Here is a 60948-nt window from a genome sequence, read left to right as displayed (position 1 = left end):
AGATACAAGGGCCTCATCACGGTTGGCTTAGTCTTGCTGGTGACAAGCCCTATCCAGGAGCCAACTGAGACAGAAGAGCAAAAGATGCTGTGGTCACCAGAAGGTCCAAGGGATTCAGGCGCTCTATGACAGGAACTGAGGGTAGACACCACATATGTATTTCTTACTATGTCACAGACAGCTAAAAAGCAAGAAATTAAGCAGAGTCATGTATCTATCCAGCTATGACAGTACACAGGGAGAAGGCGGGGTGCGGGGTGGTGGGGGGGCTGCGGACCTTAGGAGAAGGCCTGGCAGAGAAGGTGGTAGCTGAGCAAGACTTGAAGGGGAAGGGGGTGGTGTGAGCTGCCCTGATAGTTCAGGGCAGTCTAGGCAAGGACAGCCTGGGCGGAGCCCTGAGACTGGCATACTAGGAATGCCAGGTATGTGGGGGAGTAAGGAGGCGGGGGTAGCTGGAGCTGCAGGAAGTGAGCACCCCACATGATCAGGGAAGTGGGTCAGAAGGGGCCAGATGGTGCCGACGTGGGCACGGCAAGGTCTGTGGATTTTCCTCTGAGAGTCATGGCAGTGTTGGAGCCAAGGGAGGTCAGGATTCCATGTGCAAGGGGCAGGGTTGGCACAGGTGTTGTTAGGGTCACTGTTAGGCACCGCAGTGATCTAGGCAAAAGTGAAATTCAGGGACAAGGGAGGATGAGGAGCAGTAGCTTCATGTGTGTCCCGGAGACAGACAAGGGGATTCACTGAGGGATCAGGATGTTGGGTGTGAGAGAGAGAAGCGTCAAGGTCACCCTGTGGCACTGTCCAGCAGGACCGTCTGCATTAATGCAAATGTTCTAGAGCTGCACTCTCCCTATGGCGGCACCAGCCACCCATGGCCACAGGGTACTTGAAAGGTGCCCAGTGCAGCCAAGGAGCTGCATTTATAACCTTGGGTGGCTTTATTTACTGTCAACAGTCCCCACCCCAGGACAGCAGACGTCATAGAGACTTGTCCAGGCATTCCTAACTATGGATCACAAGCTCCCAGCCCACTTGGCTGGGAGCTCGTCAGATGCAGGAGGACTCACTCGTTTCAGTTCTTGCAACCCTGGCAAAGCATGTGGCACTCAGTAGGCACTTGGTAAATGTGTCTGTGACTCCATCAATGAATGACTGAAAAGAGTGTTTTATATAGTTCCGTGTAGTGGTGGCTTTTGTTGTGGACAGGACAACAGTACATTTTTGGCCTGGGCAGCTGGAGTGATGCAGTTGTTTCCCAAGACGGGGACACTGTTGGAGGACCAGGTTTTGTGGGCTTTGGGGGAGGAAGGGGAGGAGAGATGGTGCTGGGTGTGAGATGCCTCTTGGGTCTCAAGGGGAATGTGTGTGAGCGGTCAGATATACAAGGGAGGAATTTAGGGGCAAGATCTCATCTGAAAATGAAAATATGGGAGTCCCATTTCCAGGCACAGAGCTTAAAGGAGACACTCAGAACCATAACACTAGACACACCCAGGAAGCAAGTGTGGTGGGTAAGAGGGGAGACCAGGCTTCAGACAAGGAACCTGGAAAGAGAACGGGGTGGGGGAGGACAGCAGGACACCTGTGGCATCCTGAAAGCCACGTGAAGAAAGCACTCAGGAGGGAGTGTGAGTGACTGTGCCACCTGCCACCAAATCATTAACAGGAGGCCTGCGAATCACCGCTGGCTTTTGCAATGTGGACATCGCTGGTGAGCTGGACGAGAGCAGGCAGTGGAGTGGGGGAGGAGTCAGTGCAGCTGCTGGCTTGGGATTGAGTCAGTGGCACTCAGCACTGTCCGTCATTAGGGAAATGCAAATCAAAACCACAGTGAACTAGCACTTCACACCTGCTAGGATGGCCTGCAATCCGAAGGTCAGGTTATAACCAACGAGGCGATGATGCAGAGCAATTGGAACCCTGGTGACAGTGCTGGTGGGGATGTAAAATGACAGGTACCCTGTGCAGGAGTTGACAGTTCATCAAAAATTAACAGAATTTCCACAGGACCCAGCAATTCCATCCTAAGTATATACCCAAGAAAGTGAAACAATGTACGTCCACCCAAAAACATGATGAATGTTCATAATGGCATCATTCCTGGTAGCCCCCAGGAGAAACCTCCCAAATGTCTACCCACTGATGAATGGATAGACGAGGCACGAGATAGACATGCTATAGAAGACTGGCAATAAATAGGAATGAACCAGAGACACCTGCAACCAGGTGGATAAATCTTGGAAACATGCTGAATGGAAGAGAGCCACAAAGAGCGCATGCTCCAGGTTCCAGTTATATGAAATGTCCACAATATACCTGTACACAGGAGGCAGACCAGTGCCTGCCCGGGTCTTGCAGGGAGAGTAGTTGAGGAACAAGAAGGCATGCAGTGGGCATGGGGCTCCTTTTGGGGGGTGATAAATTGCTCTAAAATTAGATTGTGGTTGCTATAGGTTGGATCTTAAGTGGCCCCCAAAGGGCCATGTGTTAGAGGCTTGGTTGTCTGTCCTGCTGCTGGGAAACAGTGCAGCCTTTAGAAGGTGGCCTAGTGGAAGAAGGTAGGTCACTGGGGGTATGCTCTTGAAGGGGATACTGGGACCCAGCATCTCCTGTCTTTTTTGTATGTATGCTGGGAATTGAACCCAGGGTGCTTTACCACTGAGCTACATCCTACGCCCTTTTTGTTTTTATTTTGTGACCTGTCTCCCTAAATTTCTGAGACTGGCTTCAAACTTGCACCACTCCTGCCTCAGCCTCTGGAGTCCCTGGGTTACCGTGTGGCCTCTGTGCCTGGCCCCCCTGCCTTTCTTTGCTTCTTGACCTCATGGAGGCCAACAGACATCCTCCCACCATGATTCCTAGGCCACCTCGGCCCAAAGCAACAGAGCCGAGCCACCAACCAGGGACTGAAACCATAAGCAAAACTAAACCTTTCCTCATTTTAAGTTGATCGTCTCCAATATTTGACACAGCCACAGCATGTGATGGCTGCCCCAATCTATGAACTTAGTAAACACGTTGGCTGTACACTTGGAAAGGGTGAACTCTGTGGGAGGGAAATTGGAAACACATTCAGACAACAGAGCAGAAATGGAGCAGCCGCTCCAGGGGAAGCGGAAGTCCAGAGAGAATCTTTGAAATGGGAAAGTGAAAGCGTGTTTTGAGGCTGATGGGGTAGACCTCGGAGGGAGGGAAGAGCCGATGACTGTGGATCAGGAGCGAGATGTCAGAGGAGAGGAGGGGGCTGGCCTTGGCTGGACCACTGACAGCTCACCTCAGCAGTAGGATGGAGGTGGCCGTGGTGGGCAAAGATCCACGTGAGAGGTCAGGTGTGGAGTGGGCATGCTGATAGGTCTCCTCTTGGAGTCCATTCCTGCTGGGTGAGGCGGGGGAGGCAACACTGGCGGTTGAGGACAGCAGGGTGGCTTAGCCCACTTAGGGATCAGGAATGGGGGGAGCAGAAGGGCAGCAGCCGTCGCTGCCGCCTGGTGGAGGTGCTCTGCAAGCATCTGCGAATGAGCAACTTGAACCTCACAACCACCCTACCCCAGGATCAACGTCCCTTTCCACACAGGGATCCCAGGTTCCAGGAGGGAGAGGTGCCCGTTTGACAGTCGGCACCCTGCGCTCAGCCCAATGATCCCCCCTTCTCATGTAGAACCGCAAGTTCCTAAATAAAGTGGGAGTGGACACTCAAAGGAAAATAAATAGAATTCTTTATTACATCCTAATCACAGTACAAACAGAGATTAAATAAGAGCAGGGAGAAAGTGGGGCCCTTTCCCCCATCTAAAAACCCACACCTGATCAATAAATACCCCTTCCCAAGACCCAATATGGTCTCAGCCCCAATACAGTCCTGACTGAAGGGCCTTGTGTCCACCCCCTCACTTCACAGAGGAGGTAAACCGAGGCCCAGAGACTCCTCCAGAGAGCCGCAGGCCCTGGCGAGGCGGCAGCGAGGCGCACTCACACCTGGACGCGGTAGCCCCCGCTGCGCCGCCGGCAGAGCCTCCGCACGCCCACCCAGTACAGGGTCAGCATCACCACCCAGTAGCCCAGGTAGGCGCCGGCGCCGGCCGCCAGGTGGTAGGCCTCGGCCACCCGGGAGGGGCTGCACCAGTCAGCCCTGGCCTCCTGGGCCACGCTGCGCACCAGGCCCCCGAGCAGCAGCAAGGCCCAGAGGGCCAGCGGCAGCACAGGGACGTAGTTGGCGGCCAGCTTCCGGCGGCCCGAGGTGCCCCAGCCGCTCTGGTTCATGGTGACCAGCGCCAGGAACTTGGCGGGCAGCAGGCCGCACATGTAGAGCGGCGCGTAGAGCGAGAGCAGCACCATGCGCAGGCAGCCGCGCAGCCAGGCCGCGAAGGCCGCCTTGGCCAGCGCCACGCCCTGCACGCACAGCAGCACCCAGAGCAGCGCCCACGGGCGCCCGGCGTAGAAGAGCCGCAGCACGGTGGCCGCCACGAAGAACGGGAAGAGGCCGGACACCACCGCCTCGTAGGTCATCCACGCGTGGTGCCGGTGCCACCACAGCGCGTTGTAGAGCCACTCGCGGAAGTAGGACTTGGACCAGCGCGTCTGCTGGCTCAGCCAGCGCAGGAAGGAAGAGGGCGTCTCCGAGTAGCAGCGGGACCGCGAGGTGTACCTGGGCGGTGACAAAGGAGGGCCTCAGCGAGGCTCCCTGGGCCCGGGCAGGACTCCCGAGCCTGCAGGACCTCCGCTGGGACAAGTTTCTTAGCCTCTCTGGGCCTCAGTTTTCTCATGTGTAAAATAAGGCCAATAAAGGTTCCGTTCTAATAAGGACATTGTGCAGACAGCCTGAGGCGTAAATGCCAAGCGCTTAGGACCCGTCTATACTACTTGCTCAATAAACGCTAGCTGCTTCTGTTTTTACTGTGACTAATACATCACTATTGGCATTACTCACATCATGACAGTTACACCGTGACTAATACCATCACTAACACATTACTAATGCAATTGTGCGCACTGTTACTGGCAGTCCCTGTAGTGAGAAACAAGACGGGTGTGGTGGCTACCTAAGGTGGGCCATGTGTTAGACATTCTCAGGGGAACCATCAGGTCTCCTTCCTGTGGCTGCCACAGACATCATTAATAGTCCCTGCGCAGTTCCCCGCCAAGCCCACATAGGCCAGAGAGAATCAGCAGTCAGCTCATCAGGCAGGTCAAATTGTTCTGTCCCCAAGGGCCTTAACTGACAGTGTCCAGTCCCCCTCCCCTGTGTCACCTGGCATCCTCAATGGCTGTCTGCTTCTGCCCTTGCAGTTTGCCCTCCGATGCTCTGAGGACACGCAGGTCGTCTGCTCACACCCAGGGCTCCCTCATCTTAGTCCACGCTCTATAGGCCTTCCACACGGGAACCCTCTGCCCCTCTCCTGATGCCCTGCCCCCATGCAGTCTCTCCTCACTGGCTCACCGGTCCACCACACCACTCGGCCTCAATCCCCATCCTCAGACACCCCATTTTCTTCTTCCTTTTTTTGGTACTGGGGATTGAGCCCAGGGATGCTTCACACACGGAGCTACTTTCCCAGTCCTTTCCATTTCTCATTTTGAGACAGGCTCTTGCTAAGTTGCTGAGGCTATCCTCGAATTAGCTATCCTCTCACCTCAGCCTCTGGAGTGGTTGGGATCTCTGGTGTGGGCCTCTGCTCCTGGCTCAGACTCTGCATTGGACACCTGATTCGGTCCCCTAGGATGTCCCCTTTCCAGGCTTCATCTCCACAGTATGCGCTGTTAACATACTATAGTCTACGGTTTCCTCACTTATTTTCTGTCTCCTCCATCTCTGTAAGCATGAATTTGTATCCCTGTGTCTACTGCTGTGTCCCAGAACTTAAAACGCTGCAGGTTCTTGATGAACCTTGCCCAGTGCCTGCCTTCAGTTACGTGCCTGTGGTTCCCTTGGTATGTCCCACCTTCTCTCAAGGCTTTCCCTGTGTCTGACCTGAGGCTACCACCCCCTGAACACCACTGGGTCTGGTTCCCAAGCCCACTGCACGACTTCCGAAGGCTTCACTTCTGAATGACGCTCTCAGCCAGTCCAGGCCCTGCCCCTCTCTACTGGACTCCTCCCACTCCCCGACTAGAGCCGCCCCCTCTGCTCACCCCTCACCCTGCCTGCCTCACCTCACTCCTCGCTGGATGGGTGCTGTCCTGGTCTCCATGTTAGATCCACCTCACCCCCTCCCACCTTGCTTCCTCCAGGTGGGATCCCCACCCACCCCTGCTTCACTTGGTAGAGTCTATTAGGTCATGGATCAATGCAAATGTCACCTAGTGTCCCTTAGGGTACCTTGTCCCCCAACTAATATCTCACTAGGTGGAGCAGGCTCACTGCAATGTCCCTCTGCCCTGTGAGGAATCCTCCTGTCCCCTCCATGGTCTCCCCTGGTAGACAGTGTCTCACCCATTGTCCTGCAAGCTACTTTGAGTTTGGAGAGTTCCCACCACACCTCTCTCTCTCTCTCTCTCTCTCTCTCTCTCTCTCTCTCACACACACACACACACACACACACACACAGTGAGCCTTCACACACCCCACACCCTCAGCTTACTTGGTAGCGTAGCCCATGCTGAGCATGCGGTTGGTGAGGTGCCGGTCATCCCCAAAAGTGCAGTGGGTGCCCAGGAACTTCTGGTTGTACCAGGCCTCCAGGAACTGCTGTAGGAGGTTGTTTCTGTATAGGCCTAGGTAGGATCAGGGGATTTGGGCATCAGTCTTGGCCACTGCCAATGACATCCCCAACCCCATCTCCCATCCCATCCGTCACCATCTCCATCCCAATCTCAGCCCCGTCTGTCTCCCAGCACAGCTCCAGTCCCCGTCTGTCCACCACACCATCGCTATTCCAGCTGGCCTGTCACTGGACCACACCCACTTTATGTCAACCCACCCAATCTCATCTCAAATGCCACAGCCACTGTCAGCCCCATCTCCATCCTCAAGACCATCTCCAGCCCAACCCTGTCCCTAACACCAGCCCCATGGCATCCTCTCCCCAAATCCTTCCCCAGTCCCAGCCTCAATTTCCACCTACATCCTCTCCCCAAGCCCCCCCACCAGATCCAGCCCACTGGATCTGGTCTTACCCCATCCCCAGTTCTCACCTCAACCCTATCTTTCTCCCCAACTTCAATCACTCCTCAACCCTCTCTGCTCCCCTTCTCCCCTCCCCCAGCCATGGCCCTCCCAAGCCCTGGGGAGCTTGCTCACCGAGGGGACCACTGATGCAGGACACGCAGTGGAAGTAGCTCTGACAAGCACGCTCCACGTTGAAGGCTACCCAGTACCGCAGGCTGCTCAGGAAGCTGACCCACGAGTCCAGAGGGTTGAGGATTCGCACGTCCCCCCCAACAGCCCCTACCCGGGGGTCCTCATCCAGCACCCGCACCAGCTCCAGCAGTGCCATGGGGTCCAGCCTGGTGTCTGAGTCACAGACCTGAGAGGTGGAAAGGCCAGGATCAGACCAGACCTCCGACAGGGCTGGTGCCCGGAGGGAGTGTGCCCAGGGCAGGGGAGGGCAGCTGGGGCACTCTGCAGACAATCTAAACATGACGTTGAATGTTCAAGGTCTAGCCACATTTTAAGATGTACTCCAAGATGCCCTTGTATGATACCCTCCACTGGTGTATGAAAGAAACCTGTAACTTGCTTCTAATCAACAGAATATGGCGAAAGGGATGGGATACAATTTATTATGATTTTATTATCCTATATGGAAAGGGTTGACTGGGTTTTGCAATGTAATTAAGAACCCAAATCCACTGACAATAAGTTAATCAAAAGGAAGCCATTCCTGGTGGGTTTGATCCAATCAGATGAGGCCTTTACAAAGGGGTCTAGAAGTCAGAGACTCTCTCTTGTTGGCCTTAAAGAAGCAAGCTACTATGAGTTCCACTGTAGTTAAAAAAAAAAAATCTGCCAACAAACACATGAGCTTGGAATGGACTAAGACCCAAAGCCTTGGATAAGACCTCATTCTAGTTGACACCTCAATGGCAGCCTGCTGGTGATACCCTGAACCGAGAATCCAACTAGTCTGTACTCAGATTTCTGACTCATAGAAACTATGAGGTAATAAGTTATAATAACAAATTAGAGATAACTGTTTTGTTTTGAGTTGCCAAATTTATAATTTGTTATGCAGCGTTAGAAATATAATGTAATGTATTTGTGAAAAAAATCTCTACACTGAATGGGTGAATGAATGAGTAAATAAACAAACTCATCTCTAAATTGAGTAGATAGATGCATGAACCCCAAAATTTCCACACATAGATGAAGGAAGAAAGATGGAGGAAGTAAGGGAACAAATCTCTACATTTAATGGATAAATGAGTGAATAGTTGAGCAAATGACCTCCATACTGGGTGGATGGATGGATGCATAAATAAATGAGTGAAAGAATTTCTATACTGAATGAATGAGGAAAGGAACTGATATTATATTAAGTAAATGGATAGATGACTAGATGAGTGAATGAATGGATGACATAAAGAACCTCTGCCTGCAGTGGGTGCCTGGAGAAAGAACTCTGTCCATTGAATGGAGAAAGGAGTGAATGATTCCATATTGAATGAGTAGAAAGATGAATACTGGAAGAGTGAAGGAAAGAATTTCTGCATTGCCAAGATGAAGATATTGTGTTGAACAGATGGATAGATGAATGAATGTCCATATTAAAGGAAAGACTAGATGCATGGATGCATGAATAAAGCAGAGTTTCTGCCTTAATAGGTAGGTGGATGGAGAAATGAAGGAATGTCTTTATCTGTATACAGAATGGGCAAATGAACGCACGATCTCCATACTGGATGGATGAGTGGATGGATGAATGAATTTCAATATTAATAAATGGAGGGATGAATGGGTGAGTGAATGAAGGAATTAAGAGCTTCTATTTGGAATGGGCACATGAATGAAGAAAGAAAAAAAGAATGTCTGTCTATATGGAACCAATGAATGAAAGACCAATCTCCGTTCTGGATGGATGGATGAATAGACGCATGTATCAATGAGTGAAGGAAAATCTCTCCATTGAATGGATGAATGAATAAAGAAAGAAGAGGTTCATTACAATCTCCACCTGAATGAAAGACCCCAGGGAAGTGGGGGCGTCAGGATCACGGGTGGGCACCGTCCACTCACCTGCACATAGTTCACAGAGTCGCCCAGCGCCTTGAAGGCCGTGTACATGACCTCTCGCTTGCCGCCCCAGCGCTGCGCCACGCACACGCACCTGCGCGTCCTCACCAGCGCCTCCACCGCCAGCCGTCCGGGATCTTCGGCCTCCACCTCCCGGTAGGCGCCGGCGCCGGCATTCACCGCTCCCGCAGCCGCAAGTTCCCAGGGCTGGTGGTAGTTGCCGTCCCACACATAGGTGGCGGGGTCCTCGTCGGCGAAGACCTCGCGGAACATGTCGACCATGTAGAGGTCCTCGGCGCGGTTGCCGTCCACCACCATGAGCACGCGCAGCCGCGCGCGCGGGTACAGCAGGGCGCGAGCGGACGTCAGACACTGGCGCAGGTACGCCGGGTCCTCCTGGTACGCGGAGATGGTTAGCGCCACGCTGCGGGCGGTAGCCGCGTCCAGGGGCCCCCGGGCCGCCGCGCGCCGCGCCGCAGCCGCCACCCGCCGGTGCTCTAGGTACGCGAAGAGACTCTGCGCCACCAGGTGCGCCGAGAGGAAGGCTCCGTAGAGTCCGAAGGCCAGGAGGCCGTAGCTATCCGAGGCCAGTGGCACGCCGGCGGCATAGGCCCAGGTCATGAGGCCCAGGATGAGCAGGGCGAAGGCGATGGTCAGCACCCGCCTGGCCAGGCCTGAGCAGCGGCGCGCTGCTGCGCTGGGCTTGGGCACGTCCTGCTGGGAGCCGAGAGAGAAAGGAGCCAACTGAGTCCTGAAGGCCTCCTTTGAGAAGCCCAAGGTTATTCCCCGCTCCCAGCTGAATGATAACATCCCCTTTTTGTAAAGATCCTTGTAAACACTGCAAAGTTGTTTTCATTAATGAACACAACTGTGAAAACAGTCGTCTATGCTTAATGCCTGATTTTCTCCCTTCCGAGTTATTTTTCACAGGCTGACACCTAAAACATTAAAGATAATATGCAGTGGAGCGTGGCAGGGTTCCCTCCCTCTTTATTTTTAGTTTTTTTTTTTTTTGTACTCTGTTTTGCTTTTTTGGTTGAGGCGGGGTCTAACCATGTTGCGCAGGCTGGTCTCCAACTCATGAACTCAAGTGATCCGACCGCCTCAGCCTTCCAAGTAGCTGGGACTACAGGTATGCCACCACACCTGTGCCCCCTCTTCCTTGAGCACATAAAATTGAGATTTGCCTCACAACCACAGGATTCTTAGTATTGAGACAGCAACAGTAATAACGGTACTAAATAGTAATACGCAATGGCGGTTACCGCGCACTGCCCGCCTAAGCCTCTTATACGAGCTTACTTATTTTAATCCTCACACCAGTCCTGTGGGTTTAGACTATTATCAGCCCCATTTTATGGATGAGCAACTGAGTCACACAGAGGTGCAGCAACCTGCCCAGGTCACACCTGCAAAAGGTAGGATCTGGGATTAGAACCCTGGGGATCCAGGCCCCAAACAACCTTATCTCCTGGATTTATCCCTCAGGAGAGCCGCAGAGGACAGCAGTAGCAGCCACCATATAGAGGGCAAAACTGAGGATGATTAGGCAGGAGGAGGGGCTTGTGCAGGTGAGCAGCCCACAGACAGGAAATCTGACCTCTCAGAGGCCTGGAGGGTTCTCCCTTTCCACTCCAGCTCCCTGGCAGGACCAGGAGCCTGTAAGTGTGGCTGGGAGATGGGAAGAGTGCCTCCACTTTCTCATCCTTAAAGTGAGTATTTAGTCCCTTCCGCAAGCCAGGCATTGTGACTCTCATTATGATGATGGAGCAAAGGCCCAGAGAGACAGATGCTGCACCCCATAGTTATTGAGGTAGGAAGTAGAGAGTTGTGCTCAAACTCAGGCAGTGGGCTCTAGGCCCCCTCTATGCCCAGCTACCTCTTAAGCTACCACGTCCTGCCTCCTTGGTGATTGTGAGTTAAATGAGTCATTACCATGCAGATCTTTGAGGTCTGAAACAGAGGTCACTTGTCACCTGTAGCTACCAGTACTTGAAACGCAGCCAGTCCGACTGAGGTACTGAATTTTTAATTTTAATTAATTTACAATTTAAGACCTATACTCCATTCAGTTATTAGAACGCCTTTAAATGGGGAAAGTAGGGCCTTTGAAACTTCTTTTTCAATGGCAAATTTTTACAAAAATCTAAATCCAGATCAAGTATTTAACATAAAAAGGTAGCATCTGAGTAGAATGTGCTATGAATGCTCACTGGTTTTGAAGCCTGAGTCTGAGCAAAAGAAAGTAAAATATCTCATTAATATTTTTGTGTTGATTACCCCTGAAATGATCATATTTTTTATGAATAGTGGAGGTCGGCATGCTAAGGCCTGCTATAGTCTACAAAGTAATAAACAGCTTTTTTTTTTTTTTTTTTTTTTTTTTTTTAAAGAGAGAGTGAGAGAGATAGAGGTAGAGAGAGAGAGAATTTTTTAATATTTATTTTTTTAGTATTTGGCGGACACAACATCTTTGTATGTGGTGCTGAGGATCGAACCCGGGCCGCACGCATGCCGGGCGAGCGCGCTACCGCTTGAGCCACATCCCAGCCCCAATAAACAGCTTTTTACATTTTTCAAATGGTCGAAAAAAGCCAAGAGGAAAATAATATTTTGTGGTACATGAAAATTATATGAAATTCAGATTTCAGTGTCCTTAAACCAAATTCTTTTGGCATATAGCTTCACTCCTCTATGAATCGTCTGTGGCTAATTTCTCACTACAAAATCAATGTTGAATAGTTTCAACAGAGAACATCTGGCCCCCAGATCCTCAAATACTTACTCTGTGATGTTTCATAAAAATATGCAGACCTCTGACACATTGGGTTAAATAAAATATATTACTAAAATTAATTTCACATTTAAAAACATTTTTTAATACTTTCATTTTATTTATTCACTTTTATGTGGTGCTGAGGATGGAACCCAGGGCCTCACACATGCTAGGTGAGCACTCTACGGCTGAGCCACAACCCCAACCCCATTTTCACATTTTTAAAACTTTTCTGAGAAGACTGTGCACACACACACACACACACACACACATGGCCACTCATTTGATGCTTCTGTAAGGTAACAGGAGGTAGAGTTTTCATGTAATTTTTCTTTTCTTTTTTCTTTTTCTTTTCTTTCTTTTTTCCTTTTTCTTTTTTTGAGACAGGGCTGGCTCTGTCCCATGTTGGCCTGGAACTCCTGGCTCAAGTGATCCTCCCACCTCAGCCTCCTGAGTGGCTGGGACTACAGGCACATGCCATCCGGCTTGAGATACAGGTTTTAATTGCTCTGTAGCAGTTATTTTTTCTTCTACAGCCCTCCTTCTCTGACCTTTTGCCTCAAACCTGCCATCTCCTGAATTCCTGGGGGTGGCCTGCTTTGTGCCACGTAGTGCCAAGGAAGATGGGGTCCACAACTTGTGTGTCTGGCAACTCAAACATAAATGAGCTCACACACCCCTACGCGCACTCGCCCACAACCAGTGACGCACAGACTGAAAACACCTGTTTGCTCTCACAGGAACCCAGAACCAGAGATCCTCCACCCCCAACAACCACCGAGCAGGTGAGCCCCCTGATGCAGGGACCCAGGAGGACCCACGCCCTTCAACACTAAGGAGCAACATGAAGAGTCGCCCACCTGTGGGTCTGGGGGGAAGGGATGGGCCAGGATGGCTTCAGAAGAAAGCATAGTTAACAACGGTTGAGAAGGAATCCTGGGAAATCGACATCTTTACAGGTCAAGAGCCGAGTATCAGTGATTTCATTTGGTTCCGCCCAACATTTATTGAACACATGAAACCCAAATCCAAACTCAGGTTACAGGAAAACAAAGCTCGCACTTTTCTCTCAGTCCCTTTTCTTGCTCACCCTCTTGCTCTGACCTCCTCTCCCCTGCTAGGGAGCACGCACACGCACGGACTTATAGCAAGAAAAACAGGTAGAGAGACATGGGCGTGTTGCATCTCACATGCGTGGATGCAGAATGCAGCCCACCCTCGGCAGTGAACAGAGGAGACGGGAACCACATGCTCAGCCACAGGTGCTCACCATCCCGCACAGGGGGACTCGCAGGAAATTCTCTCTCTCTCTCTCTCTTACACACACACACACACACACACACACACACACACACACGCACCACACGTGCAGTCAGCCCCAGCACCCATGGGCACACCCAGGGCAGTATTCCCCGCCTGGCCGCGGTCACCCCACGCACCTGTGTCATGGTGGTGGGTCCAGCTAGACTCCTCTTGGGCTGGTTCTCAGAGTCTCTCTGAGGCTGCAGAGCTGGAGGGGGTCATTTGAAGACTACCAGGGGCGGGGGCGGAGTAGGAGCTGACATCAGGCCCAGGCCGGCCAGGGGCTCTGAGGTCACAGCCATCACAGCTCCACCCGCTTCCCAGCAGCCGGCCTCCCTTCCCAGCCGCATCCCAGCCCCAGGTCCTCTCACCCCACCCCTGCTCTCCCGGCCCCTCCTTCTTCATCTCCCTCCCCCTCCTCTCCCTTGCATCGGGGCCTTCCCTGACCTCTGTCTTGTCCCCAGCCCACGTTTCTCCCCATCCCTCTATTTCTCCGCCTCTCTCTCCCCGTCGGTCGGGCTCCCTGTTCTGTATTTCTTCTTAGCTCTTTCTTTCTGCCCCATCTCTCTCCCCACATCTTTCCCCTCCTCTCCTCTCCTCTCCCTCAGTCGCCCCCCACACTGCCCCTTCCCCCAGCCCCATCCCAGGTTGGTTCCCCAGGGACGTGTCTCAGGACCTGGCAGATGGAGCAGAAGGCACACTGGTGCGTGTGTGGGTGTGGCCGTGTGCTGGCTTGGGAGGCACAGCTGTCTGGAGCAGAGCCCTGAGGGAGCCTCGGCCGACCCATGTGGGTCTCTGTGTGCGTGTGGGTGTGTGAGTGTGCGTCTGCACATGTGTGTGCCAGGGTCTGGGCAGGGCTGGCTGCTGGAACTCATCCCTCCAGGGACTCAAATAACTCAGAGCCGCTGATCAGCTTCTGCTGTCAGGACCCTGGACCATCAGGGAAAGTGAGTCAGAGGAAAGGCAGAAAAGAGACGGAGATCTGGGGTGTCTGAGCCCCAGCCCCGCAGGGTCAGAAGACCAGTGACAAATGTCGCTGTCCCTAAGTCTTCATTTCCATGATTACAAAGCAAAACAAAACAGAAAACCTATCTGGTGCATTCTATGTTTTTTCTTTTGGTACCAGGGAGAGAGCCCAGGGGAGGTTTAACCACGGAGCCACACCTCCAGCCCTCTTTGTTTTTTACTTTGAGACCTTGTCTCGCTGAGTTGCTGACGGCCTTGCTAAGTTTCTGAGGCTGGCTTTGAACCGGCCATCCTCCTGCCTCCGCCTCCTGACCCCTGGGAGCACAGGTGTGGCTGCCCGTCAGGCTGTATGATGCTGTCCTCTTCACTGTCCCCTGGACTAAGAACTGACAACGTCTAGCTTCCCGCCTCAGGAGCTGTCCCTCTCTGTCCCTCCCTGTGTCTGTACCTCATCTTTGTACACTCCTCTCTCTCCCTCTCTGCCTTTGTCACCTCGTTTCCAATTCCCTGCCTCTGTTTCCGGGTCCGTCTGCCTGTCTGGGTCTCTTCTGTCCTGTTCTCTCTGCTCATTTCTACCGGCTTCTCTCTGGATTTGTGTATGTCCTTCCGTCTCTCTAGATCTCGGACTCTTGGTTTTCCTGACTTTCTCTTTCTGAGTGTCTCTCCTGACTTTCCCACTGTGTGTGTGTGTGTGTGTCTGTCTGTCTGTCGACTCTAGCTGTCTTTCGGTGTGCCTCCCTCCCTCCCTGTCCCTCTGCTGTCAAGCTCTCTGTCTGCACCTCTCTCTGTGTTTCTGTCTCTCATTCACTTTTTCTCCTGACTTTTGCTCTCTCAGGCTTCCTTTCTTCCTCTACTCCACCTCTTCTAGCCTGACCTTGACCTTCCCCTGGAAGAGCCAAGTCCTCAGACCCTGGGTTTCCCCCTTCAGGCAGGGGGAGAAGGGCAGCCCCAGCCATCAGGGAGAAGGCCCCACGATGCAGGATGCGGGAGCCAGGGCACCGCCCACCCAGCAGGGCGGGCCTGGCCGTGTGTGACGCTAACCCTGGAGCCCAGGCCGCCTGGTGTCTGGCTGTGTCAGGATGATGGATCCTCTGACGGAGGTGAGCCCAGAATAGGGGGAGTGGATTTCTCACCAGTGGGAGGGGACAGCCCAGGCTCCACCCAGAAGCTGGGCATTGGGCTGCCTGGTCCTTACCTCACCCTGCCGGGTGGAGCAGCTGTATAAAACCAGATGTTTCTAAAACCAGAGTGTGTGACAGTGAAGGACCAGGACTTTAGGTTCCAGGGGTTGCCTCCTCCAGGAGACAGACCCTGTCCCTCCTCCCTCAGACCCAGAGGCTCAGACCCCAGCCCTTCCCCTTGGCACCCAGATGTCTAGTCTCCTAGAAGTCCTCTAAGGGTGGCATGACCACGGCTGAAAGCAGCCACAAGACAAGGGCAGGTGGCACTGGGGCCTTCCTGGAGCGGGCTGGGACCTCCATTACCCCTCACTAGCGTCATCTCTCCCAGAACTCTTCTTGCCAAGGGTGGCTGATTTCCCTGGGTCTTTCCGAGATACCTGTCCTTCTGAGAAAACCTCAGGTGTGGTTGACAGAACATCAGGACAGAAGGAGCGAAGGATTGGGAGATCAGGCAAAATGGAGAAGAGGCAGAGGAAAAACATTTATGGTAGGGACATCTCTTAGGATGCTGGGGAAGGCCTCTGGGCTGGGCGATGCCTGGGCACACAGAAGTGACTCAGAGGGGCCCTGCCCTAGAGGAGATGCCAATCTGGTGGAGGAGACAGCTGTGTAAACACAGGACCACACCAGTGCAGGGAAGTAGCATCCCAGCCACAGAGCCAGAGAGGGCTTCCCGGAGGAGGGGGTCCTGACCGCTGAGAATCAGCCACGGACGGGTGGAAGGTGGAAGGTGGAGCCGGCAGAGGGCATCAAGGATAAGAAACGGTGTGGCCAGTCCACAAACTCAGGCGCATGGACGTTATGGAAATATGATGAGTGTTGTAAGGAGTTTGGGATTGGGGTGCATAGCTCTCATGCAGGGTTTTACATTTTTTAAAAAATTTTAATTGACAAATTTAAAATGTTATGGTTTGGCTATGAGGCATCTCCCCAAAGGTCCCGTGTTAATGCAGGAATATTTAGAGGTGAAATGACTGGATTATGAGAGCTGTAAGCTGATCCGTCCATCCTAGTGTGAATAGACTGACTGGGGCGGTAACCATAGGCAGATGGGATGTGGAAGGAGGAGGGGAGTCAGTGGGGGCTGTGCCCTGGAAGGGGGCCCTTCCCCTTGCTCTCTCTGCTTCCGGCCACCAGGAGTGGAGTAGCCCTCATCCACCATGTCCTTCCGCCATGATGCTCTGCCTCACCTTGGGCCCAGAGCAGAGGGGCTGGACAGCCAGGCGCTGAACCTCTGAAACTACGAGCCAGAATAAACTTTTCTTCCTCTAAGTTGTTCTTGTTGGATATTCTGTTCACAACAACGTAAAAACTGACTATCACAATTGCATATACTTCCAGGGTGCAATATGGTTCTTTGGTATATGCCTACAGAGTGGAATGGCTAAATCAAGCTATTAAACAGGTGCAAATGTGGGGTTTTGGATGCCAGACTCAGAGGCTGGATTTTGGTCCTGGTGGTACTGGGGATCCACAGGAGGACTGGGAACTGGGAGAGAGGCACTCAGTCCTGGGTGGGCCCATCTGAGGGACAAATTGGGCAGAGAGATCAGGGGTTCTTGGCCATAGTGACTTGGTGTGTAGCAGGGTTGTGTCAGAGACCCCAGGACCTTCTATAGGTTAGAGAAAAGGATATTTCCAAACTTGGATGAAGTTGAAGCCATGGGGCTGGCGGGGCCCCTGCAGAATTGTGAGTAAGGATGAGCAAGGGTGTGGGAGCAGACCTGAGGCAAAGACCACAAAGACTGGGAGGTGGGGGACAGACATGGCCAACAGCCCACTGAGCCTTCTTCTGAGCTGCTCAGACTACATAAGGTAATCATAAGGACTGCCCCATTTCAGGAGGTACAAGTCCTTATGATTACCATAGGCTTCTCATTTTCAAGGTTTTCCTTTTTAGATTTCAGTTACCAGTGGTCAACCATGGTCTGAGATTATTAAGTGAAAAAAGACAAAAATAAAAATTCATAAGTTTTAAATTCCCTGCTGTTCTTAGAATTGTGATGAGATCTAAAGATGTCCCACTGTCCTGCCTGGATGTGAATATTCCCCTTGTCCAGTGTATCCACATTGTATATGTTGCCCACCTGTTAGTCACTTAGTAGCCATCTGGGTTATTGGATCAATTATTGCTGTATTGTTGTGCTTGAGTTCAAGTCATCCTTATTTTACTTAAAAATGATCCTGATCGCTCAACCTTTTGACTAAGATCAAGTGTAAAAAAAGACCTCAAAGTGCATGTGTAGCATTGTTGGCAATTGGGATATACCAAAGAGAAGCTTTAAAGTGCTTCCTTAAAGAGAAAAGGTGAATGTTCTTGACTGAGGTCTTGCAGCATAAGCCCCATGGATGAGGAGGAATACTGTACCTGCCTCATGGGGAACTAGGGAGGACTAGGGGCCCCTGGAAAAGAACTTGGAGACGTCTGTGTTTTGTTAAATGCTTGAGTCCAGGTAGATGATTTCTTTGATGCCTGAGTTGGAGATTCTCCGCTTCTGGAGAATCTAGTTGGTGAGGAAGAGGAAGGGGGAGAGGGAGGGAGGGAGGCTGGTTACCTGGCCACCTGTTTACTGTGCAAGCCTGCCCCAGCCCTGGATTCCCAACCCCCTGAACCTCTGCCTTTCCTTTTTTCCCCGTAGCATTGGTCACCTTCCCACGTACTGTAAGCTGTTCACTGAGCATCTTTTTGTACAACGTGTCTCCCTTGCTGGAGTGCAAGCTCTACACAGGCTGTGGGCTGTACCTGCTGTATTCCTGACTCTGTCCTTGGAGCCTAGACCAGTGCCTGGGGCCTGGAAGATGTTTTGTAAATAGGTATCAGATGAAAAAAGTGAGCTTTCCCTCCAGAGTCAGATGAGGATAGGGAGGAGAAGAAAAGGAGGGTTTGTGTCTGTCTCTAAGTGTCTGACTTGGTTTCCTTTTCTTATTCTGTGACTCTCTTTCTCATGCCTCTCCCTGAATTGTGTGTGTGTGTGTGTGTGTGTGTGTGGTCTGTTTGTCTGTTGCTAGGTCTTCTTTCTCCCAGCTGCTCCACCTCCTCTGGCCTGCCCCGGGGCTCTCCCTGGTGGAGACAAGTCCTCACACCCTGGACTTCCCCAGAGGTGGAGAAGAGAGAAGGGTGGAGAGAGGACAGATCGGAGGAAGAGGAGGAAGAGGAAGAGTGGAGAGGGAGAGGAGACAGATGGGAGGGAGAGGGCCCACAGCTGGGACGCCCCGCCCACCCCACAGTTCCGTGGCCAACACTTGGAGTGGCCAGGGAGTGAGATCTGAAGGAAAGAGTCCTCAGGACCGGCAGAGGTTCCAGATCCGGCAGCTGACGTGCTCTGGACTTCCAGGAACTCGGAGGGCTTGGATCACAAGGCTCCCAGTGGCCCCCGGCCAGGCTGCAGTTAGACCCGGCTGACCCTCCCATACACCCGTGTTCTGGGAAGCACCTAGGCCTCCAAGATTCTGGGGAAACGCAGGGAGGGAGGGAGCGTGCTCCGGCCAGTGCCTTGGGAGGGAGCAGTAGGATCTAAGGGAGGGGAAGTCCTCCAGAGCAGAGGGCCCTGCCCAGCCAGTGGAGGATGCCCTCCCATCACTTCCCAGGAGGGAAACAGCCTGAAGAATCAGAAAGAGAAACAGGAGAGACTCCGACTTTGGCAGTTGTCCATTCACTCCCACGGGAGCAGGAGAGGAGAAGTTCTGTTTTCCAGAAATGAAAACTGAGACCAGAGAAGAGTAGTTTCCTGGCCAGAGTAATGCAGCGTGGGGGCCACAGAGCAAGGTAATAGAAATCAGGCTTAGGGACTGGGCTGGTACCTACTGAACAGGTCCAAGCAGGAGGGGGCTGGGCCTGGACCCTGGGTCTGAGGGAGGAGGCTGGTCCTGGACCCCTGGGTCTGAGGGAGGAGGCTGGTCCTGGACCCCTGGGTCTGAGGGAGGAGGCTGGTCCTGGACCCCTGGGTCTGAGGGAGGAGGCTGGGGCTTGACCCCTGGGTCTGAGGGAGGAGGCTGGTCCTGGACCCCTGGGTCTGAGGGAGGAGGCTGGTCCTGGACTCCTGGGTCTGAGGGAGGAGCCTGGGCCTGGACTCCTGGGTCTGGGGGAGGGGGCTGGGCCTGGACCCCTGGGTCTGATGGAGGGTCCTGGGGCCTGGTCTCTTATGTGCTAAGAAGGGGTCTGAACCCTAGGATTCTTCTAACTTCTAACAGAAACTGTCTCTGTGGTTGGTTGCTTGTGTCCACTTGGGTTTTTCTCTGTTCTTTCCCAGTCCCCAACCCCATACCTTCCATTGTCCACTTTGGTCCTGAGTCACTGACCTCACAGCCAGGCCAAAGAACTTGTTTGGGAGGAATACAACAGTTTTATCCGTATAATGGCTCAAGGACAGTATCCAGGTGGCAGGCTGGGCAGCCTGGCCCTCTGGCCCTGGGGACAGTAAATGTAAGGGAAAGCCGGTTGCTGGGCTCACAACTCTTGACTCCAACTGTGTGGGGCCTTGTTCCTACCAACACCAATTCTTCAACTTTCTAGACAAAAACTGGCGGTCTAAGAGTTCACTTGACTTCTGACTTAATGACCTGGAGTGACCGCGGAACCCACAGGCGGAGGGCTCAGTTCCCTCAGGCTGTTCCTGCTCCGATGCCCACACTCTGACTGGCTCTCAGGCTCACCCACACCCTCCTCACACCCGCTCAGGGAACTCGGGGCACTCTCTGCTGACATTTAGCACGTGATTACAAAGGCTCCGAGAGAACAGCCAGATCCAGAGGTCCACGGGGCCACGCCCACGGAGGTCCCAAGTGCAGGACCCCCTCCACACACACATCTGGCTGTAGGTATGGGGAAGCATTCGCCCCTCCAAATGCTCTCTCGAACCTTGTCACTTAGGGATTAATGGAGGTTCCCCTACCTTAGCATGATCAATTAAATCGTTGGTCACTGGTGATGAATTCGATGTCTAGCCCTGTTTCAGAAGTTGGAAAAGGTTCCAGCCGTGTAATCGCATGGTTGGCTCCTCTGGCAACCACCCCACGTCCCCCGAGAGCCACGTCACTAACCTAGATTCAGTAGGGTTGAAGGGTTCAGGCTCCCTAGGAATCACAAAGTTCGCTCTTCTCTCCCCGACATCAGGGAATTATCAGACATCAGGAGTTCTGTGCCAGAAACCAGGACCAGAGGCCAGGTATCTCCTGCTGGTGGTTCTAGTCCGTTCTGACAACTATACAAAACACCATCGTCTGGGTGACTGATAGACCACGGACTCTGGGTCTCGGAAGTCTGAGATGGAGGCTCAGGCAGATTTGGCGTGTGTCGGGGGCTCCCTGGGGTGGTCTGCCATGAACATGGCTTGCCCCTCTGAAACTCCTGTTGAAGCCCGATTCTCAGTGTAAGGGTGTTGGGCGGTGGCGGGCCCTTTGGAAGGTGCTCAGGGTCTTAGGCGGGATTGAGGCCTTTCTTGCCTGAGTTCTCCTGGCACAGGGCTGGATCAGTTTCCTGGGTCGTTATGAAGCCGGTTGCCCCTCTTGGTTTGGCACCACCCCCCTGGTCCCTTTCACTTTTCTGCTGTGAGTTGGGGCAGCATGAATTCCTCACGTGCAGAGCAGGCGTCAAGGTTGTGCTCTCAGCTTCACCATCTCTGGAATAATGAACCAAATAAACTTCTATTCTTGATAAGTTTCCTTGCCTCACGTATTCTGTTATAGCAACAGAAACCAGATTCTGACTGCATCTCCCTGGGGCCAGTCACGAGGGCACCCATCCTCTAACACCACCACTGTGTTGGCTGGGATTTCAGTGAATTTTAGGGAGATGCAAACACTTATTGTGTTAAAGAAACTATCTTCTCGGCAAGGAGCCATGTAGTCCTCTCTTTCCTCATCTGGACAATGGGACTCTCTCAAGTGGGACTCCACAGAGCAGCCCTTAAGAGCACACTGGGTGTGAAGTGAGCTTACTATTCCTGAGCCAGCAGCAGCTGAGCAGCTCTGATGGACTCAGGTGGCCATGGGGCATCCTTTGTCCTCCCTCCCTGGCTACCCTGCCCTCATCTGAGGAGTCAGCCAGGCTGGGGCTAGGAGCAGCCTATACTCTGAAGTCACATGGGCTCTAAAGCTGGTGGCCTTGGATAAGCCGTCTCCTGGCCCTGAGCCCCCTCCCCTCCTTAGCCGCCTTCAGGACAGGGGAGCCCATCGGCATGTTGATGGTGTGGGAGAAAGTGCTGGGCCTCCATTTAACGTGGCGAGGCTCTCTGGTCTCCTGGGTGTGGGGTGAGGAGGCCCCCTACCCGGGCTCTCCGAGGAGCGCGGGGCGGAATGTGGAACCATGTCCTGAACAGCAGGCGGCGTAGCATAGGTGGTGGGCCACCTGAGGGTGCGCCCCAGGCTCCAGGGGGAAGAGGCCAGCGGCTGAGGTCTGGGGGCCCCTCTGTGGTCAGCGCCTCAGGCGCTGGGAGCACAGTGTCTCACACCACAGTGATGTCATTGCCAGGAGCTGGGAGGTCAGGGAAGGGGAAACGGGGTTGCTGTGGTTTCCTGTCGACTGTTGGGGGTTAACAAATGTCTCCACTTTGGACTTCAAACTGAGATGACCGGGCGGGCAGCAAACCCGGGAAGGGCTGACTCTGGAGCTCCCTCATCTGCCTAAAGACAGCTCCACCCCAAGGCAGCACGGTTGTCTCCTGCCCCTTTCTGCCATTTAAACCTCTGGCATAGAAGAGGCTGAGTGTCCAACACCACGCCTGAGCTAGGCGCGCCCTGTCCCGGCCACTGTGTCTTGCTCAGGCCCTCCTTCCCCAGTCCACCTGCCCTTCCTCTAAGCTGCCTACAGTCCCAACCTCCTGGCCCTTTGAAGGAGAGTACGCGGGATTCTACATCCCTGGGACTGCCCCGGGTATGCATTAATAAACGTGCGTGTCTTTTCTCCTGTTAATATGTCTGCTGCCAGTTTATTTCTCATTCAAATGCTGAACCTCTAGGGAGGGGGAAAAGGGGTTTGCTCCTTACTATTCCCAGCAATTGGGTAGAGGTTCTCAAGAAGGATCCCATCCCGGAAAATGCCGCTCTGATCCCGGGTGATCTTCTTTTTCCAGACATTGGAGGATGTGGGGGATGGGGAGGCTGCCCAGAAGCCCAAGGCCAGAAACATCTCGTCGTCATATACCTAAGAATTCTGCTAACTGACCCGTGGACCACCACCCCCCGGGGATGGGCCCCTCGTGTAAGTGACCTCTCAGGCCTTTTACATTCCCGGGGGACATCTGCACAGATGGCCCGCCTGCAGCTGGGTGGGACCTCCCGTTCTCACCCCTCTTCTCACCGCGAGTCCTGGTCACTGCAGCGTCCTGTGGGACAGAGCATGGCACAGCAGCAAGCAGGAAGGACCTTCATCCCAATACCACCTCCAGCACCCGAGTTTGGGAAGGTGACTTATTCTCCCGGAGCCTTGGTTTCCCTCCTCTGACACTTGGAGCTAGGATTTCACGAGGGGAAACGTGAATCCCAGGTCGTAGGTTGCATCTGCAGGTCCTGACCCCCCAGAGCCTCAGACATTGGCCTGATGTCACGAAGTTAAGGACTTCGACCTGAGGCCATCCTGATGTAGGGTGGCCCCTCAATGTGCTGACATTCTGTAGAGGCTGCAGAGAAGGCCTTGTGAAGACGGGAAGGGCCTACGAAGCTGTCTGCCGAGTGGGTTGGATTTCTAGGGCTTCCTTAGGAATAAGTAGCCCGCTGTGGGGCTCACACGCAGAATTGTGATGTCTCACAGTTCCAGAAGCTGTGAGTCCAAACTGGAGGTGTTGGTGGGTTGGTTCCTGCCAAACCTCTGAGGGAGAATGGGCACCAGGCCTCTCGCTGGCTTCTGGCATGCCTTGGCATGTCTGGGCTTGTAGAATGTCCCTGAAATCTTTGCATGTGTGTCTGCGTCTAAGTGTTCCCTTTTCATGAGGGCACAAGTCATACTGGATTACAGGTCCACCCTGGTGCAGCATGAGCTCATCTTAACTTAAATAATTACATCTGCGATGGTCCAGTGTCCAAACAAGCACACGATAGGAGGTACTGGGGGTTAGGACTCCAGCCTGGGAATGGGGGGTGGGGGCCGGATGGGAGCCATGATACCGAGGAACACCAAGCATCGCCAACAGCTGCCAGAAGCCAGGAGAGGGTGTGGACGGGGCTCTCCCCGAGAGCCTCAAGAGGAACCAACTCCATGAACATCTTGATTTCAGACTTCTGGGCTCCAGAACTGTGATGTAACTCATTTCTGTGGTTTTAAGCCACTCAGTTTGTGGTAATGTTACAGCCGGCTGAGAGGACTGATGTGTCCAGCGCTGGACACACTTGAGCAAGTGATCAGCCAGCTGCATAAGTTCATGAGGTCCTTCTTCCTCTAAGGGGACTGGGAGCAGAATGGGTCCCTAAAGTTGTTTCCTATTCCCCAACCCCAGGTCTGCCGGGTTTCTGTTTGTGACTAAAAGGCTCAGGGGTCACTCTAGTTAAACTGGGCTAACTGGGCTGTGCAAAATAACCACACAAGAGACACAAATACCTTTTTCTCTGGGGTCACTGTGATGGCTCCTCTGACCTTAAGGGTCCGCAGAAAGAGAGAGAGAGAGAGAGAGAGCACGCGCTGACCCCTTTTATTGAGGAGAAGCTGTTCAAATGAGGCAAGGGGTCAGGTTTCAGGGGGCTGAGTCTATCTTCATGATGTCCACTGTCAGCAGGTTGACTGACACCTGGGTAGGCCACACCCAAGGGCACAGTAAGAGAAGGGGACACACACAAGGCACTTCCATGGAAGATTCTACCCTAAACAGGGCAAGGGGTTACATTACAAAGGAACAGGTGAGCCAGCTCCACTCTTGGGGCTGTAGGAAGACACAGTCACTCGAACCCTAGAAAGGTGGGGCAGTCTAGCAGCATGGGTGCCTGATGTCACATGGCCCAGCAGGGGAGTTAACTCAGTTATATGCGAGGTTGGTCTCCCACACAGGTCCAGAACCAAGTCTGCTCAAGGGTTCTCCAGTCTATTGATTGCTAAAGATGGGTGCGATCAGGAGGAAAGGCTGGTCAGACAGGAGGTGCTGTGTCTGTGGCCTGGATCTCAGAGGACAGAGGCAGCAGAGGTGAGCAGAGCAGTCTCCATCAGGTGGGAATAGCCAAGATGTTGGTGGTGGCCGTGATTCGGTGGCCATGATTCACACCAACGTCTGCCCACTTCACCTCTCTGATGGCCACAGTAAAGAAGGCCCAGAGAGGGAAGGGACGAGTGTGAGGTCACACAATTACTGCTGCAGCTGGGATTTTAACAGGTTTCTTACAGATTCCAAGACAGGTGTGCACAGGTCCGCGCGGCGTTGTGCTGATAAATCAACAGCATCTGCCTCTCCGGGGGAAATCTACTTCTATAGAGAGATGCACAATAAATTTCACTAATTTTAAAGAATGTTGCATATCATTTCTGAATAATATTATGTCATTCTCTTTATTGTAAATTCCATACAATTATGACTTCAAGGTGACATTTCTTGTAAAGAAGAAGAAGGAAGGGGGGGGGGAGGGAGTAGTTTTTGCAAAATCGAGTTCCAGTTTTTCTAATTCTGTCACCAGAAAAATGAGACTACAAATAAATGCTCAGAGTGATCCAATTCAGTCAAGAGGTAGCTCACGTCCTTGATGAGGAGTGTTGTTCCCACGTGAATGTTGGTTGGTTTTTCTGTTGAAGTTCGAGAGTCAGATCAAAGCTGACAATGATGGCAGCATATGTAGGGACATGGTTTATCAAAATATAGCAACCTAATCAGGAAGTGATGGGTTTTAAGAATCCATTGGCTTTGTTTTTAATACTCTGTGTTTTTCACTGGAAGGGTGTATTATTTAACTTGTAAAAGTGGTTCCTAAAATTTCTGGAATTTTAACAGTTATCCCTTTGTGAGTTGTCATGACCCATCTCATTTTGTCGGTGGGGCGTAAGGGAGAGAAACACAGGGTTTCCACGGGTCAGATGCCCAGAAATCCAGGCCCTTGGCTATCTGAAGACCTGGAGCTTCGGCTGTCCCTGGCCCTTAGGATTAATGTTGACCATAAAGGGACTTTGTTAAGGGTGCCATCTCTCCCTTAGGCACTGACCAGATGCTTCGGGTGACTCAGAACCCAGACGTTTCTATGCCCCGGGCTGGTGTCCCCCTGCCTCCCCTCTCTGTGTCCAGGTGTGTGCATGAGGGTGGGGCGGGGAGATCAGAGACGATTTCCACCATCTGCAGGAGTCCTGTGCCTGCCCACCCTCCTCACCTGCTCAGCAGCAGAAAAGCCTGAAACTCACCCTTTGTCTCCTTTATGTCGAAAAGTGCTCTCTCTCTCTCTCTCTCCCTCCTCTCTTCTTTTCTCCCTCCATTCCTTCCCCCCTTTTCTGCCTTTCTCAGTAAAGATCTTGTCAAAACGTTAACATACACCCAGAACCTGGTACATGTCATAAACACACCCTCAAAATGTGTTTGTGTTGCTCACATGGCCCTGAAACCGGAGCCTGGATCGGGCAGCACAACGTCCTCCTGGGCCCCCTTGGTCCCAGCCCAGGGAGGCAGCGCCCCACCTCTAACCCTTGTGCATAGCTGCCCTGGGCTCCGGCCTGGGGTCGAAGGAACCACCCAATGGGGCTTCGTTTGTGCCTGGCTTCCGTCACTCAACGTGGCATCCCTGAGACCCGACCACGGTTGGGCTGCTCCACATTCCTGTAGAGCAATAAGCGCTGTCTCTGTGCAGTGTGCAGACGACCTCTCTGGAGGACGGTGACACACTCATTGGACAAGCGAGATGAGACGGCGAAGGGATGAAGGCCCCGGGCCCCTGGTGCCTGGGATTCCTCAGCACCCGAGGCTCCACGTTCCCCTCTTTTGGAGAACTATTTTCTGACCCAGGCTACGGGTTCTGCCCTGGGGTTTCTCTGAATTGTCGTCATTCCTGGAGTGTGTCCCAAGCTTCAGGGGTTTCCGAGCTGAGCTGGGGAACAAACAGGGGAAGTGGACCTTTTGAGTAAGAGGAGCTGGGCTTCCTCCTGATTTCCCAACAGCCACGGACATGGGCACTGCGGCCTGGAAGGTGGTGGGGGACGGCTTCCGGAGATGCCCTGGTTTCTTTTATGTGTCAGCTTGACTGGGACACAGGTGACAAGGTGTTTGGTTACACATTACTCTGGGTGTTTCTGTGAAGCTTTTTAAAATTAGGTGTACCTTTGTGTTGTGGCTGAGTCGAGCAGCCTGTCACTCTGATGTGGATGAGGCTCGTTCAGTGGACCCGAGGCTGAGTGGGAAAGGCTGACCTCCTCCAGACTGAGCCCTGACTTCTTCTCAGTCGGAAACCTCAGGTCTTCCTGGCTCTCCTGCCTGCTGGCCTTTACACAGGACCTTCTGTGTCAATGCTCCCTCTTCTCAGGCCCGGGGACTTGGGCTGTAACTAAACACCCTGGTTTCCAGTTTGCCAACTGAGGGTCTCGGAACTTGTCAGCCCCCATAACCACGTGAGCCCATTTCTCTTGATACCTCTCATTCTACGTACTGGGTGTGAGCACCCGATCGGTTCCTTCTCTCTGCAGAACCCTGGCTAATCCAGAAGATGAACCCGAGTGTCTTCTGTGGTGTGCGGCACACACCTGGGGCTGGGCCAGGGACGCAGGCCCGGGCGAGTCTGGCCACTGAAGACGTGTGCCAGGGCGATGGTTGTGAGGATGGAGAGGAGGGGGAGGCGTGTGAGGTGTACTCAGGGTATCACCACAGCATATGGGGCCTGAGGACTAGGGGGTGGGCCAGAGAACGATGGGTGGGGGGAGGAATCACACGGTTCATGACCCCCGTGACCCAGCCCGGGGTGGGGGAGCTGAGAGAGCATTGATCGTGTTTTATATTTTCAGCATTTTATGACATTTTGACAGTTGAGAGGATTTTAGATGCAGGGGGAGATTAATCTCTAGCTAGTTCCTAGAGACAACCACCGAAGCACACCTTTCATAGGAGAGCCCAGCAGTCAGGGGACGGGAGGGAATCCTGGATCATCCCCGGGACCAGTGTCCTAGGTGAAGGAGGGCGGCAGCGGGGTGGGAGCGTGAGACAGGATTGGAGGTGCCACACTGCTGGATTTGAAGATGGAGAAAGTGGCTTTAGGTCGTGGAAAGATGGCCAGCCCCTGGAAAGGGGAAGGGAAGGATCTCTTTGCTAGAAGTTCTGTTAGAAACAGCACTCTTGATACTTGATTTTAGCCCCGCAAAACCCATTTCAGACTTCTGACTTCCAGAACATTTGGATAACAAAATTTTTGTTTTGTCAACCCACCAAATTTGTGGTACATGTTACAACAGCCCCGGAAATGAAGACAGCACATTGCTACCCACTGGTACATATATCACCCTTTCTTTGGTTCTCTTAACCCTACATGTACCTTCATTAAACTCTCTTCAGTTAAATAATTTTAATGTGTTGTCTCTTTATAGAGGGGACTATTACTGAATTATTGATGCAGAAAAAAATAATAGACCGTCCCCAAATCATAGAGCTTCTAAGTGAAGTCAAGATTCCAGTCCAGACAGTGTGACAAGAGGTCTGTATTCTTAGTGTCTAACTTCTATTGGAGGGGTTTGTTTTTCATGGATGCAGCATTCAGGGGTGAGCTGGATATCCTCAGGATTTGGGAGTGGACAGGGGCTATCAACTGTCCTTGGTCTTTTTTTTTTTTGTACCTGGGATTAAATCCAGAGGTGCTTAACCACTGAGCCACATCCCCAGGCCTTTTTGATATCTTATTTAGAGACAGAGTCTCACTGAGTTGCTTAGGGCCTTGCTAAGCTGCTGAGGCTGGCTGTGAACTTGTGATCCACCCGCCTCAGCCTCCCAAGCTGCTGGGATTACTACCACACCCGGCTGTTCTTGTTCTTTATGCCACATCCTGGGCCATTCTCTCCTGCCTTTTATTTCTGGTCCATGCGGGACCAGGTGATTCCCCAGCAGGTCGGGCAGAGGGCAATACCTACTCACCAAGTTATGCCCATTTCCCTCAGCTTGGTCAGCCTCAGCCACAGGCACCGACCGGTTGAATACATCCTGGCAAGTATCTTAGAGAATTTAGGAAGGAATCATTCTTTGCAATTTGCAAATCCCCCTCTAGCTGGATTAAGCTCACAATCTGCACTGGAAGAACACAAGGGGATTTAAGGGAAGACACCTGCAAAGAGCACATCTCAGTCGGAGGAGGAGCTGGATATTGTCAGGTGACCTCTCTCTGCCCCGGCAATCCGAGACTCCTTGTTGTCAACTCTCACATCTTCTTTGCTCAGATGGATTCCTCCCTCCTCTCTGTGACACTTTCTACCAAATTAGAGAAACTGAGGGTGTTTGGGGGAACCTCTGAACTTTCTATTTGTGTCAGAAATGAGGGCTTTCTTGTGCAAGGACTGGGTGGGTCCTCCAACCTGGTACCACATCCTGTCCTGGCCTCAATTTCCCCGTATGTCAAGACAGGAAGAAGTCAGCTGACTTCAGGGGGTTGGAGATCTAAAGAGATACCGGCTGCGCGAGTTCCCTGGATAACTGTAAAAGAGGTGCAGGAGCAAAAGGTTTGATGCAACAACCATTTATTAAAGGAGTCAGACAATGCCCTGCAGAGGCTGAGGGTCAGAAGGGTAGATTGTATCAAGGCTCCGGATGCTGAAATGAAGGCTTGGAAGGCGCCTGGGTTTGCTCAGGAAAGATCTTCTGGGAGTCCAGGGAAGGGGCTGAGTCCTGAGAGCAGCCATCGCTGCCCAGCCTTGGGCTTCTCCCGCATCCCGCTTTCTTCTCCCATTTTCTTCCTTTTGTGTTCTCTCTCTCTCTCTCTCTCTCTCTCTCTCTCTTTTTAAACATGGAATAATGTGATGCTCAGTGCGTGGTGTTTAAGCGACTCCCTCATCCTCTCAGAAAGGATGCTGTCACTGATAATTGGCTTGGGTTGGGACGATGGGGGGGGGACAGGAAGGCAGAGACCAGGGTGTGAGGAGTAGAGAGCTCTGAATTGGGAAGAAAAAAAAAAAAAGGAAAAGAAAAGCAGAAACCTTGAAGGAGGAGCTGGGAGGGAGGATGGGCTCCGAGGGTGTCTGACGTTCAGCTGGACACTCTCACCTTGCTCTGGGGCTGACCGGCCCAGATCCCACATCACCAAACTTCTCGGAAGCGTGTTCCCCATTGGAGGATCTCATGCGAGCAGCTTTTAAAGGAATTTAGGGAACTTCCTGGGTTCCACTCTGGGTGAGCCAAGCTCAGAGCAAGGGTAACAGGCACCGGATACTCTGTGAACTGGACTCGTCCTTCACTGAAGCCAGAGTTGGCGCCCCGAGGCCCGCCCTGTGGGGAGGACGATGGGTTTCCCCAGCCTTTACCACAGGAGGAATTAGGCAACCTTACCCGGACTTCAAGGGCTTCAGCTGACATCTCCACAGCTCCACGGTGCATTTACTTTTTGGCCTGAGGCCTCTTACAAAACACCTTGTAAATTTTTTGTCTGATTTAAGCCCTACCTCTCCCTCCTCCTTCATTTCCTAAGGTGACCCTACAGTTGATTGTCCACAGCAGGACACTTTTGAGAAATGAAGTGGACATTATTAATGGTGTTAGGGTAATAGGTATCAACTGGGACCCTTTTGGGTTAATGAGGATGCATGATTTCTCTTCTCACCTCTGACCAAGCAGGCAAAAAAGAAAAAACAAAAAAAAAGACATCAGCAGTAACCTCACATCTTTTCCCTCTCCCCAAATCAAGGGGCATGAGATGGGCAGCCCACAGCTGGGGGACAGTGTCACTTGAGGAGAGAGGAAGCTGGGACTGGAGCTCCCAGGTGACCCCAAACCACCCCCCTCACTTTGCCTGTAACTCAACCTCTGCAGGGAGCGAGGAAGAGTTGGTGGCTGTGTCACTGGGCTGGGCCGAGTCCTCGGTCAGGGCCCTCTCCAGACTGGCCGGCAGGGAGTGGATCAGCCTGTCCCGGAAGTCCTGGCCCATGAAGACGTAGAGCATCGGGTTGAGGCAGCTGTTGAGGAAGGCCAGCGAGCTGGTCACGTCGATGGCTAATCTCAGATCACTGCCCAGACCTCTCAAGAGGTCACGGATTCTGATGGTGGCTATGAGGGCCACAACCTGATACGGGCACCAGCAGAGAAGAAAAGCAGCTACGACAAAAGACAGGACCCGTAAAGGACGGCTGGATCTGATCAGGCCTTGTCTGTGCATTTTCTTGGCGATGAGGCCGTAGCAGATGCCAACGATGGACATGGGCATGCTGAAGCCGATGATGAACCGGATGATCCCGCGGACCGTCAGCATGGTGATGGCCACTCTCATCTTCTCTGCAGGGTCTTTGGTCCAGGGAGAGAAGTCAAAAGTGCAGGCTGTTTTCCCAGTCCCACGCACATCCGTCACTGTCGTCACGCGGATGATGACTGGCAAGGTGAGGAGCAGGGCACAGAGCCAGGGCCCCAGGATCACCCTCTTGGCCAGACTCACGGTGCGGTGGTTCTGGGCCCAGACCGGGTGCAGGACACAGATGCAGCGGTCCAGAGCGATGAGGGCGATCAGGAAGACGCTCCCAAACAGGTTTATGTCCACGATAGTAAAAATTAGCTTGCAGAGGAACCAGCCAAAGGGCCAGTGTCCCCCCATGGCCTTGGAGACTATGAGGAAGGGCAGAGTGGAAGTGAAACAGAAGTCGGCCAGGGCCAGGTTCAGGTAGCTGATGGTGGTGACCGTGCGGGTCATTCGGAAGCCGGCCACCCAGATGACCAGCCCGTTGCCGAGCATGCCGAGGACAAAGGTGACCCCGAGTACCAGATAAGAGATGACATTCAGGACGACGTAGCCCTCGGATGCGCCCTGCATCCCTGCAGATGCATTCGCGGGAAGAGAGGAGTTGGCCTGCATCCTGTCCACACCTGAAGGAGTTCAGCAGTGAACAGGCTTTAGTTATGGACCCCACACAGGTTCTCCAGTCCCTTATCTCTGCACCCACTACCGTCCACTCACCCCCTCGCTGTCCTCTAGGGTTTCCATAAGAGCTAGAACAAAGTCACCACTGTCCCTTGGATCTACCCGCTTCTGAAAATGGGCAACCTCTTCACAGACCTGCTGGGCAAGAGGGCGTCCTATGTTCCCCTGGCAGCTCACATGCAAATCTCTCAAAACACCCACAACAGACCCTTCACAAGAGCCCGAAGAGGGGGACAACCTGGGGGTCGACTAACAGGTAAACGGGGGAACAAAACACTGCATTTCCACAATGGAATATAAGAAGAAATAAAGTGTTGATACACACTACCACACAGATGAACTTTGAAAATATTATACAAAAGAAGCCAGACCCCCAGGATAACCTATGTATGATTCCACTTGCAGTGAATACCCAGAATAGGCAAAGTCAGAGACAGAAGGCAGATTAGTGGCTGGAGTGGTGGTTACAGGTGTGACCTGTGACCTCAGCTACTTAGGAGGCTGAGGCAGGAGTATCACGCAAGTTTGAGGCCAAGCTGAGTGATTTAGCAAGGTCGTGTCTCAGAATAAAAATTTAAAATGTAGTGGGGAGGGGGGCGTGGCTAGGGATGTAGCTCAGCCCCTGCTCAAGTTCAGTTTCAAGTCAACGCGCCGCGCGCACACACACACACACACACACACACACAAAAGGGAGATTAGTGGGTGCCAGAAGGTGGGGGAGGGGAAATGAAGAGTTATTGGATGCAGAGTATAATCTGGAGTGAGGAAAAAGTGGTAGAACTAGATGGTGCCACTGTTGCATAACATTTTACATGCACCTACTACCACTGAAATGTTCACTTAAAATGTGAATTTTATGTTGTGTACTTTGGCACAACTTAAAAACAACCACAACAAAACAAAAAACAGACGAAGAGCTGGTGCCTGGACTGAGGAAGAAGTGGGAGGCAGCCCGTCTCCTCGCAGAGGCACTGGGAGCTCTGACTGCCAAGACCAGCTTTGCTGCCCAGGGGCTGCTCACCAGGGAGGACACCAGGGAGGCCTCCCCTCTGTGCTGTGGCAGCACATCATAATGAATACTCATTAGCTTTGGATGAGGGGGACAAACCAGAGTGACAACCCGTAACATGTTGGCCAGGATTACATCGGGTGGCCTCTGTGTCAGCGGGAGCCTGGGTAGGGGACCTGTCTCCCCAGGCCTCTGGGGCTATCCCGTTAGGTGGATGGGATGCTCTTCTCTGCCCACTGGGTGGGCTCTGACTCTCAGGGATGCAGAAGAGCAAGATAGAAAGGACGGTCCAAATGCAGCCATCTCACGAGATTCGATGGTAGAGTACAAGCCAGGCTCAGGCACCAGGCCTTGGTCTATTCTGATCTGTGCAGCAGGCTTCCTCAAGGGGTGGATGAGTCAGTACCAATAGGCTCAGTGACAGATGACAGACGCATACACACACATAAGGCTAGGGTGGCGGGTTTGTGTGTTCTCTCTCTCTTTCTCTCTCTCTCCCAAGTAGGATACGCCTTGTGCAGATTTAGGGCATTTAAGCTCATTGCTTGGAGTCTTCCAATAGCCAGGGTCTTTCTGACCCGCTGGGCTATGCCACCTCTACACACAGGTCTTCTCACATGGCAGGGGGTCCTCACATGGGCTTTAAGCACTGCAACGCAGCCAGTCCTATTTGAGATGGGCCATAAAGTAAAATACCCATTAGAGTTGGAAGACTTAAGATGAAGAAGGTAATGTGCGGTATCTCGTTTATAACTTTTATAGCCAGGAGCAGTGGCACACACCTGTCATCCCAGAGGCTCAGGAGGCTGAGGTGGGAGAATCTCAAGTTCAAGGCCAGCCTCAGCAACATAGTGAGAGCCTGTCTCTAAATAAAAATACAAAAAGGGCTGGGAATGTGCCTCAGTGGTGAAGCACCTCTGGGTTCAATCCCTGGTACCAAAATAATAAATTTTTACATTGACTATATATTTAAGTAATTTGGCTATACGGTTATATGATTATTTAATAAAATTATATATTAAATTCAAGGCCACTTTCTTGTTCTTGCTTTATAAAGTGCCTGCTGGTTGTTTGAAATTGCACCTGGGGGTCACATTTCTACGGAACCCCAATGCTCTTTCATCTCAGAAACAACTTGGAGATGCCTCCCCCACCTCCCGACAACTGCAGAGACAGGTGGAGGACTGCTTGTTCTCAAGCATCTCTAAGGCAACCCTTGAAGTTCTGTGCAATGGATAAGGAAGGTTCTGCAATGATACGATGGGGAAGGCAGAGAAGAAAGCGTGGGACTCAGGCTCCGCCACAGTTCACAGGAGAAACACTGGTTCCCCGTGAACACGAGCCCCGGTGCTGCCTGTCACTGTGCCACAGCTTCACCTGGTCTCCCCAAGCTCCATGTGGACATGGGGATGGAGGAGGACCCTGGGGCTTGCAGCAGGGTGTGACCTTGGTTTGCAGTTCTCAAGGGGCCAGAGCTGGATTCTCCCTCGTCACGACCAGGACCACACAGGACGTGGACACATCCCTGCTCCCCAAGCCTCCCCGGTTCCTCCTCCACTCACGTTCACATGACATGACCTATAATGGCACCTTCAGTTCTTCCCCTCACAGCTCCGAGCCTCCTCTCCCACTCCCACTCACAGCGGAAGCCCTTGCCTCCTGTCCCAGCAGAGCCACTGCCCTGGCTGCTCAGAGCCACTGTTCTCTGGCTTCAGCTCTGTGAGCAGAACTCGCGATCCCGGCCCAAGACCCACCCTGTCCTCAGGCTCCAGAGCCCCCTGCCCCTTTCCCTCCCTGATCCCCTTCCTCCTGCAGCATCCATGTTTTCTCTCCACGCCTGAGTGCTCCTCGGCACCCAGGGGGCTGCAGGGTTGCTCATCTTTACACAGTCCCTCTCTGACTTCAGCCCAGGTTTTAGTTTCCAGCCCATTCCCTGGCATCCTTCACAGCAGAGCATCCTGAGAGGGGTGCGTGTCTGCTGTGCCCACGTCTTCGTCCTGACTTTCTCTACGACTTACCCCGGGGTCTTCTGTTCCCCACTCTCTGCTCAGAACACCCTCGCCCAGCTCCACAGCCCAGCTGCACGGGGCTCTCACCTGTGTGTAGCCCTCAGCCGTGGTCCTTGCTCTGGGAGCTTTGAGTCCTTATTTCCAGGGGAGTGACTCAGGCCCCGAGAGTCAGCAGAAAATATACCCAGGGGCAGGGGGAAGGGGCAGGAACTGAAACAAGTTGGGCAACAGAAAGGGGAAACCAGGACTCCTGGTGGTTCAGGAGGACCCAAGAACATGCCCACGGGGCACTGTTTCACCCACATCTGGGGAGTGCCCTGGGGCTTTTCGGAAACTCTGCCTCCTGGGCGTTTTCCTCAGCTTGGATCCCCTGTGGGATGCAGATGCTCAAACTTCTCCCCATCAAGGGTCAGGGGATCTGGGCAGCCAGGCCCCTTCTCCCAAGAAATCATGATAAAGGAAGGGGCAAGTCCCGGGGTGAGAAAGATTGGTGAAGAGCAGCAAGAGGCAGAGATGCAGATGGGAGAGGAACCCAGAGCAGAGAGGGGAAGGGAGGCCAGGCCTGAGCATCAGCCTCAGCCACCAACTGTCCACATCCGCAAGGTGCCAGGGCTCCTGAAACGTTATGTGTCACCTAAGGTTCCGAGTGATGTAAAGAAATATGGAAAGACTGAACAGGACTGGGTAGGAATAGATTAGGTTCTGTCTGGACAATACAATCACGATCCATATTTATTTGAATCTGTCCACTTTTTCATCCTAAATATTGTGGATTTCTTCCTGATTGACACCTTGGGCTACAAGGTAGGTGCCAGAGCTCCTGCGTCCCATTGCAGCATCCCCAAGCCAGGACAGTGGGGAAGACACAGAGCATCACTGAAGTTCTGAAATCAGAATGAGGTATCTTTACATTTGCATTTTATAAGAATTTGTGATCATACATAACAGACATATTCCAGAAGACTCCCAAGGGAGGAAGGGTCAGGACAGAATATATCTGAGAGTCACGAGGAAGGCACACTTGGGGGAGAAGTCAAGTGAGGAGTATGGCGGGGGACACCACCTTGCCTGGTGGAGAAGGGCCAAGAGGGCCCAGAGAGGAGGACTCTGCAGGAGTACTGCCCAGCACAGCTCGACGTCTCCTCAAGGCTGGTGCCCCTGCCTGGTGCCCAGAGGCAGGTTCTGTTCCTGGCTCCCAAACACTCTGCGCTTAGCCCACCAGGATCTGCAAAACGCACAGACAAGCTTGAGCAGCCCAGCCTAGTTGGGGTGAAGTAAGAAGGAAAGTGTCAAAGCCGCTTCCACCCAGGTGGCCCCATTGCCTAATCTAGGCCAAGCCCAAGGAAGTGGCTCTGGGGTCCAGCCAGGGGGCATCTCTGGGCATGATGCACACGCCCTCCACCCGCTGAACCAGGGCTGCCTGACATGGCTGTGAGCCTGGGGTGGTGCCTCCTAGGCTGGAACCCAGGCCCACGGGCCACTGGTTGTGTGGCTGACCCGCCATTTAGCCAGGGGCCAGCATTTTCCGTTATGGGCCAGATAGTGAAGAGTCCACGTTCGGTAGGGCACAGGGTCCTCGGGCAGCTGCTCAGCCCTGCTGGACTGCAGGAGGACAGCCGGGCCCACACACATTATCTCAGGACACTGCAATTGGATTTGGTGCTTTTCCCTGCCCCCAGCTGACGATGGCACCCAGGACCTCGTGCATGCCAGGCAAGCACTCTACCACCAAGCCACACCCCATCCCACCCTTCTATGTCACTTCTCACTGTCATGAAATGTTCTTTTTTGGTTTTCTTCAATTAGTAAAAAATGTAAAATCCATTCTTGGCTCATTTGACCCCTGGATGAATCATCCTGAGTCTGTCTCTTCACCTCTGAGTCGAGAGTCGCACTATTTACAGAGGCCTTTTGTTTTAACTGAACAGCTACTATAACTGATGCGAATCACTCAACATGAGTTCCTGTGTGGCAAACACAAACATCCTAGTCATCAGAAGAACCCTCTTGTCTCCGATTTTGCATTCTCTCGGTGTGGACCCCTCCAGGCTTCACGTTCCACCCCCCACGGCCAACAGCCCCGGCCCCTGTCCCCTGCTCGGACCTTGCTCTTGAACTGCAGGCAGTGGTCTTCCTCGTCTGTTTGTATGAGCCCCTCTCCAGCACGTCTGGGGTGCCCTTTCCCATAGCTCCATTGTCCAGAGCCCCCTCCCCAGATCTCACACTGAAGCAGCTCAGAACGTGGCTACTTGGGGTGGGGCCTTTCAGGAGCTAAAACGAGGCCATCAGGGTGGGCCTAACCTCTTTTCCAGATGTCCTCCTTAGAGGAGGACATTAGGACGAAGACGTACACAGAGCACAGGCCAGGTGGAGGCTGCAGGGAGGGGGCCATCCACAAGCCACAGAGAGGCCCTGGGAGGAGCCAGCCCTGTGGACGCCTGGATCTGGGACTGTAGACTCCAGCACTGGGGGAAAGCCCTTTCTATAGCTTGAGCCACTGCATCCCTTATGCTTTTCTGGCAACCCCAGCAGCCAATGTACTCTGCTCCCCCTGCAGGCTCCCACCTGGGTGACAGTGTCCCCCAGTGCCACAGTGCAATGTTTCACAAGTGACACAAAGTTCTTTGACCTTCCTCCCGTGGAGAGGTGGCGCGCTGCTCCCTGCCCTTGCATTTGGGAGGGGTAGGCACAGAACGGAGTTGCAGGACACCCCTCTCTGTGCACAGAGGACTGGAGGATTACTCAGAGTGGAAAACCCCAACATCTGGCACCCGAGGCGTTGCGTAAGCAGAGGAGTGAGCTGTGCTTCCCAGACTCCCCGTCTTCCACGGCTTGTCTCCCATCCTTCCCACCTTGGTCCTTGTCACTTTCCTGACTTGCAAGAGGCTGGATTCCATGATGCCTGATATCTGGGGATGGCAGGTTAGAGGTGAGGTAGCTGCAGACATGTTAGGAGAGCCCGTGGAGTGTTAGAGTCTGTAAACAAGTCAAAATAACACCCGGCACTTTGCCAGGGGAATGTTAGAGTTCGTGAACAAGTCTGGATGGTGCCTGGCAAAATGCCAGAGGGAGTGGTTTGAGAAGTAACAAAAGCGAGCCATTAAGTGTGGAGATTCCTGATTGGTTGACTGATGTATCTAGTTTATGTTAATTAGATAAGCTGTGTGGAATGTATAAATACTGCTCCTGTCCTGCAATAAACGGCTCCCACTCCTGCTGTATCAATGTACACAAGTTGTTCGTCACCCCCCGGTTATTTTGCTGCAGCCGGCAGTGGAGGACAGCTCTGTCCCTCCAGGAAGCGGTGAAGCACCCTGGGCTTCTGTCACATGATGGGCCCTGACACCCTGTGCCCCTCCCACCTTAATAAAGTCCCTGCCAGAGCTGAGAGAGCCTGAGTCACTCCACAGGAAGCCAGACGGCAGGGAGAGGACCCCAGCTCATAGTAAGTTGGGGTTTAACAATTTAAGAATCATTGTCTGAAGGCCTGTTCATGACAGGTAGCTCCTAAACCAAGAGCAGAGCAGTATCAGACCCTCCTGCAGCAGAGGGCTCCAAGCTCTCTCCTGGAGTGTGCAGAGGGCAAAACATGCTCGCGATATTCAAAGACAGAATGTTAAAAAAATTGATTCTGTTTAATTTATTTATTCTTTTTTACTTTTTGAGACAGGCTCTCACTAAGGTGTCCTCCAACTCAGGATCCTCCTGCCTCAACCCCCGAGTAGCTGGGATTACAGGTATGCTCCCCCACACGCAGCTCAATACTTTTTATTTTGTGACATGTTCCAGTGATATTCTTTTGGATATATTGGGTTAAATAAAACATTGCCCCTGAATTTTAAAACTTGTTTTTTCCCCTGGCTCCTGGAAAACTGTAGCCCTGTGCTCCTATTTGTCATGTTTGTATTGGGCAGTGTGACTCCAGACACAGCCTTGAGCGAGCTGGACCGTCCTGTGCAGCTGGCCACCTAGTGCAGGGGGCTTCTAGGACGGAAAAAAATTAATGAATAAATGAACTAGAAAAGCATCTGGTGAGGCAGGCTGTGCCTGGAGTTGGGGTGGCTTACAGCCCTGGTGGGTGAGGACGTAAAATTTAAGATGACGTAAAATTTAAGTGAATATGCAGGATGAGCCGGGCAAGGGCATCTCACAAGGTAGGATGCCAGGAGCTGCAGGGGACAAAGCACACAAGTCCCCGAGGGGGCAGTGAGCTTGCACATTCAAGGTCTCCAAAGAGCTCCGTGAGACAGGAACGCAGTGTGTAAGATCTGAGTGGACACGGCTGGAGGCTCTGAGCCCAGTAAAGTCATGAGTTGTAAAATTTTATGTTTTGAGGCAGGGCCTCCCTCCGGTGGCCCCGTCTGGCCTGGACTCCTGGGCCCTGGTGCCTCTCCTGCCTCAGCCTCCTAAGTGACTAGGACTACAGACTCATACCACCACGCCTGGCTTCAATGTTGTGATCTTATTTGTCCTTTTGAAAGATCATTTGGGCCAGGTGCCATGGAGCACACCTGGAATCCCACTTCTTGGGAGGCTGAGGCAGGAGGATGGAAAGTTAGAGGCCAGCCTATAGTGAGAGCCTGACTCAAAATAAAAAAGGGACTGTGGATGTAGCTCAGTGGTAGAGTGCTTGTGCAGCTGAGTTCAATCCCCAGCATCACACACACACACACACACACACACACACACACACAAACACACATATGTCATTTGGCTTCTGTCTAGAAAATGGATTGGGTGTGGGGAGGAGGTAGGCAGCAGGTTCAGGACCAAGTCATTGTAAGGTTGGTGACGATACAAAGGACCATGGGCCAGCATAGTGGTGATGGGGACGATTCTGCCGTGTGGTCACGACATTCAGAATCAGTAGGTTTGGACCAGATTTGAGGGCAAAGGAAAGAGAAGTCAAAGATAAGTTCTGTATTTGGAGTTTTAATCAGTGAATCTGAAGCTCAAATAGAAAGCCCTGGGAGAGCAGCAGTTGGGACACTTCGGAGTCTGGTGTGGGCCATGTCTGTCAGGCGGGGTGCCAGGACTCCCTGGGGAGGTGTCAGGAAGTCAGTTCCTTGTATCAGAGGAGAGCTCCGGGGAAGTGGCTCAGCTGGCCACATCGTGAGACGCCCTCAGCACGATGCCTGCAGGGGACACGGGAGGGTCTCACCTGTGAAAGGCTCTAGCCCAGGTGCAGCGACCACTTACAGTCAAGTGTGGAGTCTGGTAAAAAAAGAAGAAGAAAATGAAGCTGTAGGTTGGGCTGGAAAGAAAGGGGCCAGTTGAGCTACCAAGAGGACAAGAACGTTGGGAGGTGACTTCATCGCCTCAAGCATCAGGAGAGCTCTCAGGGAGCCGAGGCCTAAGGGACTCTAACTCGGATTGTCCCTGGGAAGGAGCCAGGGGGTTTGGCCAGAGGGGGTCGTAAGTCAATGTGGAGCCAGAAACCGTGAGGAGCAGAGGGCGGGCCAGTCAGAGACTCCCCCAAGCCTGAGGTGGCCTCCTTCCACAGTCCTCGGAGGCCCAGGGCTGAAGTCGGGAGGGATCCCAGGCCAAGGAAGGTCCATTAGGAGAGGAGAGGACATGGCCACGAGGGTGATCTGGTGGGAGGTGCATCTTGGGTGGGGGAATCTGGAGGGAGCTGCTGGGAGGGTGAGAGAGGACCCCCAGCAGTGGAGAATGAGTCCCCTGTGCCTGCGGTGACCAGCACAGGGACACCTGGAGCTGAGGGCAGGGATCACAGTCAGGTGGGTCCAGGGACAGTGGAAGCACTGGAGGGTCACAGGAAAGGTGGCAACGTGACGGTGCTGTGGAGTCCAGTGAGTTAGCAAGGAAGTGCCGTTTCCACCTGGAATCTAGGGTCCTGAAATCCAGTGGCCCCTTAATAACGGGGACATTGGGCAAGTCACTTCCCTCTCTGAGCTGCATTTCCTTTGTTACACAATGGTGGTGTCTGTCCCAAAGCAAGGATGTTGTCATCAGGAGGATTGGCACATCTCACCCTCGGGGCCCCCAGCACCAGCGCAGGACCCTCTGCAGGTGCAGGTTCCTGCTCCCCCCTGCAGCCAGGCTGCACCCAAGATGGCCCAGCTCTGCCTCGAGGACCTGGCCACCGTTGTCCTTCCTGTGGTATGGGCATCTGAATCGAGCACTTAGAGCCCATTGAGTGCTGCGTACCCTCTAAGTGCCCAGTGGGATGACTGGAGGTGGAAAGAGGAAACCCGAGTCTGTTGAGGGAATTCGGGGTGGGAGAGGGTTCAGAGCAAGTTCTGGAGGAATGAGTCAGCCAAACTCAAGTTCTGTCTCCAGTTCTCTTCCTGGAGGTTCAAAACACTAAGGTAACCAATCTAAGTCTTAACTGCCTCATGTGCACCGTGATTAGACTAATTATAAGCCACACAGAGCATTTGCAGGGTCTCTGAGCACATTCAGTGCTTAACACACGTTAACACATGAGATCTCCAAGAGCCGCCAAGGTGGGAGCGGGTCGAGGGGAAGCTGCTTGAGGGTGGGCGATGTTCAGGTGCAGCTCCTACTGTGGAGCACTCTCCTCCCCTCACCTGGAACTTCTACACTGCATAGCTGAGCCTAGATCCGATGCACAGAGCCTGCCAGGGCAGGGTCCCCACCTGCTAGACTTCCTCCAGCAGGGCAGGTGATGCTCACCTGTGATCCCAGCAGCTTGAAAGGCTGAGGCAGGAGGGTGGCAAGTTCAAAGCCAGCCTCAGCAATTTAGCGAGATCCTAAGCAAGTCAGTGAGACCCTGTCTCAAAATAAAAATTGAAAAGGTCTGAGGATTTGGCTCAGTGATTAAGCACCCCTGAGTAGAATCCACGGTACAAAAAAAAAATAGACTTGCTCCACCGATCCCAGAAAATTTCCACCTATTCTCATTTAGTGCTCATCTGAATCTGAGTCTTCACCATAAAAGCCTCTCCTCTTCTTCAGAGGAGGGAACTGAGGCTCAAAGAGATCCATTGACCTAGAACTCATGTTGGGAGGCATCGAGATGGGATTGGAAGGCAGCTGTATCTGCCTCTGGAGCCTGGTAGTCTTTACAATAGTGACCTTCAACCGGGGTGGTTCTGACTCCTGGGAGACATTTTATAACATCTACAGCAGTTTGGTTGTCATTAGAGGGGACTTGCCCTGACGTCTGGTGGATGCTCCTAACTAACCCACAATGCATGTGACGTCCCCCTCCACAAGGAATCGCCCAGACCCAGATGTCAGGAAGTTCGAGGCTGAGAAACCCTACAACCCTACTGAGGCTACACATGCCCCATAGAGGACCTCAGTGCCTGTGGTGAGCAGAGACCAGGACAGAAGGAATGAGAAGGGAGGAGACCAAGGACAGAGTGCCAGACACCAGGTGCCATCACACCTGGCTGTCTTTCAAGGGTGATTAGAGTGGTAAAGGTATTCTCTCTGGAATTGACAGAACCTAGTTTTCAAATTTTGCCACCTCCACCAGCTGGTTGGACCCCTGCTGACCTCCCAGAGCTGTGGTTTCTGCCCAGGTGGAAGGATGGCGTGGTGACCTTACAAGGTTATCATGAGCAACACTCTATTTGCAGACCACACAGGACTTAAATCCTTCCTCTCCTATTTAAGAGACCTTCAGCAGGTTGCATAATAGCTCTGAATACCAACTTATTCTTGCAAAAGCTAAAAATAATGAGCATCGTAGAGCTCTTCCATAGACGAAACTGGATCCCCTGTCTAGAAATGAACACCGTGCATGGTTTCTCATGAGAACCCTCCAACTCTAACAGAACATGTTACTCTCCTACACTTTATCCCCCTGAAGCTGTACAACACGTGCAGATTCTCTGCATCTCAATCAGAGAAGCGCTTGAGCTCAGGCAGGGACAGTGGGTTCAGAGCTGCCTTCCTCACTATCTTCCTCCAGCACAGAATTCACAGGCTGTAACCCATGACCACACAGCGCCAAGTCGCCCTTCAGGCTTCTACTGGGGAGAGCACAGAATCCACAGGCCCTTTGCTCTCCACTGCTGAAACAGTAGCTGAAACCATGAAATTAACTGAAATGGTGGCTGCACCATCAGTCAAGGGCTGTCAAGGGACCTGGGGACTGCATGAACTGGGCACTGAAACGCTAGCATTTTTGCACTGAGTCGTGGGTGGAAGCAGGTTGCCACCTCCTGACTGCTTTCCTCGCTGTGCTCTGCGCCTGCTCCAGCAGTTGGGTGGCCTGTGCCCTCTCGGTTTAGTTTTTCTGCTGGTGCACAGGGCTTGCAGTCTTCTTGGTAAAGTAATCTGCCTGGGAGGCAGGATGTGGACTAACGATTGTGGGAATAGGAAGAACCATCCTTTCCCAAAAGAACATGCAGGAGAGTGCCAGTATCTCGTGGTAGTGCTGGCCACGAGGCTTGGTAGAACGGGTCCCTCTCTGGAGTAGGCGCCACAGAGGTGGGTGAGGCGGGCTCTGAACAGGGGTGCTGAGAGATGGACGCACACCTGAGAAACGGCCACTGTTGACGTGTTTCAGGTGTGGGCAAGATGGATGCCAACTTCTCCGTTCCTCAGAATGGATCTGAAGAGTTGTCCTATGAGTCCCCTGGCTACACGGTTCTGGAGATAATCCCGCTGGTGGTACTCGCCGTCACCTTTGTCCTCGGTGTGCTGGGCAACGGGCTGGTCATCTGGGTGGCTGGTTTCCGCATGACGCACACGGTCACCACCATCTGCTACCTGAACCTGGCCTTGGCTGACTTCTCCTTCACGGCCACCCTGCCGTTCCTCATCGTCTCCATGGCCATGAGGGAAAAATGGCCTTTCGGCTGGTTCCTCTGCAAGTTGGTTCACATTGTGGTGGACATTAACCTGTTTGGGAGCGTCTTCCTGATCGCCCTCATCGCTCTGGACCGCTGCATCTGTGTCCTGCACCCGGTCTGGGCCCAGAACCACCGCACCGTGAGTCTGGCCAAGAAGGTGATCGTCGCACCCTGGATTCTGGCCCTCGTTCTTACGTTGCCGGTTTTCATCTTCTTGACTACAGTCAGCGATCCCACAGGGAACGTGTACTGCACCTTCAACTTTAGGTCCTGGGGTGCCACCCTTGAAGAGAGGCTGAATGTGGCCATCACCATGCTGACCATGCGAGGGATCATCCGGTTCATCATAGGCTTCAGCATGCCCATGTCCATTGTCGCCGTCTGCTACGGGCTCATTGCTGCCAAGATCCGCAGGAAGGGCCTGATCCGTTCCAGCCGCCCCCTGCGGGTCCTCACTGCCGTGGTGGCCTCCTTCTTCATCTGCTGGTTCCCCTTCCAGTTGGTGGCCCTCCTCAGCACGGTCTGGCTCCAGGAGATGTTGTTCCACGGTAAGTACAAAATCCTCGAGGTCCTGGTCAACCCGACCAGCTCGCTGGCCTTCTTCAACAGCTGCCTCAACCCGATGCTCTACGTCTTCGTGGGCCAGGACTTCCGGGACAGGCTGATCCAGTCCCTGCCGGCCAGTCTGGAGAGGGCCCTGAGCGAGGACTCGGCCCAGTCCAGTGACACAGCCACCAACTCTTCCTCGCTCCCTGCAGAGGTTGAGTTACAGGCAAAGTGAGGAGGGGTCTGGGGTAGCCCACCCTGGTCCCAGCTCCAGATTCCTCTTCCCTCCAGCCATGTTCTCACTTACCCTGAAAAAGTCCTTCTGTGTCCCCTGATTTGGGGAAAGAAACAGACAATGGGGTTTTGGTACTCTGGGTGACATTTTTGGTACTTGACCTGCGCCTGTACCCTGGGCTAAGAAGAGGTGGAGAAAGAGTCTAAGGGAGAAGAGTAATGAATTTATAAGGCTTAGATCAGAGTAGATACTACAAGTAAAACTGTGCTACTTCATCATTAAGTAAAATGTTTGCTGCAGGCTTTTTGTTCCTGTTTTTAAAATATGAGACTATATAAGTTTCCTCCTGTGCCTAGTTTGCTAGAAATTTCCCTTTATTTAAAAAAAAAATCATAAGTGGTCGTTGGATTTTAGGAAATGTATTTTCTACATATATTAAGATTATATTTTTTATCCTTTTACCTGATCATAAATTAGATTGATTATGTTCCCCTCCCTTGTCCTCCTGGAATAAAGCATGCTCCATCATGGTTGGCTTTGTGTACTTATAGTCTGTCCCACTGCATTGGTGTGGGCTCTGTGTATGCGAGGGTGGCTCTGTCACCTCTGTTACTTCACTTTCCTCTGATGTTCTGGCCACATTTACATCAAACTTACAACGGTCTCCTAAAAGGGGGAGGGAAATAATTCCTATGCTTCTATTTTCTGGTGTTACATTCTTAAATGTTTAGAAAAACTCACTAGTGAATCCAGTAAGCCTTGGCTTTTCTTCCTGGGACGATTTTTAGTAACAGGTTCAATTTCTTTAATAGTAACGATTCAATTTGCCCTCCCTTGTCTTTCAGTTTTGGTAAACTGTAATTTTCAAGGGATGTAGTTGTTTTATCAAAACTGTCAAATAGCATGAAAAAGCATAATTGTATACAGAACTGGACAAGGTTTCTCTCAAACAATGAGAATGCAAAATATACCCAAAGGCAGAGATTTTGGTCGGTCTCTCACTGATGGATCCTCATCCCCTATGTATAAAATAACAACTGTCATGTTGATTGAATGGATCAATATTTATTGAACTAATGGATTAATAAGCAGCACTTTCACTTAGGTGTCAAGTGAGAACCCTTAATCTCTAATTTATAAAATCTCCAGCTGGGCACAGTGATGCACACCTTCAGTCTCATCTACTCCGGAGGCTGAGGCTGGAGGATCCAGACCCTATTCCAAAATGAAAAATAAAAAGGCAAAGACGTAACTCAGTGGTATAGCACTTTTGGGTCCCATCCTCATTACCACAAAAATTTGAGTAATTAATTAATTTAATCAAACACTCTCCAGCCCTTACCACCTGAGTGAGACCAGGTCTGGTGAACCTCTGTCCTCGTGCAGAGGACACTGATAAATGCCCATCTGGCTCTGCATTTTCAGGAGCGCTTCCCATTTTGAGTGTCTGCTTAAGTAAACCACTCTGGCTCACTGTCACAGGATGGCTCTGCCTTTAAATAAGTCCACCCGTGACACGTGCTGTTCACATAACTGCTCCAAAGGGACTTCGTTGTGTCATACACTCTCCCCAGGCAGCACTAAAAGAAACGGCTCAAAATGAAAGTCAGGCGGCGGGGTCCTGAGGAGTCCTGCACTCCACCGCTGTACCGCACCCACGTCTTCTCCCTGTCCTCTGTCACCCCTGAAGCTCCTCACGTTTCCTGGACAGAGCAGCTGGCCCCTTTCATTGGTTCCTTGACTCCTGTCTAGTCTTTCAAGTTCCCAAGACACGCAAAATCTTTAATGCCCAGCTAAGATGTGACCACAGAGGAAAAGAAACAAGGGCCGTGAAGAATGGCTCCTGCCTCCTGCAGGTGGGAGGACCTGGGCTTCCACGTGGGCTCCTTGGAAATCCCCTTCATTCCAGGGCAGAGGATTTTCACTCCCTGGGCTTGGTCGACTGCAGTGTAGCTGTGCCAGTCACAGCCTGTCTGTTTGTCTTTCCTTCACTGGAGTTCTCAATGGACGCGCAGTACCCACACCACCATCCTATCCACACACTGGGTGTCTTTGGAACTTGAGGACTCTTTTTTTTTTTTTAAGTATATATATATATATATTTTACTTGTAGGTGAACACAATACCTTTATTTTATTTTGATGTGGTGCTGAGGGTCGAACCCAGTGCCTCCCGAGTGCTAGGTGAGTGCTCTACCGCTGAGCCACAACTCCAGCCCTGAAGTTGAGGACTCTTTAGGTTTTGGGGTCACTATCAGAAAGACACACTCTCAGACCTGATTCAGTCAGAAACTCCAGGATAAAACTTTGAAATTTGATCCCCAGAACCACAACAAACAAACAAACAAACAAAAAAACATTTGGGGATATCTGTCTTGGAAGGGTCGAGACTTCCTGTGTTTGGGGAGAAGAGTGTAGTATGGAGTAGCCAATGGATGATCTGTGGCAGGGATTCCCCTGCCCACCCAGCATTCACCCTCTTCTTCTCTAACAAAAGCAGGTGTCAATCACTGGGCTGCAGTAATGTGTCCCAGCCACCCTCTGTCCAGTGAGAGTGAATTCCAAGCCATGAGATGCATGATCTGTGTCATGCAGCACACAAGGGGCAGCCACGGTCTTTTTTTCCTAAGTAGACTCTAGTCTTTTAGAGCAGTTCTAGATTCACAGCGTATTTGGCAGAAGATACAGAATTTTTTCAGGTGCTTCCTGCTCTCTGGCAGCTCGTCCCAGTAGCCACAGCCCCTGCCAGAGGGGTACATGTGCTGCAGGGAGTGAGCCTGCGTTGATGCGTTATTGTCGCCTGGAGCCACATCTCATCAGGGTGCCCATTCTGTGGGTTTGCAAAGATGAGCAATGACATGTACCACCATTATAGGCCCATGCAGAGCAGCCCGAAAGTCCTCTGTGCTCTCCCACTCTGTCCCCCTCTGTCCCTAATCCCTGGTGAGCACTGATCTTTTTCAGGGCTGCGTACCTTCATCTTTTCCTGACTGTCTCAGGATGGGGCCTGTAGGCCTTCTGAGATGGGCTTCTTTGCCCTGTGCATTTAAGCTTCCTCTGTGTCTTTTCAAAGTGTGACAGCTCCTTTCTCCTTAGCACTGAAAGCATCCCAGGGTCTGGTGGACCGCAGCCAGCTCGCCCAGGGTCTGGAGGACCGCAGCTCGCCCAGGGTTTCATCGGCTAAGGTCACCTTGGTAGCTTCCCACTTTGGATGATGAACAATGCTGCTGGGAGCACCCACGTGTGGGTTTTTGTGTGGATGAGTTTTCGGCTCCTCAGGGTGAATATCCAGCAGCACAACTACGGGGCAGTGCACTGAGTGTGTGTGTGTGTCATACTGGGGAGACCGCCAGGCTGCCCCCCCCCACCCCGTGTGACTGTACTGCTTCGCGTTCCCACAGACTGCGCCAGGAGCTTCAGCATCCTGCACCGAGTGGTGTTGCCAGGGCTGGGAGAGGGCCCCTTCTGATGGGAGCACACCCTATCTGTTCTGGTTTGAGTCTCCCCCGTATCTTCTTTGTTCAGGTGCAAGCTAAGCCCTCTGTTCCGTTGTTGAAATGGGCTGTATCTCTGTTTTTTTTTTTTTAAGATACCAGGGGTTGAACCCAGGGGTGCTCTACCCTGAGCCACATCCTTGGCCTGTTTTATGTTTTATTTAGAGACAGAGTCTCACTGAGTTGCTTAGGTTCTTGCTAAGTTGCTGAGGCTGGCTTTGAACTAGCAATCCTCCTGTCTCAGCTTCTGGGATTACAAGTGTCTGCTACTGTGCCCAGCTGTCTATGTTCTTAATGTTGAGATTTAAAAGTTCTTTGAATATTTCAGGTAAGAGTCCTTTACCTGGTATTTTTTTTGTGAATATTTTTCTCCCACACATACCCCTTTGCATGGATGTGGTGACTCTGTGGAGTAATGAAAAGACACTATGTGGTTGTGTGGATTGACCCGTCTCTCTTTCCAGCATTCTAAAGCCCAGGGCGACATCTCAGGAAGACTTTATTGGTGTCTGTGTATCTGGAAGCCCGATGGGCTTGGCTGTGACAGTGGCCTTGTGGCTCTTGTTTTTAAAGTCCTTCTCTGCTAGAGATACAGACTGAAGTAACTCGTGTTAGAATATATAAAATTTACTTCAAAACATTACAGATTAGAAGAAAGGAAAGGGAAAATAAGTGAAATAAGATTGACAAACAGTTATAAAGGTTGGTAAATTATCATACTATTTCTCTACTTTTGCGTATACTTGATGTTTCTATTAAGAGTTTTTTTTAACTCTCCTACGACCAGCAATTCCACGTGAGTAAATATTCTCAATTATATGTACACGTTCATGTTGAACAGCATAACGTTCCCAAATGTTTATTACACCACTGTTTATAGTAACTCCAAACTGTAAGCAGCTCATCAGTGATAGAATAAGTAAATTGTGGTGTATTCCTACAGCAAATTACTGATCAGAAATGACTTTTATAAAAAACTACATCTATGTGAGTGATTCTTAGGTGTAAATAGAAAATAGAGCAGAAACCAAATGAGTCGATCTATAAAATTTAAATCATAAAATTAAAATATGCATTTGGGGTTTGTAACTACAGAGTCAAACCACAGAGAAGAGGGATGTTCAAGTACCATGACAGTCAGGTCCTGGTGACAGTGGGGAAAGGAGGGGACAGTGACTGGAGGAAGCATGGACGCCCTGGGGTCCTGAGATGCTGATGCTCACCATTTCTTCTCTTGGGCCTTTGTGTACTTTGCACACTGTGCTAATCTCCATGCTCACCTTCATCTTGGTCACTGTATACCTATGAATATATGTGTATGCATTACTTATTTAATAATCTGGGGGTGGTGGTGGTACAGGGGATTGAACCCAGGGGTGCTTAATCCAGCCCTTTTCATTTAATATTTTACTTGGAGCCAGGGTCAAGCTATGTTGAGAGGCTGGCTTGAACTTGTGATCCTCCTGCCTCAGCCTCCCTAGTGTCTGGGATTACAGTTGGGTGCCACCACACCTGGTCTGTTATTTTCTATATTTTAAAAGTTCACACACACACACACACACACACACACACACACACACACACACACACAATTGGTCCAACTCGTTTTCCTTTTCCGTTCTACCAGGAAAGCTTCAACCGTGGATTCAGGCAGCTTGAGACAGGGCACCCCATTCACATAGATGCGCCTTCTCTGGATGGAGCAGTAGAAGCCAGGGACCAAAGGTGGCAGCAGGCTGGTGTGCCCCCTCTGCAGGGTTCCCAGGTCAGGCACCAGTGCAAACCCACTGGCAAGGTCGGAGCGCCACCTTGTGGCCGCCCAAGCACGGGGCAGGGGAAGGAGGTCTTGGGGTATCCCCAGCAATTCCACCTCCCAGGAGGTACCCCAGGGGATGGCTGAGTACTTGTGAGTGAGGAAAGTTGCCTTTCAAATCCAGGAAAAGCCCCCTTTATTTCAGAATGCACATTCCAGACCCTGGAGCGTCTGGAGATAGCTCCTCTGTCCACCACACCCTAAGAGCTGCTGCGACTTCTAGAATTAAAAAAAAAAAATTGTGCAAGCCACTCAGCATTTGGGGTTGCACTTCCCCTCTGGTTCCAGGCTCAGGTCTCCCCAGCTCCATGCTCAGTCTGGGTAGCCACTTCCACGTGACAATGTTGATGTTGGTCAGGGGCGTTCCATCAGAGTCACCTGGGGAGGTGTGTTGTTCTCTTTTGGTAGTTTTTCAAATACCAGTTAGGATGCTGCACCCGTTCAGAGCATGAATTCGTTCACTTTAAGGAATTTCTGCTAATTTTAACATGGAACCAGATTCTCCTGATTCTTAGCAGTTGAATAAATACTCTCTTTAGGGAAGAACAGAATAAGAACCAATACTATACAGAACACTAAGAACTAATGTCAGCTCTTGGATAGACAGGTATGTCCTTACCGTTTGCACCCCAGAGCAAACAGTCTTCTTCATACTAGTGGCCATGCGGACACTGCAGGAAGGACCTGGGCAGAAGTCCAGCCAGCAAAATAAATCTTGAGAACCAGGTTGTCCCTAACATCTTGTGCAAGGGTCTCTGGGAGCTTGCCATGGTCTCCAAGTGGCAGGTGTCTGCAAGCTAAGCTGTTGATACTTTGTTCTTCAGAGAGAAGAGATTTTCAGGAGCCGTATACAGAATTGATAATAATTAGAAAGACGTCTCCTTCCACCCTTTTAACCCCCCCATTCCCACAGGAATCGTGCACCAACCAGTCGACCAGCACAGCTAAACCAGGATCAGCTTTGTGCATGGGCACATAAAGCACACGGGATATTGTCACAGAGGAGGGACAACCATGACTCACACACACAGATGCCAGCATCTCCCCAGCCATGCCCTCCAATCCTAAGGCTAACTTTCTGCCTTACCTTTTAGGTCAATAGTTGCCAAGTGGTTACTTTTGACCAATGTGTTGTCTTCACCTGAAGTTGCCATCAAGGTGTAAATTTGGAAAATAAGGTCAAGGAATTTATCATGGAAGTTTTGCGAGACTCACAGAGCTGACAGCGCTTTGCCCTTCATAATGTTTGGCCTAATTCCATGTCACATGTGGTCCAATATTGTACTGATTGATCCATGTATTAGTGATCTATTGCTGCATAGAAAATCACCCCCAAAACTTAGCAGCTTAAAGTAAGAGGAAACTATTCTTCTCTTTTACAATGTTTGTGGGCCAAAGTTTGGAAGTGGCTTTGTTGGGTGTTTCGGGCTTGGGGACCCCTCATAGGGTTGCATCCTCTGTTGTGGATGTGCATCATCTGAAGGCTTGAGTCACTTCCAGGTGACATACGCCCACGGCTGAGGGGCTTCTGCCAGCAGGGCGGCTCCTCTCCACAGAACTGCTTGAGTTTTCTCCCAACCCAGCTGCTGGTTCCCCCAGAATGAGTGAGCTAGGTGGAAGGCTCCGTCTCTTTATGACCCTGGACTTGGAAGGTGTGTGGCCCTCCTTCTGCCACGCTGCAGTGGTCAAGGTCAGTGCAAGTCTCAGCCCAGATTCCACTTGGGGAGAAAACACGTGGGATGCTGTAAATTCACAGCCTAGCTCTCTGTGGAAACAGTCTGCCACAGTCTCAGAGATTGCTGCGGATTATCTACTCACAGTAGGCATATTATGCCTTGAACTTTGTGTAGACTTCATGCTTTACATATGACCCTTGCTGCTCTATCACTGGTGGCCCATTTTAGAATGGACCTTTCCCCCTTCCTCTTCTCCCTCTCCACTTCCATAACCATGGGGGAAGCAAGATCACCCTTCCTCCCCTCCTAGGCCAAGTTCTGTGTCCTCCAGCTCATGGACAGAGGAATGAAGGGATGCAGACTTTGGGGCTGGCACTGGGAGTTCTAAGAAACAGCTGTCTCTCAAGGTTCAGATGAATCACGGCTCCTGACAGGGCACAGCTGGAGTGCAGCCTCTGTATCCCCTCTGTAAAGGCTCATGGTTCCTCCTGACAGATTCACAGCCTCTGGGACAGAGGCTATGTTCCTCTTTTGTTAGCAAAGCAATAAATTTTTTTTTACTTCCTTTTTTTCGAAACTTGTTCTCGCTATTGGAGTGGCATTAGGGACCAGACCCAAACTTTGGTATCCGGATGTAAATCTCAAGTCCAGTTCAAAAGAAAGCACCATTGACAAAGAGTTATATAGGCTAAGCTGTGCTACACCAGGAACAGTGTCTTCCTTATATATCATCCCGACCCCATTCCAACACAGTAAAAACACCATGAAATCAGAGGGTGCACTCACTCCCACCTGCTTCCTGACTCCCACTATGGTTTTGGTGGGGGGGGATGGTCTTGGGATCATTGCAAGTCCCAGCCCAGATTCTGCTTCTGCTTACAATGTACAGTTTGGCCACAGCCAGTGCTGAAAGCCCATTTGGCTGGCAGCAGAGGTCAACGCTGAGTCCCTGATCTGGCTCCATCCTCCAGGGTGATCAGCCATTGACCCCACAGAGGGGTGCTCCTCCTGGGCCACTGTCATCATGGAAGGCGCAGTGCCTTTTTCTTCTTGAAAGGAATCTTTACTCTGGTCATGGATTTTGTATTTCTCTGCACACAAAGCTTCTGCCCAAACTATCACCAGTGGACACACAGAATGGCTTGTGCACTGTTGTGGTATTGTACACAGCCCTGATGTGATGACTTGTTTGATAGCAAATGAAGTGTGGCAGTGTGTTGCATTCCTCACGGCTAAAGCACTCAGGGTCACTCCAGGGGAACTGGGCTGCACAAAATAACCACAAAAGAGACAGAGATACCTTCTTCTTTGGGCTCCTGTGATGGTTCCTCTGACCTTAAGGGTCCACAGAAAGAGAGAGACCAAGCACATGTTGACCCTTTTATTGAGGAGAAGCCATTCCAATGAGGCCAGGGGTCAGGTTTCAGGGAGCTGAGTCTATCTTCATGATGTCCAGTGTCAGCAGGTTGACTGACATCTAGGTAGGCCACACCCAAAGGCAGAGCAAGAGAAGGGACACACAAAGAGAGTTTCCATGGAAAATTCTATCCCAAACAGGGCAAAGGGGTAATATCACAAAGGAACAGGTGAGCATAGCTCAATCCATTAAGCTACAGGAAGGCACACCTACATATAAAGACACATTCTGCTACTTCCAGGATTTGGGCAGCCCTCTGGGGCCACTCTGAATGTGGCCAGATCACTGGAAGTGGCTGACAGAGCCACAGCCGATCAGGGAAGGAAAATGCTGGTCACTCAGTGCGATGGCCCCCCACAGACGTGGGTTCATACTCTGACATTCACTGGTCTAACCACATTCCCCTCTATCCTGAAGTGGCTGGTTGACAGAACGGCGGCCTTTTGAAGACTCGTCAATGTACCAGCTAGTGCCAATACCATGAAGGATTAGAGCAGTGGAAAGATTTTTTCCCACCATAATAAAAAATGAAATGAAAAAATGAAGAGTCCTATACTCACCAATCCATGAACATGGTCACTATTATTACTAAATCTAATGAATTATTTAGGAGAACTTAGAGTTTTATATGACATTGACTTAACAATGATATCTTAAGGGACTAATGTCAAGACAATCTTTATGTATGAAGAAACACATCGCCATCTATCCTAGCTGGCCATCTATGCTGGGTTCATAAATGTGACGGTTCCAGTAACTTGAGATAACAGTGAAGAAAGCATATGCAAACACACAGAAGTACATTTTCCAAGTCCAGGATGGCTCTCTGACCTTAGAGGTCTGTGGAGAGAGAGAGAGAGAGAGAGAGAGAGAGAGAGAGAGAGAGAGAGAGAGAGAGAACCACTGGAATTCTTTATTCTTATATAGGGGACACAAGGGGAGGGACTATGGAACATTCTATCCCCAAAAGGGCAAAGGAGTAGGATTCCAAAGGAACAGGTGAGTGTAACAACCCCACCAGGTGACATCTACTCCTGGAGCCACGCCCCATTATCTGAGTGGAGGTGAAGCCCAAGTTATTGCAGAGTACAATAATTGTTCAGTATCTCTTGCTCAGGACTAAAGGGCATGTATTTCCAGAGCAGCTCCCAACAGGAACAGTTGCATAAACGTCCTTAATAACTTTACTGAATGTAGTAAGATTAGCTTTCATAATTATGTGTAATTTATGGCTTTACTAATATTAAAAATATCAATCTGTGTTGTAGGGCATTACCTTATTTTTAGTTCAAGTTGACAATGGGCTTACATGTTAAGCTCCTTGTTAAGATAAGCTATTGGCTGTTGAGATGATTTGTTTAGGGCTGTATTAAGGGTGACTATTTTTAGGGTTATTTCTTTCAGTGATAAATGGATGACCCTGTTTTAATGTTGTAGAGGCTCCCAAAGCTTGTTTATAACTTAGAAGAGGTGTAGCATTTCCACCCTGATGTTTACTCTTCCTGGGGCTAAGACTAGTGTTTTAGTCTTTTCTGTCTGTATGTTTTTTTTCTTTCTTTTATTTGATCTGTATTTCAACTGTGGGGTGACATCTAATGATTGGTCAGACGATGCCAACTTCTCTAATTTCTTTCAAATGCCCAGGGCTGATTGGATGATAAACTCATCCTTTGAAAATGGGTGGTCCTCTATGAATTTAGGGTGGTATGTATTGTCTCCTTGAGTCTCTCCATAAAATTAGTTGGAATTTTGGAAGGCTCACTATTATTATTTTTTAGGTATTGTGTTTATCTGTTGGATCCTAGCTTGTTCTGGGGAATTGTCTGTGTTTTAAACAAACAACCAGGTTTGAGCTTAGTATGTATTGTTGAGATTTGGTAAAGATAGATCTTTTAGAAAATGTTTTTAGGGTGGCCTTCCCTTTGAAAGCTTAGTATCTTTTTAGGTGAGGTCAGACACCTGGCATAAGTTTTGAAACATCACAATACATGTATTTGGGTCTTTCTAAAATCTCCCTGAATCTGTTTTTGTCTTTATTAAGTTGGTGGCGTTTCTTTGATCTCTCTTAGAAAGTGATTTTTTAAAGGACTTTTCTCATGATAGTGTTCGAGGTAAGACCTAACAATATATGAAAATGAGACACTTTTTTTTGATCATTTGTAATTTCCCAGTAGTAGACTAGTTGATGCATTTTAATGGTATATGTAAAATGGACAAATTAGGAGAAACTTTAATCCCTCAAAGGTCTCAAAGTATCTTTATATTTCATAGTAGTACCCTTTAAACAAGTTAGTGTCTTCCAATCATCTTTCAAAAATATAATCATGTTTACTTCCCACTATAGGAAGCAACATAAAAGTTGCTTATTGATATTAGGTCCAGTTAGAGAACCTTAAAGGATACAAATACATTTTCAATAAAATTTGTATTTTTCATAGGGACCAGCAGGTGGAGATCAGAGAGGATTCTAGTCATGAGAGATTCGAGTTCACTGCTTGTCCAGTAGGCTGCCTGCCCAGGTGTGCAGCTCCAGTGGCAGAAAGCTAAAGGCTGGTAGGCTTGAGGGGTCAGGCGGAGCTGGAAGCCAGCACAGCAGCTGGACACGGGAGGGAAGCCGCGCAAGAAGAAGACGATGCACAAACAAGGGAGGGCTCAGGGGCTGGCCTGTGACTTCAAGCCGGAAGCCCCAGAGACCAAACAGCAATGCCAGCTGCATACCTCAGGGAGCTGCATACCTCAGGGGAGAGGTACGCAGGGTTTGAGCCCAGGTATCTGGTAACCAAAATCTTCTGAACACAACTGAATCCAGTATTACAGTGCGTTTTCTATCACACTCATTTTTCAATCCCCAATTTTTTAAATTTAATTCTCTGAATATACTTATAATAGCTGTTTTGGAACCTAATAAACATGACATCTGGGCACACTTTCAATCAGCTGTAACCCCAAATATGGGTTACATTTACCTTATGCCCAGTGATTTGACTAAGCACACACACACACACACACAGCTTAGAATAACCCTGGAGATGAATTTAATACCATCTTGTCTGCTTACCTGATCCTAAGGTGCATACAGCATACCAGGGAACAAAACAACTCACTTGAGAGAGAGATCTCACGACAACATAGGTGATATTTGAATATCAAGAGACTCCACGCCCTATCTTAGGGCTGCTACATCTAAGCCCATAGACTGGGCGGCTGATAAACAATGAATAATATTTCTCACCATCTGGAGGCTGGACGTCTAAGGTCAGAAGGCCCTCAGGGCTGGGTTCTGGTGGGCTGCCGACTGCCCAGTGTGACTGTGTCTCCACAGGGCAGAAGGAGGATGAGGCCATGGGGTCTCTTGGTGAGGCCATTAATCTCTTCACAAGAGCTCTCCTCCCAACCCCTTCGCCTCCCAGAGGCTCCACCTCCTAACACCATAGCTCTGGGGGCTAGGATTTCAACATGATTTTCTTTTAATGGAACCCAAACATTCAGTCCATTGCACTGACTGAAGAAAAAGTGTGTGCCAAGAAGTGAAGAAAGCATCTGGGCCTGAAGAACAGAGGTCAAGGATCTGGGGCAGAGAACACCCAGGGGACAAGGTAGACCTACCTGCAGATCAGGTTGGTGCCGCCCCCACCTTTGCAGTTTGTGATCTATTTGTTTTCCTTTTTCTCCTTCAGCCAAAAATAAAACAAGACTCACCTGCTGTCTGTCAAGGTGAGACTTTCCTGCAGGATGACAGGTGGGCTCGGTGAAGAGCAGAGAGACCTAAAGGCAGTGTCACTGAGATCCTGAAAAACAAACCAAACCCCCTCCCACTACCTGAGGCAATGGGACCACCATCCTTCTCCCCAGCGCCAAGGCTGCTGCTGCATCAGAAATCCAGACCAGGAGAGGGAGAGCACAGTCAGTCACAGATCACGTTAGGGCTGAGTCTTCAGGCTTTCCTTCTGAGCCAAATCTTGGAACCCAGGACTTGAGACATCACTTCCAAACTCCAGGCTTGACTCAGGCTCACACACACACAACAACAAAACCACATTCACTATCTCCTATGCTTTGTGATACCAGAAAACAATGACACAAACTGAAAGTGTCCTTAGCCTTTGGCAGGCATTGCTCCTCGGGTTGTAAATAGTGATTATTTAATACCCAGGTAACCCATCAAACTAAACACAGCAGGTGTCATTCTCATTTCACAGATGATAGTGACAAGACAAAGAAGTCAGCTGTATAGCCCAAGCTGGTGGTAAATGAGGGAGCTCAATTTAGTCATCTGAGCCTGGCGGGGGCGCCTCACTTAACCTCTCTATTTTGCTGCAGAAAATAAAAAGCTTCTGCCATTCAAGATGTCTGACGAGTTTGCTTTTTCTCCCAGCTTAGTGCTGCATCATTTTCTCTTTATGGAAGAAAACAAACAAACAAACACCTGAGCCAGGCATGTGGAACACACCTGTAATCCCAGGAGCTTGGGAGGCTGAGGCAGAAGCATCACAAGTTCAAAGCCAGCCTCAGCAACTTAGTGAGACCCTGTCTCTAAATAGAAAATAAAATGGATGGAGGAGGGTGGCTCAGTGGTTAAGCACGCCTGGTTCAATCCTCTGTACCAAAAAGACAAAAACAAAACAAAAAACCTGATTGCAGAGATAATCATGACCAAAAAAAAAAAAAAAGTCCTTTAATAGTACAGTTGTCATGAAGACCAGCATCAGTCAGAACTACATATGAAATAAAAATGGAAGGTTTTGTAAAGTTTGGGTGAAACATTAGCTAGACACAGGCTGAACTGCTACTTGGTGCCAGTGATGTTGGGAGAAAGATCCTGCAGGCAGAAGTGCTAGAAAAATCCCTACATCTCACAGGGGATTGACTTGAAGACGAAAAAGAGGTGTGTGTGTCAGGGGAGGGGGAGAACTGAGAGAGACTTGATCACAGAGGAAACACACTGGCGATACAGAGAGGTGAGCATGATCAGGGCAGAAACGTGGTGAACAAGAACGACCTCACCACCGAGCTGCCACCTCCTGTGTTTCTGACCCATTTCCATAAGCAGCTCAGAGTACATTCAGAGAACACCACGTAGCTGCAATCTCTTAACAGCTTTCCACACGTTGGGCTTGGGGGCTGGTACAGCAGTGTCATGTAAGTTAACACTGAACGTTCAGTGTCAAGGAATATTCTTACCATGTGTTACAAGAATAGAAAACGTCCCATCAGTTTGTGGAAAAATCTGAAAAATGCAAACTCACCTAGAGGAATGGAAAGCAGCTGGGTGGGAAAGGGTGAAAGGAGGGCTTACCAAGGAGCATGTGGGAACTTAAAGGCACAGTGGATGTGTTCACTATTTTGATGATGGCAATGATCTCAAAAATTCTTAAATTGTACACGTTAAACTTGAGGCAGTTTACAGGTTGTCAATTATAGCTCAGTAAAACTCTACAGCCAAGATTGTCTCCATCTGTCTCTGTCTCACACCCACCCACAAGGGGCTGATAATTAAGATCCATTCCATAGAACCTTCAAAACAATGCAAAACAGAAGAGGAAAGTCAAGAGTCACACAGAGATGAGGTGAGATTTGGTGGCAGCTGCTGCCAACCGCAGGTCTGTCTTGTTCCAAAGTCCTGGCTCTGGAATCATACAGAAGATACTGTGATGACTGCTGTTTGCTGGAGGCCACCCGTGTGCAGGCAGTGGCACCTGATTTAACAGTCTGGGTGACACTGTATTTCTATTCCTGGCTCCTGGGCTCTCAAGCCCTCAGTGTGCAGGGACTTTTCCGCACCTCTCAGTGGTGAAGAAAAAGGTGTGCACTGTTACAACCTCACACTGACCCATCCTATTTCTCCAGTATAGCCACATCTGAATCTTTGAAGGTAAAAGCCTGCAGTGTGTGTGTGTGCTCAGTTGTGTGCAGAGAACAGGGGCCACAGCTGAAGTCTGAACATTCACCCAAAACTCCAGACACCAGAGTCCATCTTCAGTAATCACTGCCGATGGGCATCTGCTGCCTGAAGGGGAGGCAGCACGTGGCAATCCTTAGAGCCAGGCTGGCCACAGCTTCAGCAGCAGGCCCCTCGCCAGCTGACTCCCCTCTGCTGTGCAGCACACTCTCCATGATTCTGTCAGCCCACAAGTCCACAGCATAGGTGAAGCTGTCCTGGGGCCCCAAGGAGAAACTCTGTCCCATCTAGGTCCTCGCCTACCCTCAAAGTGTCCTCTTGAACATTGTCCCCTAAACTTGATTGGGGTCTAGGCCACAGAGAAACACTCCCCAGGGTCACTGTCTACGGCTGGAGCTGACAGCAGGCCTGTGGCCACCAGTGAAAACGGGCCTCACGGGCCAAAGCAGTTATAGGTGCTGAGATTCTGAGTTTGTCTCCCCACTGGGAGCTGCGATCAGCCTGTCACCTGCAGGGCCCGGCACTGCCTGCAAAGGGACTGTGGTGCATCTGCAAAGAAGCTGTAAATGCTACTCCCAGGACAAGTCAGCAGGTCCTGGGGGTCATCGAGAAGTGAGTCAATTAAAACAAACTGAAAACTTTTCTGAGGCCACTGCAGTAAACACTTGTGTGTAAGGAGTGAAAATGGCCAATGAGCTGTTTCCAATGCTGTGCAGGGTCTGCAAAGTGGACCCTCATTCCTGGTCCTGCTGCCCTCTGGGTCAGTGATGAGCTGTCTTCTGCAGAATTGCACTCCTAAGGACACTGCTGCTTGGGGAGCTGGGTGTCTAGATCTGCAGTGCTGTTCTTATGTCACAGAAGCCCTGGGAAATCCTGGACCCACAGCCTTTAAGCCATCCCTAAATTTGTCCTGGGGCTCAGGAGGCACAGAGAGCAAAAGTGGCTTCATAGCCTTTCCTGGAAGTACTTTACCCTACTGCTCCAGTAACGACAGTCCACAGAGGCCCACTTCTGTCCTTTTCCTACTCAGGATTAGGTTTTTCTTGATGTTTCTTTTCATACCTTTCATTCACTTTTTCTGTTATTTTGCTAAGCACTTGCTGTCGGGCTGAGCCACACCCCGGCCTTCTTCTGTTTCTTAGTAAGGGCTTAGATGCTCACCTCCCTTGCTAGACTAATGATGAGCTCAGTGTTCTTATACTACCTTTTACTTTCTTTCCCCATTTCTCTCAAATTTATGTGATTTTATGATTTCTACATTGTCATCATTTTGCTTATATAGGCTGCCGCAGTCTGGCTGGGCACAATCAGGAGCCACTTGTCAAAAGAAACTAACTTTATTTTTAGAACCACACACGCCAAACAAAACAGCCTCTCAGGAAAAACCCTCAGAGCCTCAACTGCCACCACCGGCTTTCCACAAGCCTCTCTCTCCCACACAAGCTTCTCCCCACCTCCCACAATCCTCCTGCTCTTGAGGCCGATTGGCTGGGTCACGTGGGCGGAGCCAAAAAAGTCCCCCAATGAGCAGCTCCGTGGTCTGAAAGGGCAGGGAAACAGCCCAATGAGCATCACCGCAGAGGAGCCAATCAGCCAGATGTTGCTGGGGCCGCTTTGAGCCAATCATCAGCCGGCAGCTGGAAGTTTGCTGGGGCCCCTTGGCTGTGGCTCTCAACAATAGGCTCCATAAATAAAACTCCTGTAACTGCCCAAAGGCTTCTTTCTGTGGTGAAATTAATTTGAGGCTTACACTCTGTTCTTTCTGCCATCGTTTATCTGTTTATCTCTTCTGCGTAAAATTCATGTTTCATCAATCTTTTCAAGAAGTTCATGGGAATTATATTCCCTCAGTTCTTGTGTGTTCAGGAATGTTTTCCTGCAGGTTGAACTTCAACAATTCATTTATTGCAGCAAATATCTTTGTGATATTGAAACTTCTCATTCAATAACCAATCTACCTCTTCTTGTTTTTTGGTTATTTTAAAGAGTTTCAATAAAGAGGTGTATATATTTCAAATTCCCTTATGACAATTTTGTGAGTAAGTAATTCAGTTATTCCAAATACTGAGGTAATAAAAATATTGGTTTATAATTGGGATACTCAATAAAACTTTTACAGGAAATTTAACCAAGTAGATTGAATTTATAATAGTCTGCTAGATTTCTGTACCAGATTTTAAAAAATATTTATTTATTCATTCATTCATTCATACAGGGGGATTGAAATCAGGGACCCTTTACCACCCCAGTAGCTACCTATGCAGTCTTTTAAAATTTTGTTTTGTTTTGACACAGGGTCTTGATTAGTTACTGGGGCTGTCCTTGAACTTGATATCCACCTGCCTAAACATCCCAAGTTGCTGGGATTATAGGCCTGTGCCACCAAACCTGGCTTATTTTTTTATTGATGTAAAGATTCACATGATATAAAATTGACCATTTTAAAGTGTACAATCCAATGGAATCTAGGACATTAACAATGTTATGTGATCACCACCTCTAATTCCAAAATACATTCATCATCCTAAATGTAGACTCCATGTACATTAAACTGTCAATCCCAATTCTGCCTTCCACCACCACCCACAAGGCCCTTGTTACCAACAATTTGCTTTATATCAATGGATTTATCAATTTTAAGTATTTTATATAAAGGAAAATAATACTTCTTTCCGTTAATGTGTTCA

General features: G+C 50.8%; 3 protein-coding genes across 8 annotated transcripts; 1 reads left to right on the top strand and 2 right to left on the bottom strand.

Moving 5' to 3' along the window:
- Nucleotides 1–3742: 3742 nt before the first annotated feature.
- Nucleotides 3743–13529, bottom strand: Has1 (hyaluronan synthase 1). Of its 2 annotated transcripts, XM_046466068.2 has the most exons (5): nucleotides 13385–13529; nucleotides 9173–9883; nucleotides 7238–7463; nucleotides 6579–6711; nucleotides 3743–4645 (listed from the first exon to the last, which is right to left on the bottom strand). In XM_046466068.2, exons 1-5 carry the CDS (start codon nucleotides 13391–13393, stop codon nucleotides 3970–3972), a joined length of 1755 nt encoding a protein of 584 aa, XP_046322024.1. In that variant the 5' UTR covers nucleotides 13394–13529; the 3' UTR covers nucleotides 3743–3969. The 2 variants fall into 2 exon arrangements, with proteins under 2 accessions (XP_046322024.1, XP_046322023.1); XM_046466067.2 differs by lacking the exon at nucleotides 13385–13529 and having other exon boundaries at nucleotides 9173–10078.
- Nucleotides 13530–28977: 15448 nt separating this feature from the next.
- Nucleotides 28978–34559, bottom strand: LOC124107848 (fMet-Leu-Phe receptor). 3 transcript variants are annotated; one of them, XM_046466094.2, is made up of 3 exons: nucleotides 34481–34532; nucleotides 31412–33050; nucleotides 28978–31320 (listed from the first exon to the last, which is right to left on the bottom strand). In XM_046466094.2, exon 3 carries the CDS (start codon nucleotides 31307–31309, stop codon nucleotides 30251–30253), a length of 1059 nt encoding a protein of 352 aa, XP_046322050.1. In that variant the 5' UTR covers nucleotides 31310–31320; nucleotides 31412–33050; nucleotides 34481–34532; the 3' UTR covers nucleotides 28978–30250. The 3 variants fall into 3 exon arrangements, with proteins under 3 accessions (XP_046322050.1, XP_046322051.1, XP_046322052.1); XM_046466095.2 differs by lacking the exon at nucleotides 31412–33050 and having other exon boundaries at nucleotides 34481–34559; XM_046466096.2 differs by lacking the exon at nucleotides 31412–33050 and having other exon boundaries at nucleotides 34403–34533.
- Nucleotides 34560–37692: 3133 nt separating this feature from the next.
- Nucleotides 37693–44491, top strand: Fpr2 (formyl peptide receptor 2). 3 transcript variants are annotated; one of them, XM_058586002.1, is made up of 3 exons: nucleotides 37693–37838; nucleotides 38060–38130; nucleotides 42897–44491. In XM_058586002.1, exon 3 carries the CDS (start codon nucleotides 42908–42910, stop codon nucleotides 43961–43963), a length of 1056 nt encoding a protein of 351 aa, XP_058441985.1. In that variant the 5' UTR covers nucleotides 37693–37838; nucleotides 38060–38130; nucleotides 42897–42907; the 3' UTR covers nucleotides 43964–44491. The 3 variants fall into 3 exon arrangements, with proteins under 3 accessions (XP_058441985.1, XP_058441984.1, XP_046322053.2); XM_058586001.1 differs by having other exon boundaries at nucleotides 37787–37838; nucleotides 38064–38130; XM_046466097.2 differs by lacking the exon at nucleotides 37693–37838 and having other exon boundaries at nucleotides 37862–38130.
- Nucleotides 44492–60948: the final 16457 nt, after the last annotated feature.

The sequence above is a fragment of the Marmota monax genome, unplaced genomic scaffold (genome assembly GCF_021218885.2).
Source record: "Marmota monax isolate L192 unplaced genomic scaffold, Marmota_monax_Labrador192_F-V1.1 WCK01_AAM20220418_F8-fsc00160, whole genome shotgun sequence".
Lineage (NCBI taxonomy): Eukaryota > Metazoa > Chordata > Mammalia > Rodentia > Sciuridae > Marmota > Marmota monax.
Note: the sequence above shows the minus strand (reverse complement) of the source record. Positions and strands in the feature narration are given on the sequence as shown.

Excerpts from the sequence above, each read along its gene's own strand:
- Has1 (XM_046466067.2), bottom strand. The coding sequence starts at position 9,979 with ATGTTATCATTCAGCTGGGAGCGGGGAATAACCTTGGGCTTCTCAAAG. Across the intron at positions 7,464-9,172 it reads ACTCTGTGAACTATGTGCAG|GTCTGTGACTCAGACACCAG; the intron begins GTGAGTGGACGG and ends TCCACCTCTCAG. Across the intron at positions 4,646-6,578 it reads AGCATGGGCTACGCTACCAA|GTACACCTCGCGGTCCCGCT; the intron begins GTAAGCTGAGGG and ends GTCACCGCCCAG.
- LOC124107848 (XM_046466095.2), bottom strand. The coding sequence starts at position 31,309 with ATGCAGGCCAACTCCTCTCTTCCCGCGAATGCATCTGCAGGGATGCAG.
- Fpr2 (XM_046466097.2), top strand. The coding sequence starts at position 37,983 with ATGCTCGCGATATTCAAAGACAGAATGTTAAAAAAATTGATTCTGTTT. Across the intron at positions 38,131-42,896 it reads CCGAGTAGCTGGGATTACAG|GTGTGGGCAAGATGGATGCC; the intron begins GTATGCTCCCCC and ends GACGTGTTTCAG.